At 36.6% G+C, this 60,948-nt stretch overlaps 3 protein-coding genes, 1 long non-coding RNA gene and 2 pseudogenes across 13 annotated transcripts; 1 reads left to right on the forward strand and 5 right to left on the reverse strand.

The window, feature by feature from the left end:
* Nucleotides 1-32,043: 32,043 nt before the first annotated feature.
* Nucleotides 32,044-36,852, reverse strand: LOC137744165 (cell division control protein 48 homolog D). The gene is made up of 9 exons (XM_068484034.2): nucleotides 36,643-36,852; nucleotides 36,343-36,508; nucleotides 35,546-35,774; nucleotides 34,291-35,057; nucleotides 33,954-34,175; nucleotides 33,790-33,861; nucleotides 33,405-33,686; nucleotides 32,674-33,033; nucleotides 32,044-32,557 (listed from the first exon to the last, which is right to left on the reverse strand). Exons 1-9 carry the CDS (start codon nucleotides 36,669-36,671, stop codon nucleotides 32,264-32,266), a joined length of 2,421 nt encoding a protein of 806 aa, XP_068340135.1. The 5' UTR covers nucleotides 36,672-36,852; the 3' UTR covers nucleotides 32,044-32,263.
* Nucleotides 36,853-37,756: 904 nt separating this feature from the next.
* LOC137742466 (uncharacterized) lies at nucleotides 37,757-44,415 on the forward strand. 10 transcript variants are annotated; one of them, XR_015953797.1, is made up of 12 exons: nucleotides 37,770-38,525; nucleotides 38,694-38,709; nucleotides 39,126-39,158; nucleotides 39,448-39,555; nucleotides 39,690-39,843; nucleotides 40,326-40,394; nucleotides 40,493-40,584; nucleotides 40,926-41,586; nucleotides 41,674-41,825; nucleotides 41,914-42,111; nucleotides 42,421-43,492; nucleotides 44,371-44,415. It is a non-coding gene; the product is annotated as an uncharacterized LOC137742466 (long non-coding RNA). The 10 variants fall into 10 exon arrangements; XR_015953801.1 differs by lacking the exon at nucleotides 44,371-44,415 and having other exon boundaries at nucleotides 37,771-38,525; nucleotides 40,926-40,978; nucleotides 41,419-41,586; nucleotides 42,421-43,669; XR_015953800.1 differs by lacking the exon at nucleotides 44,371-44,415 and having other exon boundaries at nucleotides 37,772-38,525; nucleotides 40,926-40,978; nucleotides 41,298-41,586; nucleotides 42,421-43,667.
* A 50-nt stretch (nucleotides 44,416-44,465) lies between these two features.
* Nucleotides 44,466-45,734, reverse strand: LOC148692329 (uncharacterized; annotated as a pseudogene).
* Nucleotides 45,735-46,447: 713 nt separating this feature from the next.
* Nucleotides 46,448-47,020, reverse strand: LOC137744376 (L10-interacting MYB domain-containing protein-like). Its single transcript, XM_088680909.1, has 2 exons — nucleotides 46,732-47,020; nucleotides 46,448-46,611 (listed from the first exon to the last, which is right to left on the reverse strand). The coding sequence occupies exons 1-2, from the start codon at nucleotides 47,018-47,020 to the stop codon at nucleotides 46,448-46,450; spliced, it is 453 nt and encodes a 150-aa protein (XP_088537035.1).
* A 7,501-nt stretch (nucleotides 47,021-54,521) lies between these two features.
* Nucleotides 54,522-55,950, reverse strand: LOC148692330 (uncharacterized; annotated as a pseudogene).
* Nucleotides 55,951-56,172: 222 nt separating this feature from the next.
* On the reverse strand, nucleotides 56,173-57,179 carry LOC148692331 (L10-interacting MYB domain-containing protein-like). Its single transcript, XM_088680910.1, has 2 exons — nucleotides 56,826-57,179; nucleotides 56,173-56,750 (listed from the first exon to the last, which is right to left on the reverse strand). The coding sequence occupies exons 1-2, from the start codon at nucleotides 57,154-57,156 to the stop codon at nucleotides 56,173-56,175; spliced, it is 909 nt and encodes a 302-aa protein (XP_088537036.1). The 5' UTR covers nucleotides 57,157-57,179.
* Nucleotides 57,180-60,948: the final 3,769 nt, after the last annotated feature.

Genomic DNA, 60,948 nt, shown 5'->3' on the forward strand with positions numbered 1-60,948 from the left:
CACTTTTCCACTTTAATTTTCATTCACTTGAATATTTAATATTTTAAATATTAATAATACTAATATTTAAATTATTAAGTTTCTAACAATCCCCACATGAATGAAAATTACTAAAAATTAATGCAAATGAAGATGCAGATACTAAGAGAGAGTTTAAGTGGACAAATACCGTATGGGGAGAGGTAACTTTTGGCTTTGAACCTTCCTTAGTGAAATATTATGAGATTTACTAGCTAATCAGTGAACGTGATGTCTTGAACTGCTCAGCTGTTGATGTAAACCAAGACAATAATATTCACACGGTATTCCTCTGAACACATATGATTCTACGGTTGTGTTCATTTTGGCCTTGAACAATTCCCGGTAATCCTGAGTGCTTTAGAGAATTCAGCCTTATAATTCTCATAGAAACGGCCACTTTTCACACTCACGTAGGTAATATCCCATTAAGAGTATCCAGCATAATACCCCACTTGTTATTTCCAAGTATATGAATCATTAAAAGCAAAGCTTATCCTAAACACGTTGTACATAGCACTGTTCATCATAGGACATGGGTAGGAGATTATCTCCGCAGTGCTCCCACTGAATTATCCACAATTCGGTTGTCCATTTGAACCTAGATCTTGGGATCTCTAGTCAGCTAGGTTGGGTTGCCATTATGGCGATTCTTAAGACATAGGCTTTAAACCCATTTCCCTCGATGATTTATAAAGTTGCTCTCTAGTCAAACCTTTAGTAAACGGATCTGCTATATTTTCTTTTGACCTTATGTAATCAATGGTAATTATACCACTTGAGAGAAGTTGCCTAACGGTATTATGTCTACGACGTATATGCGGGGACTTACCGTTATACATATGATTTTGTGCCCTTCCAATCGCTGATTAGCTATCACATAGTATATATATGGCGGGCATTGGCTTCAGCCAATTGGGGATATCCTCTAAGAAATTACGAAGCTATTCAGCTTCTTCCCCTGCTTTGTCTAAAGCAATGAACTCAGATTCCATAGTGGATCTAGCTATACATGTTTGTTTAGAGGATTTCCATGAAATGGCTCCGCCTCCCAAAGTAAAAACATCTCCACTCGTGGACTTCGAGTCTTGTGTATTAGATATCCAGTTAGCATCATAATAGCCTTCACGTACTGCTGGATATCTTGTGAAGTGCAATCCATAGTTTTGTGTAAATTTCAGATAACCAAGAACCCTTGCAATTGCTTTCCAATGATCCTTTCTAGGATTACTCGTGTATCTACTCAATCTGTTAACTGAATACGCAATGTCCGGACGTGTACAATTTGTAATGTACATTAGACTACCAATTATTCGTGCATATTCACTTTGAGATATACATTGACCAATATTCTTTGATAAATGCAAATTGACATCATATGATGTTTTTGCAGGACTACTTACATAATTACTAAATTTTGTAAGTATTTTCTCAATATCATGTGATTGAGATAAAATTAGTCCTTCAGATGTTCTAGAAATCTTGATTCATAGTATAACATCTGCAACTCCCATATCTTTCATATCAAACTTACTAGCCAACATTCTTTTGGTAGATTTAATAATCTCATGATTACTACCAATAATTAGCATATCATCAACATATAGACACACAATGACATATCCCTCTTGTGTGCTTTTAGTGTCAACACATTTGTCACACTCATTTATTTTAAATCCATTTGACAACATTTTAGTGTCAAACTTATGGTGCCATTGCTTAGGTGCTTGTTTTAAACCATAAAGTGATTTAACAAGTCTACCTACCTTTCTTTCTTGGCCACACACCATGAAACCTTCAGGTTGTTCCATATAAATTTCCTCATCCAAATCACCATTTAGAAAAGCAGTCTTGACATCCATTTGATGAATCTCAAGATTATGAATTGCTGCAATAGCAATCAACATACGGATGGATGTTATCCTCGTGACTGGCGAATATGTATCAAAATAGTCTAAGCCTTCTCTTTGCCTATAACCTTTGGCGACAAGTCTTGCCTTGTACTTGTCAATAGATCCATCTGCTTCCATCTTTTTTTTTGAAAATCCATTTATAACCTAATGGTTTATTTCCAGGAGGAAGCTCCACCAATTCCCATGTATGATTTTGCATGATGGATTCAATTTCAGCATTAATAGCCTCTTTCCAAAATGAAGCTTCTGGAGAGGATATTGCTTCCTTATACGTTTGAGGTTCATTTTCTAATAAGTAAGTAAGAAAATCAGGTCCAAAAGACGTTGATATCTTAGCCCTCTCACTACATCTTGGTTCAATATCTTGTAGATGTTCTCGGTCAATGGAATTATCATTACTTTCTTTATGACTGCTATTAAAGTCATCATAAGTTCTTGTGCAATTTTCCATGGAAATACATTTTCAAAGAATGTAGCATTCCTTGATTCAATTATTGTATTAACATATATTTCGGGATTATCCGATTTATGTACAAGAAACCGATATGCACTACTATTTATGGCATAACCAATGAAAACACAATCAATGGTTTTAGGTCCTATTTTAATCTTCTTAGGATCAGGGACCATTGCCTTAGCTAGATACCCCCAAACTTTGAGAAATTTATAAGAAGGCTTTGTGCCTTTCCATAATTCATAAGGTGTCTTATCTAACTTCTTGTGAAGTAATTTGTTGAGAATGTGGTTTGCAGAAAGCAATGGTTCTCCCCAAAAATTCTGGGTTGCCCCATAACTTATCTACATAGCATTCATCATTTCTTTCAATGTATGATTTTTGCGTTTAGCAACTCCGTTTTGTTGAGGTGAATAAGGAGGAGTACAAAATTCAGAAAAGGGTGCAACATATTCAGCTCCCCTATCGCTTCTTATAACCTTTATCTTTTTGCTAAGTTGATTCTCAACTTCGTTCTTATAATTTGTGAACGCTTCTAAGGCTTCATCTTTGCTTCTTAGCAAATACACATAGCAGTACCTTGTGCAATCGTCTATGAAAGTAATAAAATATTTCTTGCCTCCTCTAGTTTGCACAAACTTTAGATCACAAATATCGTCTATGAATTAATTCTAGAGGTTCCGTACTTCTTTCAACAGAGTGAAAATGTGCTTTAGTTGACTTTGCTTCCACACAAGTTTCACATTTATGACTTATATTAATATGAAACTTAGGTAATAGGTCCATGTTAATTAACCTACGGATAGTATCATAATTCACATGTCCTAACCTCCCATGTCATATATTTGGTGATTCCACAATATAAGCAGAAGAATTAACTTTATTGATAATTTTGGGTACAACAGTCATTACATTCATTTTGAAAAGACCATCACTAAGATATCTTTTCCCAACATACATTCCACTCTTTGTTAGTACAAACTTATCAAACTCAAAAACCAAACGGAAACCATTTTTGCTCAATAATGGTCCGGAGACTAAGTTCTTTATGATATCAGGCATATGAAGCACATCGTTAAGAGTGAGTTCCTTTCCAGAAGTCATCTTAAGAATTACATTTCCTAGGCCTTGAACCTTGGATGTAGAAGAATTCCCCATGAACAGTTGCTCTCCATGAGTAACTTCTTGATAGGTGGTAAACATTTTTCTATCAGAGCATATATGGCGAGTAGCCCTAGTGTCAACCCACCATTCCTTAGTGTTTCCCACCATGTTGACTTCAGATACCACAGTCGCAAGATTTATGTCAGAGATCTCTTTGGACAGCCTCTCTTCCTCGGTTATGTGTACTTCATTACTCTTCTTTTTGGAATTGTCTTGGCCTTTGCAGTTTCGACATTTGCTAGCACGATGTCCTATCTTGTTGCAAACAAAACACTTGCCTTTGAACTTCTTAAAATTCCCTTGGCTTGAACTTTCACCAAAGTGCTTCCTCTTTTTGTTATTCTTTGGCCCACCCTTCACAATGTGTGCCTTGGCTTGCATAAGTTGATTGTTAGACTTCTTTTCAGAGCAACGATTACCCTCCTCAATCCTTAATCTTACGATTAAATCCTCAAGTCCCATCTCTTTGCACTTATGCTTGAGAAAATTTTTGAAATCTTTCCTAGCAAGAGGTAATTTTTCAATTACTACAGCCACTTGAAAGGTCTCACTTAGCAACATCCCTTCAGCATGTATTTCATGAAGAATAAGTTGTAGCTTTTGGACTTGATTGATAACCTTCTTGGAGTCTGTCATCTTGTAGTTAAGAAATCGACCGACCACGAATTTCTTCATGCTAGCATCTTCAATCTTATATTTCTTGTCAAGAGAGTTCCATAAGGCTTTAGCACTTTTAAGGATGTAATTCTTGCAAAGAAAATCAGAATGGTTCCATGCATCTACTGCAACCACTTCTTCTACGGTAGTTCCAGACACAGGCGCATCTTCAGTCAGAAACTTTGCCAAGTTCAGAGTGGTGAGGTAAAATAACATTTTCTATTGCCACATCTTGAAGTCTGTCCTATTGAACTTCTCAGGCTTCTCACCATGATTGGTGGAAGATGGGATCACCAGAGGCATAACACTCGTAACTGACGTGTTCTATTTATGGATGCAAAATTATATCTAAAATGCTTTCTCAGGCTTCTATATGATTTCTGGATGCAAAATTATATCTAAAATGCTTGCCTTGGTGGTCTATTTATAGGCACTGACATGCCCCGTTTTCAACGATTGCGTCTGCTTTCCAAAAGACAAAGGATCCGTCTGCACAGAGGATGCGTCTGTTTCCAAGGCAGAAAAGATGCAACCTTTGTTCAAAGTTGCATCTGTTTCCAACAGACAAAGGCTACGGCGTTTGTTCAAACATACATAACCTTTGGGAAATCTACCAGTCACACCTTTCCATGACCATTTTCATAATAAAATTAAATTAAAAAGGTACAATTGCAAACTGCAATTTATATAGGCAATCGGTACAATTGCAGACAGCAACATATAGGCAGTTCATGACTAAACCACTTTTCCACTTTAATTTTCATTCACTTGAATATTTAATATTTTAAATATTAATAATACTAATATTTAAATTATTAAATTTCTAACACCGACATATCCTAGTACTGTAAGACATGTTCATGCTTGGTACACCCACGATGGGGGACTATACACATCCTAGTAGTGATCATGCTTGGTATATTCACAATGGGTGTTCACTACCTAGTACTGTTACATATGGTCCTTCTTGGTATATTCGCAATGGGCGACCATACACATTCTTAGGGTGATCATGCTTGGTATGCTGCAATTGGTGATCACTGCCTACCAGGGTTGTAAAGAGTGGTTGTGCTTGGTAAATTTGCGATGGGTGACCACTTCCTAGTTGGATTTCGTTGAGTTGCTCTGGAATTCTATTTCATTTCCGGTTTTGTTGAGTTGGTCTAGAACCCTAGATTCTTGTGCATAGAAGTTGCTCGAGTTTACGGTTGTAACTTAGAGTTACAATTGGATATTTGGATTTTAAGTAAAGAAATAGGGGAAACCTTATAGAGGTTGGCTTTATTAAAATTAGTAAAGTCATATTTGATCTTGTTGGTTGATCAACGTAGTTAAATATTAATATTGTGCGACTTTGATTGTGATTGTGGAATTGTATTAGAAAACATTGTGATATGAATGACGAAATGACAATCCTGGTTGGCATATGATTTTGTAGTCTGGAACCCAATGAATCATGCTAGTCGAGTTCCATTGAGTGATTTTGGAACTTTATGTTTTTTTGCTAGAAAGTACTATGAGAAATGTCGGAGTTTATCAAATAATGACCTACAAATGGTTTCATCTCGTCTTAATGTATATAGATAGTGTAACACAGAGGTTAAATGTAACCATGAATAAATGAAAAAGTGACTATGCTATTGAACCATTGGGTTATTTTTTGTCATGTCTTAAAAGCAAGACATGATAATTGAACATGTATTTTCTGACGTCAGTTGTCAATCTTGGACGTATTTTAGGATCAGGGCATGACAAGTGGAGAAAAGGATATCACATCAGTCATACGACCAAATAATATAAGATTAAATGACTCGGCATTCGAAAAGATTGAAGTTTGCTCTAGAGACTGAATACCGACTAACGAGGATCATGAAAAGATTGTCATTGGCTCTGGTATAATGACTTTACCAGTTCTCGATGTAGGACTTGGTTTCCCTTGTGGTTTGATGCGAACTAATTAAGCACACAAATTAAAACCCTCTTTTGACAATTGTAGTAAAGATGCAAGTAGGGATCGTTCTAGACCGGGGATTAGGAGGGATTACTAAATCACTTGGAAACTGACTCAAAAACGTAAACAAACGTTAAAAACACTAAACTAGACTCAAAGAATGCAAAACTAAACAATAAAACACTAAAACAAATCAAAAGACTCAAAGAATACAAAACACTTATAAACACAAACTAAGACACTTTCTAACTAAATAAGACACTAAAGTAAAGGGGGATTGAGGTTTTGACGAAATTAAACTAAATGCACAGATTGTAATTTAAAGACAGAATGTAAATATGAATGTGATGAAAATATGGATGAATGCTAGCTAGAAGGTTCTTCTCCACACATGTTACACTTGCATACAAGATGATTTTCAGTTGGTCTTTTGATGAATTATGAAACTCAACACCCCGGGTTAATTAGGTCCGCTTAAATTAACCGTCAAGTTTTCCTTAAGTTAATGAATTGGATGGGTTAGCGCAACGCAATTCAAAACATTCTCCAAAAGTCCTTTACGTGAAAAGCACAATAAAGATACAATCAAAGATCATTAAGCATCATGAAAACTATAAGTGTTGACGAGGCATTCGTTACTATGATGAACATGAAACTAGTGCCAATAATTCATTTAACGCGATTGTTTATAAGCAACCTCCACTACTTGTGAATATAAATTCATAACTATTAGGTGAAACTCACTTATATTCTAGCGTCATATTCATGCATGAAAATTAAGCGTGCACTCTCAATAAACATACATAAATAAGTTATCGATCAAGCAGTTAAACAAATTGACTTCACCATTCATGAAATTCCAACCAAAAGTAATCAAATCATATTGCAAGCATAAACATGGTTTCGAATCACCCCCTAGCTAAATAGGGGTTTAGCCTCTCATGTTCACAACAAGAAAAATAAAATTGAATTTAAACATAAAGAACAAAGGATGGATTACACCTAGAACGCCCAACGAATCCACTTGAATTTCTGCGCGTCTAAGTCCTCTTTCCTGTTCTCCTTGATGCGGCAGTGAGGTTAAATGGATGATTTGGATGTTATTTTGGGTTGGGGATGGATTTAAGGAGGTTGGGTGGTGCGGCAAGGTTATGGGGTGGTGTAGGAAGGTGGAGGAAGGCTGCGGCAAGATGGGGGAAAGCTGGAATGGATGGTGATTGGCGGCCGAGAAGAAAAATGGGTTATTAGGGTGAATTAGAATAATGAGCTATGGTGGCTGCGGATTGAATTTCTTTTTGGTTTATTAGGGTCCATTATTAATGGGAGGCCACGGCTAGAAAGGCAAAATAGGTTTTGTGTCTGCTAGGTTTTGTGAATGAATGCAATATATCATCCCCCTAGGGTGCGGCTAAGGTGGTAAAATTAGAGTGAATGGCTGAGATTAGAACTAGAAGGCTTAGGGTTTAATTACATAACATTAGACAAAAATGCCCCCCCTTGCACGGCAAGGGAAGGGGAGAAGGGAAAAGTCACGGCTAAGGCTATGTAATTGGGCTAAGGCCTTGGTTTTGTGTCCTAGAGTGCATACAAGGCCTACAAAGTGGCTAGAAAATACGGACGTTTAGATTAGGAAAGGTTACCAAAACGGGAAACTTAGGGTTAACTTTCCTACTTCAAATAGGAAACCTTGTTTGAGTAGGATTCCTCGTTTTGATAAGAATTCATCGTTGGAGTCGGAATTCGTCGTTTCTTCAAGTCTTCAACTCATTCATTCCTCTTTCGCTCCAAAAGACTCCAATTTGCATCTTCTTGCACACTTTGGCCTTATAATATGAAAATACACAAAAGTGGCCTTAAACACTAAAATAACTAAATAAACACAACATAAATGCACGAGAACAAGCTAATTAAGTCGCATGAATATGCTCCTATCATGGTTATGGGACAACTCATGAGGGGGCGTGTTAGAGAATAGAAACTCACGTCGGTCGTATGACAATATAATATGTAATTAATATAGGGGAATTTCCACCCTTAATATCACCGAAACTTTTTGTGATAAAACCAAACGCCTAGAAATAGGCGGTTAAGTTAGGACAATATTTGTGATATTGGTGGTGGACCATGATAAGCTTGTAAAGTTTGGTACCAGAGCAGGCCATTCTTTTGACATGTCCTGCAACCGAGTTATTAGGCTCAAACATGCTTCCTAAAGTTGGGCTTTGGAAAAGATGCGCTAGCTCCAACCTAAGGCTACTGAATCATTGGGCCTTCAAAAATTTTGGCGTTGGTTCTAGAGATTGAATATCAATCGACCAGGCTCTTGAAAAGACTGTTGTTAGCTCCGGTATAAGGACTTGACCAATTCCTGATGTGGAAATTAGTTTCCATTGTGACCCCAAGTGGTGCCACTCATGAAGGAACGTGTTGGAGAATAAAATACACGTTGGTCATATACACTACTACGTTCAACTATTTGCTCGACGAACAAAAGTTGGTCGTGCAAAGTGTATTTCTGTCGCACAAACGTTTGCACGACGGAAACTTCATCGCACAAAGATCGTGAAGAAAGACTTTGCACGACGAGCAATAGCATTTGTCGTAAGAACAAGGCGCGACGGCTTAGCCTTCGTCACACAAAAATTTTAGGAACAAATGTGTTAGTTGCACAAAATACCAGGATACAAACATGGGACGACTAATTTTGTGTCTCGAAACTTTGCGCAACAAAACCTTGTTAGTCGCTAGAATTTTGCAAGATGAAGGTATTCGTCACGTAAAAAGAAAAATATATTTTTTCTTTTTAATTTACTTTTTGTTCTTTTTTTTAATATTGTAATAAAATAATAATATTAAATTGCAATTAAAAAATGTAATGAAGGGAAAAATAATTTATTTAAATAAATATAAAATGTATGTACAAGGAAAATGTTTAAAAAGTAAGGGAGTAAAAAACTATGAAAATAATGCGGCATAATTTACAGGGTCATCATTCGAAGGCGGCTAGAAGCTCTCGAGGTTGCGGACGGGCTCAGAGGTCGAATGGGCAAAGTTCTGGGCATGCTAGGGTTGGAGGGGCTCGGATGTCGATAGGGGACGAAGATCCGGGAGGCGAATGTCGGACTAACTGAGGGCCTGTACAATCAATGACATCTAGCTCTTATACAAGGTAAGCTCAATCTTAAGGTCGACCACCTCTGTTGTCAAAGTTGTCACCTCACTCTTTGATTACGATGATGAAGAGGCTCTAGGTTCCCACTACTGGGCATTCCCCATCCCCCTACAATACATCATCAACCTCCGCTCGAGAGTCTGATCCAAGGTCTCTGTAAGGATCTGAAACCTTGCATCCTCTGGGCGATCCATGGACTTAAGCGGAGTCTTGGGAGGAAGCTGGGAGGTGGACTCCTAAAGAACCAACTGCCTCTTCTCCATCATCGTCACATGTGTAATATAACATGAAATATTAATAATAACATTCCAATAATAACCATGATACTTAAATGTGTAAGATAATAATTACAATTGAAGAATACTTACATGAAGGGACTCAGCCAATTTATCCCCGGGTTGAACATAAACGTCACTAAAGGCATCAATCTCCGGGAAATTTGAACCCCCCTAAATAGAACAAGAGAAGAAAAATGTTAGTATGAAAAAAAAATATATTATTGACATAGTAAAAATTGAATATGCAAAACTTTATTATTACCTGTCACCGCACCTCCATCCTATATGAGAAAGGCCTCAAACCAGAATGGGGGAGAAGAGTCTTCTTCTCCTGATTGCTCTCGTTGGCTTTTGCCTTCTTCTATTATACAAAAAATAAGCGTATTAGTTCTAATTTAAATGAAATATAAAAAAATCAATAAACATTAGTAAGAAACGTATAATACTTTTAAACTTAATATAAAAAACGTACCATATAGCCGGACTCCTAAAAATGAATGCAAAGCCACACCTAATTATCTTCCTAGTCCTCAAACTCTTTCTGAAACCTTGCTCAAAAGCGACCTGCGTATCATCAAATGTCTTAAAATATTGGTGCAGGTCGCTCTTCCACTACTTGTACTATTTAGCGAAGAGTCTGTTGACGTACATCAACATATCGTTGTTGATGTTGTCGAAATTGTAGTTCGTTTGCAATGTAACAAACTAATTACATGCATTAAGTAATATAAATGATTCAAAGGTAAGATACTTACTGACAACTATGTGCGCACCTTCGTCTTCACCTTATTTGGCATCACCTTCCAAAACTTCCATTACATAGGGCAATAGGTCAGAATGACGTGACTAATGTCATGGGCCAATGCACTATGTTGCTCTGCCGTTGGTGCATCTCAATGCTGGTTGTAGTATCTGTTCATGATACGTCCGTTGGTCACCTGAGTGACCTTCGCTGTCTTCAACTGGCTACAAGGTTATAGACATCGAAATTTCGGTGAAATAAATGTTGACCAATGCATTAAAATTTCAATGTTCACGTGTCACATAAATTTTACACGCAGTGTGTAACTCAACAAAAATTAGAAAAGTCATCAGAAAGGACATATGTCAATACCTGGCAGAAATGATTTATTTCATCTGATTATTATATTCAAAATTAAGCCTTAAAAAATTCTATAAATAGAAGGCTAAGCCTTTCATTTCATGACACCAATTCACTTCACAAAATCCTGGAAGCTTTGAAACTCTAAAGCTCTCAAGCATCCAGCCCCCCAAATTCCCAAGAATTCCGAAGAATCGAGAAAGCTATCTTCGTTCTTCGCCAAATCCTCGAGGCCCTTGTTCATTCAAGATCAAGTCCCGACGGCCTTTGAAGAAACATCTTTCGTTCATTCAAGATCGCTTCCCGATGGGCCTTGAAGAAACATTCCTCGTTCATTCAAGATCAAACCCCAACGGCCTTTGAAGAAACATTCCTCGTTCATCAAGATCAAGCCCTGAAGGCCCTTGAAGATCCATTCATCCTCGTTCATCAAGATCAAGCCCAACGGCCCTTGAAGAAATCCACACAACTGTACATAAGATGAAGCCCTGAAGACCCTTGAAGATCCGTTCATCATTGTTCATCCTAAGATCAAGCCCCGACGGCCTTTTGGATCAACAGCCCATTCACAAATCTACACCTCAAGAAGATAGAATCAGATGATCAAATTGTAAAAGAGATTGTAATCCCAAAAATAGTACAAAATATTATTTTGTACACGTGTTCTTGCCTGGTTTGTTTAAGGAATTTTCCGTGTTTACAAATTTGGCATGCCCGGTGGGACAAGTCTCTACCTCTCATCTCTATCTTCAAATCCTCAAAAAAGCACAAATGGCATCAAGGAAGGTTTAAGTTGTTCCCACAACCAATGTGAAGAACAAGAACGTCCTTGCCACAAATGGTGGCACTTTGGGCGTCACAACTTGAAGTACGGCAAGTGCACTTTCTGCCGTGTCTTCTACCCCTGCATCAACTCTGCTGAAGGAACTAGAGCACCCAAGGTACGAGCTCATGGTAACCCTGGCCTCGCTAAGAGCACCAAGGGAGAAAAGTCTGAAGAAGTGCTCCAAGTCCCTACTTTTCGATGTCGACTCGAGCAGCAGCACAACCATGTAAGTCATGACCACTAAAGTGACTTCAATCGATGAACAATTGGCTCAAATGAATGAAGCGATCACAAAACTCACACAAATTATAGAGAAGAAAAACTTGCAAATCGCCACACTCGTTAACTAACTAGAGGCGTAACACGATGTGAAAGTTGACCCAAAGGTTGATCCACTAAAAAGAGAAGTCGATGAAGAAAATGAGCCTCTAGTGGAGAAAGTCAAAGAGAAGTTGGAGCCAAACTAAGTAGCGACGCTCATGGGATCTCTCTTTATCCAGCAGCTGCAGCAGATAATCGCCAGCACCATCAAGGTGCAGTACGAAGAGAGATCACATACCTCCATGTTGTACTGGAAGCCCTACTCCAATAAGATTGATGCTCTGAAGATGTCGAGGGGTTATGAACCACCAAAGTTCATGTAATTTGATGCAAATGGAAATCCAAAGCAACACGTCGCCCATTTCGTTGAAACTTACGACAACGCGAGGACGAAATGAGACTACCTCGCAAAGCAATTTGTCTGCTCTCTGAAGGGGAATACATTAGACTGGTACACAAACCTAAAGCCTGAGTACATCAACAGCTGGGAATCATTGGAACGGGAGTTCTTGGACCGCTTCTATAGCACCCGTTGCATTGTAAGCATGCTAGAGCTGACAAGTACGAAGCAATGGAAGGATGAGCCAGTCATTGACTACATCAACCTATGGCACACTCTAAGCCTTGACTGCAAAGAAAGGCTCTTGGAGATCTCCTCGATCGAGATATGCCTCAAAGGCATGCAATGGGGATTACACTACATCCTTCAAGGCATCAAACTGCGGACCTTCGAAGAGTTAGTCACCCACGCCCATGACATGGAGTTGAGCATCGCCTATTATAGAAAAAAGAGGCCAACCACTAACTTTAAGAAAGATGAGGTGTTTGCTTCGAAGGTAGACAATCATAGGAAGAAGGCTGCCAATGAAGCTTTTACCATCAACACTACCCACATCAAGACCTCTTCCGCACCCGTCAAGATCTCCTCTAAGAACAAAATGAAGGAGATGAAAAGAGGTGAGCCTCTTCATACCCAAGATAGGTACAAAAACAACTTGAGGGAATTGGAGCTAAAAACATACCATTTTTCAGACTCTGACATGGCTACAATGCTAGACGACCTGCTAGAGAAAAAGGTAATGGAGCTACCTGAATGCAAGCTTCCCAAAGAGATGAATTGCGTTGACGATCCAGGTACTACAAGTACCATTGTATCATAAGTCATCCTGTTGGTAAATGCTTCATCCTCAAGGAACTCATCATGAAGCTAGCACATTAAAGGCAAATTGAACTCGATTTAGAAGACACAGCCGCAACGCACACTACTATGATCACGTTTAGATCTTTCAATCTCGTGCCTTTCCAAATGACGCATAACTATTCCCGTCAATGCTCAAATCACACAGCACCTTCTGCATAACCATCCCTAGGGCCAAGTGACCAAAATGCACTTACCGACGATGAAGAATAATGGACATTGGTGACCTACAAAAAGACAAAGAAGCCAAAAGGAGATGTGAAAAGCACTAATAACGGTCTTAGCGAGTTTCGACGACCATAAGGTAAAGAAAGGAAGGATGAAGGCTTGAAGCTTCGGCCACATGAATACGCCACATGTTGTGCTGCCTATGACGTAATCAACTTCATTGACGAAAACTTACTGCTGGGATCAAAGCCTCATAACCGTCATCTCTTCGTCTCGGAGTACGTAAAGGAGCACAAAGTCAACCGCATGCTTATGAATGGTGGATCAGCCATAATCATCATGCCAAAGTCAATAATGACCACAATTGGCATCAAGGTGGATGAACTATCCCTATGTCATCTGCTAATCTAGGGTTTTAACCAAGGAGGACAAAGAGCGATGGGCATGATCTGAGTGGAGATGACTATTGGTAAACTTAAATCAAGCACGATATTCCACGTGATTGATGCAAGAATTTCTTACAACTTGCTCTTAGGAAGGCCTTGGATCCACGAGAATGGAGTAGTGTCATCCACTCTCCACCAATGTAAAAAATTCTACTGGGAATGAGTAAAGGTGATCTAAAGTGATACCAAGCCGTTCACCGAAGCTGAGTCACGCTTTGCAGATGCCAAGTTCTACATGGAAGAATACATCGTGCTTGAAGCTCTTCCAAAAGAGATCAAATCCACGGACAAAGCAACACTTAAAAAGCAGGAATGGCAAGCCATGCCCAAAAAGCAAGAAGCTGAAGTTGTGCCATCTTTAAGCAAAAACGATGATGAACCTACTAAACTTACAACAACCAAAGGTAGTAAGACGCCCTCAAAATGACCGAACACACTCATCTTCAGTTACATCCTAATGTTGAGAAGAAAGAATGGTCAATCCCCTTTCGAAATTAGAGTAAGCAAAGTGGACACACAACGGTACAATGATGATGTAAAGTTGCTCAAGACGAATGCAGTTTTGCCTCTGACTCAGCTAGGCAATGCTAAGGTTGCAAGACCACCACAAGGCTTTATAAAGGCTCTACCAAATGGGGTGAAACCAAGCTTTCTTCCAACCAAGAGGACGGAAGAAAGTTTTGATCCAAATGCCTACAAACTCATGTTGAAGGCTGGGTACAACTTTGCTTCCTCTTTGAATCCTGGAAATAAGGTTTCAAACACAGTCAACGACAAAGAATGTGTCCTTATCGAGACTCAAAAGAAGTTGAAGGAACATGGTTATGAAGTTGACAACAACAAAGCTAGACTTGGCTTCACACCAAAGCACCCATGAAGATTTCAAGAAAAACAAAAAACGCTAGCATTCAACATATCAGCGTGAGTATTAAACAAGATCAAGAGAGGCCTAAACCCACCCCTTAGGCGTTAGTCTTTGATAGGATGGATCGTTCAAGACCCAAATTTTCAGCACTTAATCATATTGGTGGTCAAAATCGAACCTCCGTCTTCAAAAGGCTTAACACGCCAACATCCCGAAGCTCTATTTTTTAAATGTTGTCAAAACCTAAGAAACAAAGCAACACGGCAAGCTTTCCTCCGCGACAGTCAGCTTTGGAAAGACTTGAAGACAACAAGAAGCCTTCTAGAAAGAGGGAGACAACGCCAAAGGAAGAAAAGCTCGACGAGCTAGCAGCAAATGCGATGTTCGAAGCTTGATTCCTTCAAGGATTAAGCGCCAAGCAATCTTGGAGGTTAACACAAATAGACCATTGAAAGTAAAAAGGTGCACCATCATCCACACCAGCTAATCTTCACGCCAACAAGCCCAAAAGGACGGCCCTGAATAGGAGGTCCAAGACATCTTCCACATCACAATCCAAGGAGACAAAGAAGACGAAATCCCTGAGGAAGATGGCATTGCTACACCACCATATATAAAAAATGGGGGGCAAGCCACAATTGATGATCTCAAGGAGCTCAACTTAGGAACAAAAGAGGAGCCTAAACTTATCTTCGTAAATACGCTGCTAAGTGCGGACGAGACAGAAAAGTACTACCAACTGCTATTAAAGTATAAAGACGTCTTTGATTGCACATAAAAGCAAATGCCCGGCCTTGACCCTATCATCGATGTGCATTGTCTTGCAGTCAAGCCTGGAACGCGACCGATAATGCAAACTCAAAAACGCTATCGATCCGAGCTCATCCCACAAATTGAGGCCGAGATTGACAAGCTGATCGAAACAGGCTTCATTCAAGAGATGCAATACCCCAAGTAGATCTCTAACATCGTCATTGTCTTTAAGAAATCTGGACAAATACGTGCTTACGTAGACTTCCGAGACCTCAATGATGCTTGTCCAAATGATGACTTTCCCCTGCCAATCATCGAAATCATTGTGGACGCGAAGATGAGAAACCACTAGCCCCGAGGCACTATCATTCATAGACGGCTAATCTGGATACAATCAAATTCACATGGCTCCTGAAGATGAGGAACTAACAGCCTTTCACACTTCAAAAGGCATCTACTACTACAAGGTGATGTCATTTGGTATAAAAAAACACTAGAGCTACATATCAACGTGGATGATGTGGTGGTTTCAAGAGAAAAAAAAAATCAGATCACTTGAAGAATTTATGAATAGTGCTTAAAAGGCTGCAAAAATACAACCTCAAGATGAACATGTTGAAGTGTGTATTTGGCATCACCTCTAGAAAGTTCCTCAGCTTCATTGTCAAGCACCGTGGCATCAAAGTGGACCAATCAAAGATTAGGCCATTCAAAGCATGCATGAGCCAAGAAATCTACACGAGCTGAAAATTCTACAAGGACGACTCGCTTTCATCAGATGGTTTATCTCCAACCTAGCAGGACGTTGTTAACTATTCAGTCGACTCATGAAGAAAGATGATTTGTTCATATGGGACGAAGCATGCCACAATGCCTTTCAAAGCATAAAAAGGTATTTGTCAAGTCCACCTGTCCTAGAGGTGTCTGTGCCCAGGAAGCCGTTCAGAAAAGTTCAGTAAAAGCATTATTGGCACAAGAAAATGTATCCTAGAAAGAATGAGCGCTTTACTACCTCAATCGAGCTCTTACCGGCGCTGAGTTGAACTACTCCCCAATAGAAAAGATGTGCCTTGCCTTGGTGTTCGCCATTCAGAAGCTCAGACATTACATGCATGCTTACACTATCCACTTGGTTGCTAAAGCTGACCCAGTCAAATATGTCATGTCCAAACCAGTTTTGATAGGGCGACTAGCTAAATAAGCATTGTTTCTCAATCAATACGAGATCATCTACGTACTAGCTAAAGCTGTCTAAGGACAAGCGCTAGCAGACTTCATTGCCGAACATCCAATCCCAGTTGATTGGAAAATCTCAGACGACTTGCCTAACGAGGAGGTGTTCTACATTGACATCTTCCCGACATGGACGATGTTCTTCAACGGATCCGCACAAGCAGACGAAGCAGGGGCATGAGTAGTATTCATGTCATCACAAAGGCAAATACTACCTTATTCCTTCCAACTAAGTGAACTATGCTCTAACAACATCGCTAAGTAGCAAGCACTGATCATTGGGCTCCAAATGGCGATCAACATGGAAATCACAGCCCTTGAGGTATATGGAAACTCCAAGCTCATAATCAATCAACTCTTAACTGAATATAAGGTGAAGAAAGATGATCTTGTCCCATACTTTTGGCTGGCAACTCAACTGCTACAAAAGTTCGAGGCTGTGACACTAGAACATGTGCCAAGAAAAGAAAATTAAATGATAGACGCTCTCACCAACCTAGCCTTGAGTATGACACTAGGAGAAGACGAAGCTGCAGACATGCTAGTTTGCCAAAGATGGGTGATCCCGCTTGTCAATGAAATACTACTAGATGATACAAATGTCATCTCAGTACTTCTGGTCAACGCTGAAGAGTGGAGGCGGTCACTGAAATACGTCGATGAGCACCTCGCTTCCTCTACTACAAAGGAACACTCTGCCGATACTCTTTTAAAAGAATACTTCTGAGATGCTTAGGTGAGGAAGAAGCTAATCAAGCCATGGAAAAAGCACACTCAGGTGTATGTGAGGCACATCAGTCTGGACTCAAGCTACATTTCTAGCTCAAAAGAATGGGTTACTACTGGCCAATCATGGTGAAGGATTGTCTGGAACACACCAAAAAGTGCCAAGCTTGCCAATTCCATGTCAACTTTATACATCAGAACTATTATACCCTACAATTGCTTACATCTTAGCTGCAACAAATCCTCAAGACCCTCGTTCATTCAAGATTAAGCCCGATGGCTCTTGAAGAAACATTGCTCGTTCATTCAAGATCAAGCCTCGACGGCCCTTAAAGAAACATTCCTCATTCATCAAGATCAAGCCCAACGACCTTTGAAGAAATCCACACAACGGTTCATCAAGATCAAGCCCCGAAGGCCCTTGAAGATCCATTCATCCTCGTTCATCAAGATCAAGCCCAACGGCCCTTGAAGAAATCCACATAACTGTTCATCAAGATCAAGCCCTGAAGGCCCTTGAAGATCCGTTCATCTTCATTCATCCTAAGATCAAGCCAAGATGGCCCTTTGGATCAACAACATCAACAAATCTACACAACTGTTCATCCCTAGATCAAGCCTCGACGACCCTTTGGATCAACGGCTCATTCACAAATCTACACCTCACGAAGATAGAATCAGAGGATCAAATTGTAAAAGAGATTGTAACCCTAAAATTAATACAAAATATTATTTTGTACACAGGTTCTTGTCTCGTTTGTTTCAGGAATTTTTCGTGTTCACAAAGGTCCCCAGGTATTTTTCTTTCCTAAAAAAAATAAAAAACAGTCAAACAAACACAACAAATTAAACCAAAATTTCGGCAGAACCTCCCCTAAAGTTATAACAATTCCCAAACCCTAGACAATGTAAGGAATAATATATGATATCCAATAACAATCACAACAGTTGAATGCTGCAGTAGTGGATGCCAGGTGAAATATTACATAGTGTATATCTACTTTGTAACACATACAGAATTAACTTCCACATTTTATTTAGCAACTTAGTTTTTAAGTTATTTGTTATTACATTATTTTGAATTCAAGTCGCATGTTTAACAGTAAATCAACCATTGGCATTCATGCTCCAATAAACATAATCATTTATATCAAACATTGATAACATAATACATCAAATTTTATTAGCAATATAAATATTGACAAAATTTAGAATAAGAGATTTATTCAAGCAGTTATTGGAAATAAAATGACAAACTTTCAGGTTACAAAGCTTACTTGATCTTCCTGTATGAGATGGAACAGTCTATATGGAGAAATCACCAAGGCACTATAGAAAAATTCAATTCTCAGTGTCTATCACATGTTTACCTTGTTGGGACCTTGAGGCATTAGTAGTGAATGCTGATGTGTCGGGCATGCGGGGGCAGTGGTGACCACTAAAAAGGCTGAAGATGCTGGCACCTAAGAGACCACAGAACCAACCGGATCGACTTAATTAACCAGCCTATGATCCATTTCTGCTAGACCAATGGCAACTGAAGTAAGAGGTGTGAGAATTGAACGGGTTGCATTCAACGCCACTTTATAACTTCTAATTAGATGTGACATTTACACAATGAGAAAATACATTGCTCTCTGGACTGTTGGTTGTACAAGCAGCCAATCATAATCCTTCTGAAACTTTTATAGTATTTATCAAATTAATCATATAAGCTTCTCCCATTTATATTAGAAACTTAATAATAAATAAAACGAATAACACTGAATCAAGGACATAAGAAAAATTCTAGTTCTATTGGAAATTTGTGCAATAAAGTTTTGTGTTAAAGAAGAAAAACAGTGTATCAATTATGAAAGAAAGCAAGCACATATGATTTAAGCCACAAAAGCCAATTTACTAGATGCATCCAAGTAAATCAACCATTTATACCTTGAGGAGGTTTTCAGGGGAAATGCTTTCACAAGACTTTGAAACCTAGCATCATAGTTGTTTGAATCTTAGCACAAGAAAGATGGAATGTCAGATGGCCTTTCAGCAAGGACTATATTAACTAGAAAATCACCAACTCAAAGGACCATATTAACTGAAAATCACTAACAAAAGGTAGCAAGGACTTCCCTTTATTCTCAGAGAAATATGCTTCATGTATGACAATAAGTTGGATAAAGTTGATATAAATATGATGGATGCTCTGATTACAATTCTAGTTCTGAAGCCTCAAGATGAAATTCGTATATAATTGGGAGAGTTCCACTTAAGTAGACATACCTAATAAACAGAAGTGAGAAAGAAGAAAGCTCACTTTACACTTTTTATCTTTTTTTTGTTAGGGCAAAATGTGCATAACATCGTTGGTTGTGACCAAATAACAAATGATGAGGAATAAAGCAATACAAAACTTTATTAAAGAAAGCAACACAAATATGAACATGTATTTCATCCTTGTGTTCAATCAGTTAGTAGTATTGTTTGCCCAAGTGTTCAATTAGTTAAACTGAAAATATAACAATACACGGATATGACAGCTTGTAAAACATATATTTCATCCTTCTTGATAGGATATCAAACCTTATTAAAGAAAGCAATTGCAATAAGAATTAGTTTAGAATCAAATCAACACAATACAAACATAGCATCCTTATCTTTACCCCAATATACCGAAACACTAAAGCAGCCCTCTATAATTGTAGTGCATACGTAGTGGGACTCCGCACATGTTTGTACAATTCATACACAAATGAACAGAACAACTCAATCGCTAGTGAAAAAATCATAACCATGGAAGAGCTTTGACCATGCTTAATAGTAGTAGCATCTACTATATTGATTTCACAATTAGTGACAAGCTCAAACTTTAACTATCCAATCAACATTTACATTCCTAATAGCTGACATCAAGAATTTTAACACAACTTATGCTTATTTACAATTTCAAAATCCTTTAGTAAGTTAGATAGTACTTGAACCATAAAAGATCATTGAAATGTACAACAAACATCACCCAATGTCTACCTCAAAACAGGCAAGTTGAATTGTAGCTCAAATATAACAATGTTACCGATGTTATCTTCATCCAATCTCCACTCTACTTGACAGACACAAAAATGATTCTATCCCAAACAACTCAACAACATATTGCAGTCAAAGAAAAATTGGTACCCTTCTTAGACCAACTTCTAACGTTGACATGACCAGAATGCAGTTAAATATGTTTGTTGAATAGAACTCAAACAACTCAAAGGAAACCCTTCTCAGTTAAATATGTTTGTTGAATTGAACTCAAACAACTCAAAGGAAACCCTTCTCAGACCAATTGCTAATGTTGACATTTTTAACATGACTAGAAAAGCAATTAAGTATTTCATCCTGTTGCTTTCTAGTTAATATTCACATGATAAGAGCTTCTGTCACCCCTTCTGTCACCCTTCTATATAATCAGATTCCAAAGATGTCACCTAATTTTCCCTTGACTGCATGTTCATATATATGTGGTTTTCAAGGCCTTACTAAAGCATGTCGTTGATAACTAATTAAATTGTTGCAGGTATTCAATCCATAAATTTGTCACAACCTCTTTCAATAGTAACAAAGCATAACTATTCAACAAGCACAACCCATTAATTTAAATTTCCAAACAACAGTGTGTTGCTCTTCAACAAGCAGATGTTATAAATAGCACTGACTTTGTCATACTACCCTCTCACTCTTACCATGAATTTGCAGTCGATAGATTATGTGTATAAACATCAATTGTAAAAATCAAAGCAATTATCAAAGCAGATTATAACCTATATCCAAAGCAATAGATTTCGAGCAACCAGAAATCAATTAATTATAAAAATCGAAGGACATTAGAACCCTAATTCTTAAATTTACTAGAGTTAAGTAAATTGAAAATTACCTCAGAGAGATAGGGCTATCATCGAAGGAAGATAAAGGGATGTCGGAGGAGGAAGAGAGAGGGCGGTCGAAGGAGGAAAAAAGAGTATGTGGGAGAGTTGAGGGAGATGGCTGTCGGAAGGAGAGAGTTTACAGAGAGGAAAAGGTGTAGGGAAAGTGTTTGCGATTTCAATTTAATCCTGAGGTTCTTGCGCGATGAACAAAAGATATTCGTCGCACAAAAAATTCAAATTTTCATGAAATTATTTTCATGCCCACCAGAAAGTCAAATTTTTATGCTCTTTGCATGACGAAAGGGAAATTAATCGTCGCGCAATGAGGTAAAAATTTAATTTTATATTTATATTTATTCAAATAAAAACAATTTATTTATAACATAAGATAATTAAATTACAAAAAAAATCATTTAATATGTTTTACATAGCAAGTCACAAATAAATTGCATTATTCATCATCCGAATTATAATAACTTTCGTATCGTCCCTATCATCACTTTCGGTCTCCCAATCCTCTTCCTTGATAGGTATGTCACTGTCATCGTTCGGGCTCGCTGCATAATCGTATCGTGGAATATTACCTAGGTCAATTGTAATTGACTAAATCGATATTTCGATGAAAGCCACTCCGTGTATCTGAAACGATTCTTGGATAAGATTTGTATCTCAAAGTGTTTCCGCATCATTTTTCCATTGAAGATTCTAAACGTTGGTCAGTGACTTGTCAACGTCGTTGTTAGTAGGGTCTTGTTTTGATATAGCATACACGTTCCTCTGATCCATTTTCTGAACAACTTTCCAACCTCTTCCGGCTTTAGGGTAATTTGGATACACAATCTATTTTGCCAAGTTTGCCAAAATGTAAGAGTCGTCATCATACCAAGTTCTGTTAGTATTCACAGATAGTAAACCATGGTTGATTTTAACACTTCCTTGCCTATTTGGGTTTGTATCAAGCCATCGACACTTAACATCATCACTTGGTATCGATCTTTGTGAAGCAATTGCACGACAGTTGTTAGTTTGCCATAGAAATCAATGTCCATACTTTCGCCACCACCTAGGACATGGACATCGCTGTTTTTCATACACAACTTGTCATCTCGTGTAGTCCCCAAAAACTTGACGCCATTAACATGGCAACCAGAGAACAATTTAGCGCAAATTAGGCCGAACGTATAGTTATATAACTCTTCACTGTAAGTGGGGGAATTCGATGCTTTCAATTTATTCACCTAAGATTATACAAAAACATACACCTGTTAGTTTGAGAAAATTAAATACTACAATATATATCACAAATACATATTCGACAAACCACTGTGGAAACAATTATCGATGTTTCTTGGCATAGAAATGTGATGGATGTTCTCGCTTCATCATCTCTTCATGCTCATCTAGGTATGCCATTATCTTGTCACAATTGTTCAATACGAACCAATGCGTTAGCTCTACGTCATTTTTGGAAAACGACTCGCCTCGTGTAGGATCTCCAAAGGGTTTTGCGCATTGGGCAAAAATAGAAAGTTTCTCCTTTCTCACACCCCTATCATTATTGTGCTGAGGACGACTAAAATTCGTTTGCACATTTTTTAAATACATTCCATAAAAAGGTAAGCGACTCATATTGAACGCAAGCCTCTATAATTGATCATTCGGGCTTCACCCTGTTGTGTACATTTTTTTCAGCTCCTTGAGAAACCTGCCAAAATAAAATGATACAATACAAATTAGTAAGTGTGGGTTAATGATGCATAAACAAATGATGAGGATTATATACCTTTCTATTGGATATATTCAACGATAGTTGACAGGACCAGTAAGCTATGCCTCTTCGGGCAAGTGAACCATCACGTGTATCATACTTATGAAGAAAGCTAGAGGGAATATCATCTCAAACTTGCATAAGACTTGGACAATGTCATGGTGCAACTGATTAATGTTCGTCTTTCACAACGTTCTTGCTGTCAGTTGGGAAAAAACTCCGGACAACAACATGATTGGCTTCACAATATCTTCCGGCAATAGGTGTTGAATACCCACAGAAAGTAGGCGTTGCATAAACATATGGCAGTTATGGATCCTCAATCCAGCAAATTTACCCCCGTCAACATTCACGCAACGCGCGATATTAAAAGCATACCCATCGAGAAACTTTACAAACTTTAAAAACTCTTTTGTCATTCGGTTTCATGGAAAAAAAAAACGTAAGATCCCTTCTGGCTTTATCATTGTCTCTATTCATCATAAACCCTTCTGTATACCCATCGTTTCCAAATCATGACGAGTTTTGATCGTGTCTTTTGTCTTGCCCTCGATATCTAGAATGGTGCCTACCAATGTGTCAAATACATTTTTCTCAACATGCATAACGTCGAGGTTGTATCTCAATTTTAGTTTCGACCAATACAGGAGCTCAAAAAATATAGGCTTATGCATCTAGTTCATATGTGTAGAAGGTCTGGTCCTACTCACTGTTTTCCCGAACGGAGCAAAATCCAAACTGTTAAGCTGTTCCAAAATCTGATCACCGGACCATTTTATAAGTATGAGGCGATGCTCTGTTTTCCCGTCGAACTCTTTATCCTTTTCCCGCCACTCGTGGTCCCATGGCAACCATCTCCAATGACCAAGGTAACAAACTTTTTTAGCATGTCAACTAGATATTACATCATCCTTGCATACAGGGCATGCCATATAACCCTTAGTGCTCCATCCAAAAACCATTGCATATGCCGGAAAATCATTCACAATCCACATAACTATTGCCCGCAAAGTGAACATCTTCCCAATGTGCTTGTCATATGTGCGCACACCATTTGTCCATAAATCCTTTAGCTCATCAACCAATGGCCTTAAGTAAACATCGATTGACCTACCAGGATCCTCAGTTATCAAAAGAATCACCGTCATGTATTCCTTTTTCATGCATTTCCAAGGCGGAAAATTATATGGGAATACGAAAATCGGCTAAGTGCTGCGGTGTTAGTTTAAAACCCCGAACAGATTGAATCCACCAGTGGCAAGTCCCAATCTAACATTCCAGAGATCAGCAGAAAACTCGATGAATGTTCAATCGAACTCTTTCCATGCCTCCACATCTGTTGGATGCCTCATCACATTGTTGTCTACCCGTTTTTCCTTATACCATCTCATGTCGGTGGTTGTATGCGTTGACATATACAATCGCTGCAACCTAAGTTTCAGGGACAGATAACGCATGACTTTTTGTGGGATCTTAGTCGTTATATTCTGAGATGTCATTTTGAACCTTGACTCATTGCATACAAGGCATTTATCCAATGCTTTATTCTCTTTGTAGAATAAAATACAAATTTTTTTGCAAGCATGAATTTTTTCATAACTCGAAAAGCTCTTGCACCCTGGGTATAACTCTTGGTTGGTATTTTTTAATAGTTTTTCATATTGTTCGAATGTTGCACTGTCCATTGGTGTTTGTCGATGCAAATGGAAAAGCATCATTTATAGTATCCATGACTTGTTTATTAGGATCCACAATAGTTTCAACATTGTCCACTCTTGTGGTGTTTGAAGACGAAGCATTGTTTAATTGTTCCCCATGATGGTTCCAAGTATTATAGGTCTCAACCATTCCATTCCTTGCTAAATGAAATCGAACATTTTCAAAAGTCTCCCTTAATGTGTTCTTACACCACCTACAAGGACACCGAATTCTAGTTGCACCTGGGGTTGTGTGTATGTGCAAAGTCAATAAAATCATCGATTCCATCCAAGTATTCGTCCACGCATCTATTCGGGTTCTGTATCCACGTCATGTTCATAATTACTGCAACCATAATAACAGTACAACAATCACAACAACTTCATACAAATGATAGTGTCACCTTGTGCCTCCACCAAGGGCCCTATCCCATTCAGGAATGCATAGTTATGTCACGTAAGTTACAGCTACATTAGATTAGATTTTGACGTGGATGAATTTCGGCAGCATCTCGATATAGTTCTTCAGATGGATGACGTAGATATGAAATACCTATGAGCCACCCGAAGAACGTACAGAGATAACACCAAAATCTCCACAACCGAAACCTAATCCTTCAACCATAAACTACGCTCCATAATTGTGCATTCCCAAACTTTCCAAATAATGGGACAATTCAAGAATCAATTGGACTGCATTCATCCTTTCGCATCCATGCACAAAATCCAACTAATCCTCGAACGGGAAACTAAGTTTTACTTAAAAAAAAAAAGAAAACAAGCACGAAGTTAATTACAATTAACTCCGTACATCATAACACATATTTGTACGTCATGCACAAATTTAACAACTTAATATAAATATAATTTTACAACACAATATAAACATAACAACATAATTTTATTAATTTTATTTTAAAAATAAATAAAATGAAGAAAATACCTTCTCAATCGTTCTCCACCAATCGCCAATCACACACAATATCCCTATAAACAACGAAATTCATGGCGCTAGTTTGAATTTACATTAATACTTTTACCCTAACAAAAAAAAACGCTTACCAAACATATCGAGACGGCTTGATCAACCTAAAGAAGAAGATGGAGGGAGTATTAGATGATGAAAGTGAGAGAACATGAAAATGACGGATGTCAAATTGAAGAAAAACGAAGGGGATGAGTGCAGAGGCAAAATCTTCAGTTTTACTACAGTTTTCCTCTGCACTACTGAATCCAGATTATAAAGTTAACTTTGGGACGAATGATTTTGCGTGATGAACACCTTCTTCGTCCTACAAATACCCTTTGCACGACTAAAAACATGTTCGCCGCGCAAATACCCTTTGAGCGACAAACAATGTATCGTTGCGCAAGGTTACAATTTTTTTCATTTACTTTATAATTTATTATTTTAAACAAATTGTACAACAAAATTCGTCTAGCAAAATACACATTTTTTAAAATTTTTTTTTTATGTTTTTCAGTTTTATTTTTATGTAATGTAAATTTTTATTTTAATATAAATAAAAAACTCAAACCGAATTAAACATTAAATTAATTAACAAAACTAATTTATTATCCCCAAATACAAATCATAATTAATTTAAATATTAATACTTATCCACATAACATAAATTTATTAATTAAAATAAATATAAAGTTCACAAAATCTTATTTCAAACAAAAAAATTATAATTCAACTTCAATCCTCCTTCGCCCGCAACATATTGAACTTCCACTATCGAAAACTCTGCTTGAAAAGCCCATCCACGTACTTCCATTGCTTTTCATCAGTTTCATCAACATCCCAATGAACCTACATTAATGCCAATTACAATAAATTAGTAATTTAAAAAATATTACATTTTAACAAAATAATTATTCATTATTTACTACAAACTTACTGATAACTTCCCCAGCATGGACTTCTTCAACTCCTCAGAGACCTTTTTTCAAGATTCAAACTCGGCAGAACATTCCCACCAAACTCCCAATGTCATACCTAAATTTGGCGTACGCATAAGCCATACTTTTGTCTTCAAAGTACGACACTTGCTTCTGTCGATACCTCTCTGATCACACTACAAGTTTCTTTCTGCCAGAACCTTCTCCATAATCAGCCATTCTTTTGAAACAATTTTTTTTTTATTTTAAATTAGGGTTTTGAAACGGTGTTTATATAGCACTAGGATCCCTTTGCACGACGAAGCCATTCGTCGAGCAAATACCTATGTTTGTTGCGCAAAACGCATCATAAATGTGCAATAAATGGGAACGTTTGAACATAATCTGACCGTACTTTGCGCGACGATAGCTATTGTTTGTCGCGCAAAGTTGTCTTGCGCGACAAAAATAACGTCGTGCAATATATGTAATGACGAGCAGAATGATTGTAATTATAAAGTTTATGTAAACATAGATATCTATGTTTACGTAGACTTTATAATTACAAACAAATATTCAGTTAAATATTTATTCTAAAAATAATTTCTACCTTAAATATTTAATCTAAAAATAATTAATACCTTAAATATTTATTCTAAAAATAATTAATACCTTAATCCATTCATTTATTTTGAAAAAGCAAACAGGAATTAATGTCTAATTAAGTCCAAATACATAACTGATAGAAAAAACCTTCAATTTAAATATTGTTCTCCATTCCGCTCGACTTCATAATGCCATTGATTGTAATCTCCCTCCAACGCATCCTCCATCAACATCAACTTTATGTTCGTATCATCATCAAGAGTATACTTACATTGTTACACATATATGCAAATAATTAATTCCAACATAAAACAAAAAATTTCACAAAATAAACTATTGATCCATCAACATTATACTTACTAATAATTCATCCATCACTGCCTTCTTCGCATTCTCGGGCACATATTTCCAAGAATGTCACTCAGCAATAGGATAATTATTCCGCATGGCTATAGCAATCGCATGCCTGAACTCAAAATGTTACCTTAAATCATTCGGGTTAGCAGCAGGCACGCTATGATCCTTGTTTTTATCCTCCATCCCAACACGAACAAAATTGTGAAAAATAAGGACAGAAGAAACGCATATTTATAGGAAGAATAGGGTCTTTGCACGACGAAGGCTTTGTCACGCAAACATTTATAATAAATGGAGTATTGATTCCTCTGATTCACCTGTAGTGATGGTCTGAGTGAAAACTGACAGCAACTTGCGCAACGAAACCTTATCGCGCAAAGGTCCACTTTTCGTCGCGCAAGGTTTTCACGCCAAACAAAATTACCCCACATTTTCTTGATGACTTTGTGCGACAACAACTATTGTTTGTTGTGCAAAGTATTATTGCGTGATGAAGATTTTCGTCGCACAAATTTTTTTTTTTTTTTGTCCTTTCCTGTCTTTTATGTGCAACAACACTGTTTTTCCATCGTGCAAGTACCTCTTGTGCGACGAAATATTGTTCGTCGTGCAAAATCTCGTCACGCAAGCTATTTTTCCTACTAGTGATACAAAATAATATACAGTTAAGAAATAGGAGTTTCCACTCCTAATATCACTAAGGCCTTTGGCTATAAAACCAACACCTAAGAATAGGTGGTTAAGTTAGGATAATATCGGTGAAATTGATGGTGAACCATGCTGGACCCATAAAGTTATCAATATCCATGTATATCAGTCTCATTTAGTATATTTTATTTGTGTGTTATTTTTATTTATTTGATAATATTACCTTGTTATCTAAATGTTACGCAATGCATTGTAAGATTAAGTTGTTGTAAAATATTATGAAATGCTAGTAACATCTCCAACGAGTGAATATTTACCAGTTAAGGTTTCTTTAAAAAAAATAAAAATAAAAATTATAGCATTTATAACTTTATCTCTAGTTGCAATTGTGTCATCTTATGGTCAAAAAAAAAAGAATCATAATTTTCTATTTGTACTTGCGCTTAACGTGTTGCCAAGCAAATTAAAGAAAGAGTTTTTTTATCACAAATGGTTTCTGAGATTGATCAAACTCATCATTTTGGTTCCTCACTTTCAAAATCAATCAATGTCGTCTCTGACATTCACTACCTCACATCAATTTGGTCATTCCGTTAAGATTTTGTCAAATGTTCATTTAGTTTGTATGTGGGACCCACAAATCCAGTGAAATGGTGACACGTGGATTACACAAAATAAGGATTTTTATTGCAAATAGTCCTTGACATTGATCCAACTTGTCGCATCTTGGCTCGAGCTCCACCATATCCCAGGCTCGACTCTGCCGTAGCACTATTGTCTGCTTTAGGTCTCGACCACACCCTCATGACTTTATTTCTGGGAACTCACACGAGAACTTCCCAGTGGGTCACCCATCCTAGGATTTCTCTCGCGCGAACTTGCTTAACTTCGGAGTTCTGATGGAACCCGAAGCCAATAAGCTCCCAAAGGCCTCGTGCTATATGAAGGTGGGCATGTACATAGGAGTGAAAATTTTTACCAAGTTACCATACCAACCGCCCTACCAAATTTTTACCAAAATTTTTACCAAGTTACCATACCAAATTATTACCAAAATTTTGTACCAATTGCTAACGGTACCGTACCGTACCATACTGTTTCGGTACGGTATTGGTATCCAAAACCAAAACCGATGGTATACCATACCTATCAATATTATTAATATTATATTATGTATTTATTCATATAATTATTTGAGGGAAAAATTAATAAAATTAATAATAATTATTGTAGAAGTGTAAAAAATGTAAATTAAAAAAAAAAATACAATCACTCATAGTGACAAGCTTTACAACTTTCATGAAGAAGTCAGCTTCAAAATCCAACACTATAATCCATAAACTTTAAATTTATATTTAACTCTTGATTGTCATTCACGCTTTATTCTTCTTATTGAATTTCATTTAAAATTTTTCTTTTTTGAAAACATGATCATCTGGCGGATGTAAGAAGATGAACGGTTCAGATCTTTGATATCACGTTTCGATATTTACGATTAACTGAAATATGAGTCGATGTCATATAGTTTGTAGAAACTTTATAAACATCAAGCAATATTTTCACTAATCGTAAAACTTTGAACATAATATTAACAATCCAAACCGTTCATCTTCCTGCATCCTCTAATAAATCATGTTTTCAAAAATGAAAATCCGAAAAAAATAAAATTTGATGAGAAAAATGAAGTGTAAATGTAAACAACAATCAACGGTTAAATTTTGATTTATGATTTATATGATTATAATGGTGAATTTCAAAGTTAAGCTTTTCATGAAAGTTGTAAAGCTTGTCATTATGAGCGTTTATATATTTTTCTATATTTTTTACACTTCTACATTAATTAAAAAAATATTAGATTTTGGGGCAAACTAAGTGGCGTAAAACAAAGTGGCAATTACCGTTGGCATATCATACCAACCAAACTATTTGGTATACCGATATTCGGTATACCGAAAATTTGGTATGGTAATGGTAATAGATTTTGCCCTACCAAATATTTGGTATGGTAATTGGTATAGAAGTTTTGGTGCGGTAATGTACCAAAACCACCCCTACATATACATATAAGGCATAGAGGATCCTCTATCCTGGGCGATGCGGGATCTAACAATCCACCCCCTTTAAGGGCCCAACATCCTCGTCGACACACTTATGGCCAGGATTGGCTCTGATATCAAATTGTCACATTCCGACCCGAGCTCCACCACATCCCGGGCTCGACTACGCCATAGCACAATATTGTCCTCTTTCGGTCCCGACCATGCCCTCACGATTTTGTTTCTAGGAAATCATACAAGAACTTTCCAGTGGGTCACCCATCTTAGGATTGCTCTCGCACGAGTTCCGATGGAACCCGAAGCCAGTAAGCTCTCAAAAGGCCTCATGCTATATGGCGATAGGCATGTACATATAAGGCATAGAGGATCCTCTCCCCTGGGCGATGTGGGATCTAACACAACTTCTCATTTTGGTCCCTGAGTTTCAAAAATTAATAAATTTGGTCCCTAACTTTCACTACCGCACATCAATTTAGTCATTCCGTTAAAATTTCATCAATATTTTTCGTTTGGGTGCTGATATGGTCCTACTTTTTAAGAGCAAACCAACAAACGAGTATTTTGTGCTGGCATTTGTCTCGCATCCCACAACCCCAATTGAAAAAAAAGTCCATCTAATTCGATAAAATCGAATCCAAGTCCAATTCAAATTTGATAGGATTATAACCAACTAGAGAGAGTAAGGAATGAGTTCAGGAGAGCAAGTACTTTAGTGGTGTCATGGTGCCTTCCTTTCCTTTTTTAGTGTACCTTGATGAAGATGACGATGACTTTTTTTTTGTTTTAATTTTGGTTTTTAGTTTCTTATTTTACTTTTAGTTTTAAATCTTAAAAAAAAAAAAAGAGTTTCTTGTAGTTAATCCACGTGGCACCATATGAGTGGCTTAGTGAGACAAAAAATATTGATGAAACTTTAACGGAATTATTAAATTAACGTGCAGTATTGAAAGTCAAGGGCTAATTTTATCGATTTTTTAACCCGGGGACCAAAATAAGGAGTTGGATCAATGTAAGGGATCATTTGCGATAAAAACCCTTATTTTGTGTAATTCATGTGTGACCATTTCAATGGATCCCACATACAAACTAACAGAATAATTAACGGAATAACCCAATTGATGTGCGGTAGTGAATGTGAGGAAAGACTTTGATTAATTTTGAAAATGAGGGACCAAAATGATGAGTTTGATCAATCTCAAGGACCATTTGTGATAAAAACCCTTAAAAGAAAAGGAAAGATCATAAAGTAATTGGAGATTTAAAAATTAACACCATCTCTCTGTCCTCGATAGAAGGTTTCATATTAATCTCTATTTTCTTCTTCCCTAAGAAATATCAATTGAAACTACAACTAATCCTACATATCAAAACAGCAAGGTATATACAACTCAGCTCATTCCAATTTTTTTGTTCCACTAGAGATGAACGACTTCCTTAGAGTATCAATAACAGTTCTCGAGAAAAAAAGCTGCTAAAGTTTACAAAAAATCATTGTACAAGTGTACAGGAAAAGAAGCTCGGTTCCTACAATTCGAGATTCCACAGGGGATGATACCACCACTGTACAGTGTTAATCATGGTTGACTCATCCTCTTTCAGTGAATGAGCTCGGTTCCTGCAGTTCGAGATTCCACAAGGGATGATATGACAACAAATTGATTTGGACACGGGAACGGTTTCTCGGAGGGCTTCGTGCACCATGCCCGTCCGAACTAATCAGTGCAACAAGGCCCTGCGTAAAATTGGTTTGAAAAGCTAGCATATACTCTAATCATTCGAGTGTATACACCCAAACATCTCCTTGACAATCACCACACAGAGCTGACCTGCATATGAAAACATATGACCAAAAACAAAACTAGCATCTAACAATCTGAAACAAAACTTTATGATTTTTTAAGTTGTCCATTAATCTTATAAAATAATCAACTGTTTTTAACTTCGTATTATCCAGGGGTGCCAATGGCCGGAAACCCCAAGGCTTCTTTGGGTACAACAACGATTAAATGGACAATTCAACGATTCTACCACGTCATCGACGGAAAATACAAAATGCAACAGTTAAAATTCAAGCACGAAAAAGACGCTGCTTAACGAAAACCATCCTAACTGTAAAGGTCATCTTCATCTGCCCCAGCAGCAGCAGTTGCAAAAGGGTCGGATGCAACAGTTGTGCCAGTAGGATTGTCTGCAAACCTGAACTCTGTTCCAAACCCTCTCGACTGCTGCAATGTCTGCGCAAATGCCTGGTATTTGCGGATATCAGCATCGCTAACACTCCTGCGAGCATACTTCATCGACTCCTCAAAATGAGCAGCCTTGATCTCTGCAATTTCATCCTCAACATCCTCCTCCATTGCCTCAGGATTCTCGTTTCTCCTCCTCTCCTTCTCAAGATCCTGCAAGATTAAAATATAACGGTTATTCAGAAATGAACACAGACAAAAAAAAAAAATCCATTTCTCCCAGGGACAAAAAAGTGCAGCAAGTATAAGAGCAGTGCAATATCATATACCTTCTCAATATTCTCTCTAATGGCATATTTGCAAGCACGCTGGCATATTTCTGTTATATCAGCACCACTAAATCCTTGGGTGTACTTAGCAAGGGCTCTGATGTCCACATCTTTGGAAACTGGAGACTTCCTCAAGCAAGACTTGAATATTTGAAAACGGGACTCCTCATCAGGGAGAGGAATGTAAATCAACTGATCCAGGCGGCCTGGACGCAAAAGTGCAGGGTCTATGATATCAGGTCTGTTGGTGGCACCGATAATGAAAACAGTTTTCTTTGCAGTCATTCCATCCATTTCTGTGAGGAGTTGGTTCAAAACCCTATCAGCAGCACCCCCAGCATCACCTACGCTACTACCTCTCTGCAAGATGGAATGGAAGCAATAAGCATATAAATAGATAAACACATCAACGATGACCCAAAGGAAAATACTGCAAACGTTCTTTTATCAAGAGTTCTCTGCCGTGTTTGTCAAAAGTTTCGGAGCATTAAAAATTCAAGTTTCTTTCACTTTCACAAAATGCGAAGTTTTCTCCTATTAACAACAGATAACCTATGAAACGCAAGTAATAATTCAAGTTTCTGCAACAGAATTTGGAGTCTTCTATTTAGTCATATTACAGAGCAAATATTTTTCCCTTTTTCAAACTACACATGTTAATTTCAATTTGCAAATAGAAGCCAGTGTCAATAACAAATAAGCAGTGATTTTATATAAAGAAAGGCTCAAACCTGAGTAGCAATGGAATCAAGTTCATCAAAGAACAGGACACAAGGAGCAGATCCGCGGGCCTTGTCAAAAATTTCCCGCACATTGGCCTCACTCTCTCCAAACCACATGGTAAGCAATTCAGGTCCCTTGACACTGATGAAGTTTGCCTGACACTCATTGGCAATAGCTTTGGCGAGAAGAGTTTTACCACATCCAGGAGGGCCATAGAAAAGAACTCCCTTGGAGGGTGACATTCCAAATTTCTCAAACTTCTCAGGATGCTCAACAGGATACTGAACAGTCTGCAATACAAAATAATACAAGGATAGATACTGTAAGTAACAGAGCCAAATGAGATAAATGGAGTAAACTTGAATGAACAATCCATGTAGTAAACTCAATTACCTCTTGAAGTTCACGCTTAACATTCTCAAGACCACCAATATCTTCCCAACTAACATTGGGCACTTCAACAACCTGTAAACCATGAAATTATGGGTTCCATTCGATGCATAAGGTGTCTAACAAAAAAAACCTCTGTCACTTGAAGCAAAGAGATAAATACTTACTGTTTCACGAAGAGCAGATGGGTTGCTTGTGCCAAGGGCAGTCTTGAAGTGCTCGTTTGTAACTGCCATTGAATTGAGTATCTCCGCATCTATTTCCTCATCTTCCAAGTCAATTACATCCATCTTCTCTCTGATGCACTGAAGGGCAGCCTCAGTACACAAAGCAGCTAGATCGGCACCAACATAACCATGTGTATCCTTAGCTATCTTCTCCAAATCAACCTGTACAAGAAAAGTCAAAAGCATTGGTAACCATGTTTTGAAAGAGGGAAGAAAAGGATACGAACTTGAAATAAAAATAATGTCAAAAACAGAAAATAATTATATTTGACATTACATCTTCAGCAAGCTTCATGTTCTTTGTATGAATACGGACAACCTCAAGACGCCCAATTTCATCTGGCACACCAATATCTATTTCCCTATCAAATCTTCCAAACCTTCTGAGAGCTGGATCAATACTGTTCGGACGATTTGTAGCCCCCATAACAATCACATGGGCACGAGATTTAAGCCCATCCATGAGTGTCAAAAGCTGGGAAACAATCCTCCTCTCAACTTCTCCGTGCGTCTTCTCTCTCTTGGGAGCAATTGAATCAATCTCATCAATGAAGATGATTGATGGTGCATTCTTCTCTGCCTCCTCAAAAGCTTTCCTGAGGTTGCTTTCACTCTCTCCAGCCAATTTTGACATAATTTCTGGTCCATTGATGCAGAAAAAGAATGCCCCAGTTTCATTAGCCACAGCTCGGGCAATTAGAGTCTTACCCGATCCAGGAGGTCCATACAGCAGAATACCCTTTGGTGGCTTCACACCAATTGATTTAAATAACTGAGGATGCCTCAGTGGCAGCTCCACTAATTCACGAATCTGAGCCATCTGTTTCCTAACTCCACCAACATCATCATAGCCAACCTCATTTAATCTCTCCTCATCCTCCCTTTTCACAGGCTCCCCCTCACAGAAAATTTCAGTGTCAGGAGCGACCACACAGTACTCAGGAGGGTCAGTTTCAATGACCTTAAACTCCACACTCCTCATTCCTCCTCTCACAAGGAAGAGATCACCCTTTCTCACTGGACGGTAGGCCTCCAGAAAATAAGCTGAAAAAACAGACCAGAAAACAGGTAAAAATGAATGGAACAAAGAATTAAACCAGCAGTTACTGATAAAATCAGTTAGTTCTGACAACTATCAGTACTAGCTACAGTATATTTTAATCGAAACTTGTAAACATAATATAACCCAAACACTCTTCCCTAAGCATATAGTCATTATATCTAAACATAGTAAGTTAAATTATGGGTCATAAGATTCTCTTCAACATCGACACTGTCTATTGATTCAAATATATAAAAACGAAACATCATATTTCTAAGCATCCATGTATCAATGAGGTAAAAATATGATTCAGTTATTTCTCAATTTGTGGAATAGTATGTATATCTGCATCCAAAGATTGATAAACAGTTCCACTAACTGTAACCAAACAAAAGCAAACTTTTTAAAAATATGGTAACTATATACGAAATATTCACATGTTAGGCTCCAGTTGCAGCTGAGAATAAAAAGGGTTAATACAGAAACTTACGTTTCAAGTACGCATCAAACAGATTTCCAGTGACTCCTTCAATAGTATCATCCACAGGCAGAATATGGACACGCTTTCCATACTTGACATCAGCACATTGGTGAACAGAAACAACATCACCAAGCCTAACCCTTAGGTTGCTCCTCACAACCTTGTTCATCCTGATCTTAGGTTCTTCACATGTATCATCAGCAAGAGCAATGCAGATGGTATCCTTCCTTTTCTTTCCCTAAAGACCAAACAAAATAAACGAACCATTAGTTGTGATTCTTTACAAACCAAAGCTTAGGCAGAACGGAGAGCATTCATGCTACTAATACCAAAGCGCAGTACCCAAACAGCCAATGACAATAAAAGCCAACCAAACCACAACATCACATGCATAGTTTCAATTCGAGCGAATCATACATATTATATCCTCAAAAGCTAATTCTAATAGGGGCATAAGTCGGGGAAAAAGACATTAAACAATATTGATTTGGATAATCTTTCCATAGATACCTCTTGAGTTGTAATCAGTGAAAAAGTAGAGGCGTAACCATCAAAACCCGGCAAATTGATAAAAAATAAAAACCCCAAAACTTCAGACAGCAGAACACAAACCAGTTCTCAGATCCCAAATAAAATAGAGAAAAACCCATCAACCCAGATTAAATACAGCCTTTAATCACTACCTAAATCGTAAATTTCCATTAACCCTAACTAGAAAGCCCTTGCAAGTAAAATTCCATCCAAAAGTTTGCTTTCGCATACATAAGGAACATAGAAATCATAGAAGATGATGTGAAAAATCAAACCTTGATCAAGATGGTGTCGCCACGAAAGAGCTGGAGTTTCTCCATCGTATCCGGGTGGAGCGCGACGACGGAGTTGTCGTCATTGATAGCATCGTCGACAACGAGCCGGTTCGCAGCCTTCTTGCGCTCGAGGATCGCAGTACTGAAGTCCCTTTTCGTTCCCTTACTGCAAAACAACAACAAAAAACCACAATCGCATCAAAACCCAGAAATATCCAAAAACAAAAAACGCAAAAACAATTGATATGGATCGAAATCGAGTAGAACCCAGTTGGATTAGAGAGGGATCTGGGGACTTACGAGTCTGAAGATTCAGCCTTATCCGTCATGGTGGAAGGCGGAGCACAAGACCAAAGGACGACGAAGGGAGAGAGAGTTTGAGATTGTTTAGTCGATGGAAGATTTGGAAGAGAGAACAGAAGAGTAGCTGAAAGCAATTTGGTGGGTTGTGGAGTTGGGGGTTGGATATTTATATGGGAGGTTAACTCCTTTTCTTGTTAGGAAAGAAATGTTTTGGTTTACTGCTTTTTTGGTTCTCGAATATAAAACGTGACTCTTCTTATTTTTGGGAATTATTATTCACGTTCAAAAATTCTCAATTTACATTCCAAACTTTCTATATTTAGAAAAAAAATACAATTGTAAAAAGTGTAGAATGAGATTTTTGGAGTATCAATAACACTTCCCTTCTTTTTTTCTCTCTCTTTGTTTTTGGAGTGGACTGAAAAAATTAAGTGTGATTTTAATAATGTCAAAAGTAAAGTTCCGTAGTCGACTTTGAGATTTGAAATCAATATAAGTGGTCCCTGAAACTATCAATCATCAATCATTTTTGTCCTTGGGTGAAAAATTATGTTAAACAATGATCAAAATGACAAAATTGCCCTTAATTTAATAAACATAGGCCAAAATGATTTAACAAAAATTGAGAATATTTTTATCATTTTACCCTTATTTTATGAAAATTTTTCACGGAATAAACAAAATGATTGATTGTGGACAAACTCAGAGACCAAGGGCTGGTTTGGTATTGTTGTGCTTTGAAAAAAAGCTGTTTCTGCTATGCTGTGAAAATAAGCGACTGTAAAATAAAGCAGCAGAGTGATTGGTAAACTTTTTTGTAAAAGTGCTTTTGGAAAAAAAAAAAAAAAAAAAAAAAAAAAGAAAGCAATATGATAGTGTTTGGTAAACTTTTATATAAAATAGCTGTGACTGTGTGAAATGACCAAAATGGGTATAATACTAGATGTGCTATTAATTTAATTTTCTTAACAAATAAAGGTTAATTACTAAATATATTTTATTTTTAAAAGAAAAATATTTATAAACTTTATCTTAAATATTAATTAGTATAAAAAAACTACTTCAATTGGAATATTATCTATTCTAAAACTAGGGAGCAATTGACTGTTCATTGGGCTACAGTCAATTGTTTGCCCCTCGATTTCACGCTATTTACAACAAAACCATCAGATCTGGGCTGGGTTGGGAAGGTAATTCCCAAAAGTTAGGGGGTAATTTTGTCCGTAGGATTGAGCCGAATTTCACTTTATTTACAAAATTGCCACCGCCTTTTCTTTCCCTCTTTCTCTCTCCCTGCTCTCTCGATAACCATCCATCAAATCCCCCGTTCTTCCCTTTTCTCACTCTGTAACCCTAGCACCGTTTCTCTCTCATTTCTCTCAAATTCGAGACTTCTCTCTCCATTCTCTCAACCTAGCTCCAGCGCTGCTCACCCCATTCCTCTTCATAATCTCAGTTAAATCCATCGTCATGGGACCTTCTTCCTCAGACCTTCATGTGTACGTTACCTTTTCATCTAAATTAGGATCAGGGTTCTGAAATTAATTTCCCCCCAATTTTCCCTCTCTCTTTGCAATGGAAGAACATCCATCGTCTTCCTCATCTTCTTCTTCTGCTGCTGCTTCGACCAGTAGGAATACTTCAGGCGGTGCTGCTGTTGCTGCCACTGCCGCTATGACGTTTGAGAGCTTCGCAGGTTCAGGAGGAGGACGATGACAATCAGTGCTACCAAAACACCCATTTCTGGCATCTGGAGCTGGAGCAAAACCACGAAATCGGCACTTCGTACGGTGGTAATATACCGATGAGGTGTCAACATGATTACAGATGACACGTGGCGTGGTCCTGCATCATCGTCCTCCTCACCTTCTGGTTCTTCGGTTTGTATCCAATTGTCAGATTATATTTTGGAATTTTGATGGCAATTCATTATTTGATTATCCATAATTTGATGGTAGTTGGATGTTCTGCAACATAACCCATTTTTTTTGCTCTCTATAAAAGTTGTTTTCGTTCTAATTTTACCATTTTCTATTTTTTACTTATAGGCCTGCTGCTTTTGCGGTGAGGAATTCGAAGGATATGTGCTTCTGAGCAATTCCTAGGCACTAATCACTCACCATATCCTTTTCCACTTACTGGGATTTTCTTAGTTTGAACTATTTTCTTCAGTTTAATTCAAAACTTAATAGTTATTTAAAGTGTTTTATCCATTTTTACAATTACTCTCATAAATTGTACCTGATTTGTGGTTCGGTGGGATTGAGGTGATGGGGACGATTCGTGAGGTTGCAGCCATAAGATATAGGGCCTACGCGCGGGGTTTAGGGGTTTCACGGGGGGAGAGTTCCAGAGGGAGGGGGTGCACACGTGAATTGCAGAGGGAGAGGGAGAGGGAGAAAAAGGGGGAGTAGGGTTGCTGATTTGCTATATTCAAGTTCTTTATTTTTTATTTTTTTTATTTTTTTTTTTTGTGACAGGTTGAGAATGTGAAAGCTTTGCTGGAGGTGGAGGTGAGAAGTTTAATTTAATTCATGATTTATTGTTGTTGTTGTTTTTTTTTTTTTTAACTTTATTTTTGTGGGATTGTGCTGTTCTGGGGAAACAATATTAAATTGAAGTAAAGTTTAGATATTTCTGTAATTGGGATTTAGAGTAAGAGATGAAGAACTGAAAGTGATTGCAAAATTAAAAGCTTAGAATTTTTTTGATTTGGAAGCTAATTTTAAATTCAGTTAGCTGATTAATTAATAGAGAAGCGTATAATGAATGTATGATATGTTTTTCACTGCATATGAGCAGACATGAATACTGCTTCAGCGGCAGCAGCTGCTATATAATGGTAGGGAGCTGAAGAATTCTGAGATGCTGGGTGCTCTTAGTGTCTGAGATGCTGAGTCTGCATTCTACGTAACTTTTCTTGCAGTTACATGCTGATGAAATAGAATTGAATTTTTTCATTCCCTTCTTTTTTTTAATGCAGTTACATTTATATGATGATTTGCAGCATATATTCATCTTTTGGTTTCTAATTCTTCATGCAGTCTAAGCCATGAAGGATTTGATAAACCCACAATTGATAACAATGTGCGGCCGCACCAACGGTTTTGGACAAGGGGTGCCCGAGATAGGATTTAGGAGATTTGGTTTAGGGTTTGCAGAGAGAGAGAGATAGTGGGTGATGGTGAACAGGCGCAAGTATGGTCCCTTAGTCCGGGATTCACTCTTCATCGTCCATACTCTGTTGCATGCTCAGATAATTGTCTTTTTCAATTATATTTTGTACTAAAATCTCTGTTTTTTTTATTGTTTCTTGCATTTATATCTGCGTGAATGTGCTGATTGAAAGCCCAAAAAAAAAATTCCAAATCTTTTTGTACTGTTTTGTTAGGATAGGCAACATGGTTTTTGGTTTTTTTTTTTTTTTTTTTTTTTTAAATCGATTGGGGGATTTTCTGGCCGTCTATTTATTTGTTTGCCCTTTGGTTTGTTTTTCATTCTGGGTTTCCCTTTTCATTAGAGAGTACAAAAATTCCAAGGGTAAACATCCAATCCCTTGCTTCGCTTTTCTGTCCATAGCCAAGAATTGGTGAAATAAGTGTGGTTCTTGGATCTGCGGTCTGAAACAAGAAAATTGTCTATTCTCTATGCCAACTAATGTATCTGTGATTTCTTTGCAGGACGCTACTGCAACACTCAAGTCCGTTTGGAAAATGGAGATCACACGACTTAAGGATCTCGGACCCAAGGTAAAATTTAATAATCTCTGGCTCCCTTGACTAATGTACGCTTGCATGCACTAGATCTGTGAATTTTAATTATGCATTTGCACTCTCTGTGCCAAAAGTTTTTAGATCCGAAGCGGTCAGGATGAGAACGATTTGGAGCAAGTGACTCAAAAAGTTAAACTTCGATATCGAAATTAATGGAAACCCATTGGTATGATTTCTTCATCTGAAATTTTTGATTGCCCAATTGGTTGTTTCATCAATTAATTGTGTGCAAACGTTTATGTGTAATTTTTTTGCTTCTTCCAATTAAATGGTAAGATCAAATTAAGCTAAGAACTTTGGATTTTGTAAATGTTGTGTAATTAAATTATTCATGTTATCAATTAATTTTGATCAAACATTTCTGGGTAGTTGTTAATTTCCCTCAATATTTGATAATAATTAAATTAAAGCTGAGAACTTTGTATTTTGTTCATTACCTGCCGTAGATTTTACTTGACAGAGAAAATGTAGTTTCCTTGATATTATTCATGTTTTGTTTTCTTTCAGATCCCGTTGTAATGGGTCTCTTTGGAAAAACAATTCTTAAGACCAATTGTGAGGTTTGTTCTTATATAGTACATGAGTGTCTTTATAATTCTTTTGCACAGTTGTTAATATTTGTTGTTATGATTGGTGTTGTCCTACATTTTGGCCTGAAGAAAATGAGACACTACTTTTGATCAACCATATTGAGAGTGAAGGAATCTCCTTTGGACCTGGTCATGTTGGAGTATATTTCTACTAACTTGGTACACTATGGAAATTCATGGACTCTTTTACTTGCCCCTTTTTATATGTATTTGTTAATTACATGACAAAGTTTTCAATCCGCTGCATCGCGCGGGCATGAATCGGGAATTGGCCTGTTCATGGCTACAGTAAAACAAATGCCCCTCGATTTCACCTTATTTGCAAGAAACCCATCAGATTTGGGGTGGGTTGGAAGGGTAATTATGAAAAGATAGGAGGGTAATTTTGTCCGTGGGATTTGGGTGCCCAGCTATACACGTGTTGGGCTGACCATTACATCGGTTTGCATTCGTGGGATCGACGGCTGTGTGTGGTGGGATTTGGTGAGGGGATGGGTTAGAGAGAGCCTTCAGCTTGCAGGGAAGAGAAGGATGGAGAGAGAGAGCCTGAAGAATTCCACTACTTATCCTGAATGAGGGTTAGCTGTGCAATTCCAGTTCTCTCTCCAAAAAAAAAAAAAAACTCTGCTTTCGTCGCTCTCGACTTCTGCTTCTATCTCACACAGGGTAGGGTTGCTATCGGTCAGAAGGAATGGGTGTGAGATTCGGTGAGAGGAAGGAAGGTGAGGAGCAGGGAGATGGGCTCAAATAAAAACTTCCCCCCACTTCATAACCTATAGACTCAGCACTCATGGAATAATCATGGATTATTGTTGAGGTAATTTGATTGTTTCCTCTTTTGTAAGTTCTTTCTGTTAGTTTATTGTTTTTGAATTTTAATTTTTCTCTTTTCCGACTTGGAACAGTCGCCCTCGGGTGAGAGAATCATGATGTGACCATCATATTCTCTCTCATATCTCTCAACAACGAAATCGCGCAAGGCTTTGTCGATTTATGTCAACTCCAACCACGGCTAGCGTTGGGTTAGCTATCGACCACCCCTTCTCCACCTTCTTTTTCTTCTTCCTCTTCTCCCTGTGCATTCCAGTTTGATTTTAGCTCAGGTACGAATAGTGGAGTGAGAGTGTTTGGTTTTTGGCTTAGCTGGTCTCACCTCTAAATTTTCAACCTTTACACGATTTTCCCAATTGAAAAACCCTAGAAATTTCTGGGTTTTACTGTAATTATTTAAATCATTGTCAAAAATTGATTTTTTTTTCTTTTCTTTTATGTTATGTAATTCACACTGCGGTCTCTGCATATGTATATGGGTTATCGTAGGAGGGTCTCAATTGGGGCTCTCAGCAACATAAAGCATCGAGTTTTGTCTTCAGAAATTCAAGACTCTTTTGTATATATTGGTGGAAATGCAGAGATGGGTGCTCTTTGTTGCTGCCCTTGCGTTGAGGAATTCCAAGAATATGCGCTTTCGAGCAAGTCATAGGCATTGCTTATGTCTGAGATACTTCTTCCACCAGCTAAGTAGGTATAAAAGCCATGATCAACTCAATACTTTGTCGGTTCTCCCGTTCAGGAACTCTCCTAGGAAATTTACATAGTTTTCTACTATCAGATGCATTTGGTTATATAAATGTTTTAGATTTATTGTCTGAAAAAGAAAGGGCAGTGGACCATAAATTGGCATGTCAATTGGAAACTGAGGAGCCTGATGCAACTAAACAAATCTGTCTGCTTTACTTCTAAAAATTTGTAATGTTAATGATGGCTACAAAGTAAACTGTTCGAAATCATCTATCAGTTTTAAGTTTCGGCCAACGTACTTGAATAGAAAGACATTTTCAAGGTTATTGTTAAATGAAAATGTTTTGTTTCTTAAGCATATTAGAAAAAAAAAATCATGTTTCATTCTGAGTTCCTGTTTTTTCCCAGTATGTCTAGAAGTATGAATTTTCCTTTTGATTGATTATACTACTGTGTTCTCTCTCTGTAATTTCTTTTTTTTTCAATTTACAACACTTTTAAACATTGAAGAAAACCTAGGATTCTGTTTTTTTATTTTTTGTGTCAAAAAACCAAGGATTATAGTAAGGTTTTCAATTTACAAATGGTTTTTCTGTTCGGATTTTCTTTTTGTGAGTTTTGTGTATGAATTTGTAGCATGATCTTCCACTGCATCATCCAAATTTTGCATTTGTAAATTGTCAAAGAAAGACAAAGTATGAGGAAATTATAGGAGATTGTGTCGGCTTTGGCCATGAAGGGTATCAACAGATTGTTCCCCCATATAGGTGATTAATCGTTTTTCAGTATGTGTTCTATTGGGATGAGAAAGTGAATGAAAAAAATGATTTTTTTATTTGTTGGTTGATTTGGGTATGGACTATGTATTAAATTATTATTTTATTTTATTTTTTTTGGAATTTTGTGTAATGTGTAGAACCAGCAATGCAAGAGCAGGATCTGATCAGTCATGCCCGAAAAGAGGTTTGTTTCTCAAATCACATTCATGAGTTTGATTATTAATGTAGTTTGGAAGGCTCTTCAATATGATTTTCTATTTTCTCCTTTCCAGCATTCTCTTTTTGGTTTTTGGAGTATGTATGTGATTTGTTGTTGATCATAGAATAAAAATTAATAAACACGAGGTGCAGCAATTAATTTGCATCCTTATGACAACACATGTATGAGAGTGCATTCGATTTGTTGATTTGATTAACAATTCAAGCGTATCTTTATTTTGTTGGTGTGTGTTGCTTAGCAGCCAGTTTTATATATTGGTTTTTTTATTTGGATTTATAGCACTGAGGGTATAGGTGAACAGTGAAGCGGTTTGTATGGGCTCATGTATCTTAAACATGTTGTGAGAAGTGAGGATTTTGTTTCAGTGTTTTAGACAATCTGAAGGAATATGTAGATACTATGATTTGGGGTTGCTTTCTTAAACCATGATAAAGTAGTCCAAGTAATTTTAACATAGATATCATTTTTTATGTAATGCATGAGTATATGAAATGTTAAGACGATAATATATCATGTGATTTAAAATTCAAAGAGAGACAATGAACCGTGTTTGATATTTTGTTTGTCTTGATTCGTTTAAATTTGGGTGTTTTTCAGTTGGATTCATGGGTTTTGTTTAAGATATCATTTTTGGTTTATGAATGGTTTGCCAATGCAAAAGTTTGCATCTTTTCTTTGTTGGATTCATGGGGTTTTCTTAAGCTTTCAAGTTTTTAGTTTTTATCAAGAAATTTTGGGTTTCATTTATTTTTCAAACTAGACACTTTTTTGTTAAGATTTTCTTTATACTTCAGTAACTGATTGCTTCTTTACCTGTAAATTTGACTTCTGTAAATTTTCAGGTTGTACCCGCAGCGAAGCGCGGGCAATTTTTCTAGTTTTAGACTGAACAGCTAGGATTCATTAGTACAATATTGTTAATGTACTTGAAGGTAGTCTAATTAGATGCATTCATCAAACTTGCCGCTATGCTATTTCTTAATGCCTATATCTCATGTGATCCTTCAACTTGATAATTTTGGTATTCTTTATCATCATCATCATCATCATCATCATCATCACTACTATCGCTCTCTTCACAAAAGTCCTTAAGGTCATCAAAATGACGATCACGTTCAGAATACCTCCGTATGTAGTTATGAAGAGCCATTGTAGCAATGACAATCTTCACTTGCTTATTGAACTGCTAATTAGGCATATCCCTTAAAATTTGCCCATCTTTTCTTCCATACCCTATAAGTTCGTTCAATGATACTCCTAAAAGAAGAAAGCATGTGGTTGAATACCTCTTTATGATTAGTTGATTCGACACCCCTACGAAAGTCCGGGAGATGATATCTTTCACCTTTATATGGTCCCAAATAACCTCTCATTTGTGGGTACCCCGCATCTACCACGTAATATTTTCCTGACAATTGAAAATTTTGTTTTGTATTGTAATAATTATACAAAGTAAGTATGTAAAATGTTATAATAATACAAAGCAAGTATGAAGATTACCATTTGGAGACTTAGAAAAGTTTAAATTTGGATTCCGTAGCACGGATAGAAAAACCCTTGTGTCATGTGCAGTGCCTTCCCATCCGACACAAGCAAATGTGAATTACATGTCAAAATTACATGTAGCCATAACATTTTGAGTCGGTATTGTATGGAACTTGATCCTAAGATGGTATTGAAGTCTCAACATGTACTCCATCTATAGCACCAATACAATCCTAAAAATAATAACATAGAAGAAAACCGTCAACCTACACTTCTAGTTTGCAAATTAGTTAAAAGACGAGTCAAACTTTACCTTAAAATGAGGCATGTATCTTGTATCTCTCCTTATTTCTTGGGGAATGCCACGAAACTCTGAATCCATTGGTTTGATAATATCTATTGCCATCTTACATATGATATCCAACATAGCACTAAAATATCTACTAACAGTCTCACTAGAATGTTGAAATCTCTCTTGCGCTAATCTATTTTTCATACCATGCCCCAACATATGCAAGAACATTCCTAATATTTCAATTGCACTCATTCTCCTTGAACCTTTCAATCCATAATTAGTTTGCAAGTCATTGGATAATCTATAAAAGACATCTTTGTTCATCCTAAACATTCTATAGCATCGCACATCATTTCCTTGTAGTACTTCCATCAACCAAATATAACCTGTTTGGGAAGAATTCATACACGGAGTTTTGTGGACATATTTGAAATAATATGTTTCAACAACTCTCGCTACAACGCATATAATTAGACCAGCATCCAAATCCTCAACATCATCATCATAGGTGTTTATATTGAATATACATATGTACATAACACATAATTCAACAATCCATAAGTCATAATCCAACAATCACTAAGAAGTCATAATTCGACATTCAAGAATAATCCAACATTTAATAAGAAATCATAATCCAACATTCAATAAACACAAAGTACAAGCAACATTCAACACATAATCTTAATGCAAAGTACAAACCACACATAGTCCTAATTCATAGTTTTAGCTTCTTATTGTTCTTTGTTGAATATATTTCAACCAAGTCAGCTGCACTTCAGGATCTTTCATAGTGGCAAACACCTCTCGCTTCTCAGCGCTGCAAAATAAACATATAACAAACAACCATAACTCGTTAGGTGGCTCACAATCAGGCAATTGTTCAACAGACCTTATCATTATAGCAATACTACAGCCTATATGCAGCGACCTCATAAATGAGTTTGCAGAACTCCTACTTTCATAAGTTTCAACAAGACGGTCAATTTGACCACAAAGTTTTGCAGCACCTCCAATTTTTTCCCCTTTCTTATCAACCTTCTTCTTTTGCAATTCTCTTTGGTTTGCTGCTCTTTTTGTTCCTTCCTAGTAGCTTGCCTTAGACTTGCATAGTCTCAATTTCTTCCTCATCATCTAAATCAATTTGTCCTATAGATTCCTCTCGTCTCTGGTGGTAGTATTCCAGATGAAGGTGCACATGCATGTTCATCGGTAACAATTGTGTTCGAGAACATCCTATCTAACTTATCCTCCATCTCAGGACTAATGCCTTTTTCCACAATTTTCCATATTCTTTGTTTATCTACAAGTAAAGAAAGAATATGGTTAATACATATTGCATGATATCATAATAAATATTAAAAGATAAATACACAAACCTGAATTTTATTATTCCACCACTCCTCAGAGACATCAACAGTACCCTTACTCGAATTCCACCCTAGTCCCGTTTCTTTACCAACTAGCTCTTTCCACAACTTCCACTCATTTTTAAGTGCATCCCACTTATTTTTCAGTCGCTTTCTTTCATAATCATGCCCTGTCTCTGCCTTGAAGTTAGCTCTAATATTTGCATATCCATCTTTGTCAAAGTGAGTGCCCGGACGATGTCCGGCCTCAACCTCCTTGATGCATACATCACAAAATATAGATATATTGTGGGCATTCCATGTAGCTATAGGATTTGATGAAGATGCCCCCTTTTTTGTCATCGATACCAACTAGTGATTTGTATATATACATATAAGTGTGTGTGTGTGTCTATATATATATATATTAAAACAAGAACAAATAATATTGTAATATAACCAAGAAATAACTAATCAAAGCATTATGTACATGAAAAAGAATATAAATGCAGTGAATTCGTAGTTGTTGCTCACGATCACAATTACCATTGGATAACTATTAAGCATCTACCCTCCAACAAGTAACTTACGGTCATCGTACCTCTTTACTAAAGAAAAGGCATTTGCTCTCAGTAATTTGCAATATACTGATATAAAACATCTCTCATAGCACCAAGGCACACAGTCAGATATATCATCAACACATTATAAAGCCACCTCGACACCCTAGTTTTGTTCCTCATCTTATCCAAGAAATGAATTGCCAATTTGTGACTCAGTGATCTTTTTTTTTTGGCATCAAGATATTTTCCAATTGGATCATATAACACATGACAAATAAATTCCAGTGCATAATTTCCTTTTTTTCAAGCGTCACTCATTCATTTGTATTACATAAGAATTTCCTACGCACCAAATAATAAGTGTTGTAAGCACTAATCAAACAATAAACTCTACCATTACTTACTTGAACATCATGTATAACTTGAGTCTATAATACCTATAATTTCATTCAAAAGCAAGGTACACACCAAGAAACCTGCAGTTGCCATCCACATTATGATAACACATGCTCTTTGAAGTTTTTTAATAGAAACACGATTCTCTTCAATGCAGTGTGAAACAGATTATGCAACTACTATGCGTGATACAAAATTATGAAACATGATTGGACCTATGAAATATCAAAATAACTCCTAAATCTTTAAGATGCGGAAAAGAGAGATCACAAACACCTGACATTGACAAATAGCAAGGTAATAGCAAAATTCGGCACACACAGAGGAATGAAAAGGAGAAAATCCCAAATTTAAAGATAACCCATGTGAAAAAACAAACCCACATTGCAGGAAACAGGTAGTGTGTTTAAGAAACAAACAAACAAAGTACATAAACAGAAATTAAAAATAAAAAAAGGGCAGAAAAATAGGAGATTTGGGTTCATGGATCTCATGATAACAAACAGAGCAACACCATCGTTGCCAATCAAACCCTAAGAACTGAAATTGCTTCATGGATCTCATGATAATAATTAGAACCTTAATCCCAAAATTGAAAATTAGAACATTAATTCAAAGCCCAAAGTTGAAAATTAGAACATTAATTCAAAGCCCAAAGTTGAAAATTAGAACATTAATTCAAACACCAAACTGAAATTGCTTCAACAATGGAAGAGAGAGAGAGAGAGAGAGAGAGAGAGAGAGAGAGAGAGAGAGAGAAAGGGAGAGGGAGAGGAAGAGAGAATTATGTTTACCCAATCGATGAGATCGAGCCTGTGTTCATCTTCACTTGTTCGTTGGTTGCCAAATAAACCCTGTTTCAGAAAACCCCAAATTGAGAGAGCAGCCAAACCCTAACCTAACTTAATTACAACAAATATATTCAAGCAAATCGAGTACCTGGTTGCTCGGTCTGGACCTGGTACCTGTAAGGCGATGACGATGTAGCACTAAGATTGACGGAGAGAGGAAAATGAGGAGGAGGAAGAGGTGCAACGGCAGGATGGAAGAGGACGTGCGAAGATAATGTTTTGCTAGAGAGAAGAGTGTGTGAGGAATCAGGCGAAATGAGAAAAGAGAAAGGAGGGCAATATTGGCAAATTGAAAATTTCATTAACAAGTTACTGTAGCTCCTTGTTTTGAACAATAATCCATTTTTTTGAAGCTGCTTTTTCCAGCTTCCACTTTTTAGCTTTTTTTCATCTGAAACTTTGAAAAAAAAGCTGGTTTGGGGTGTTTACCAAACACCAAAAACTCTCCCAACTTTTTTTCATAGTAGCTTTTTTTAAAATTACCTCCATACCTTAATTTGTTCCATGTCTACTTATTTGTCCATATAAAATGAATCACACCTCCATAATTCACACAATACTTTCTTATTACACAACTTGAATTTTATAAAAGGTTTTTTTAGCAAAACGGTCCATGAAATTTGTATAACTCTTCACTTTTATCTCTGAGATTTCAAATCAATATAAGCGGTTCCTGAGATTATCCATTATCAATCATTTTTGTCCTTAGGTGAAAAATTATGTTAAACAATGATCAAAATGACAAAATTGCCCTTAATTTAATAAACATAGGCCAAAATGATTTGACAAAAATTGAGGATATTTTTGTTATTTTACCCTTATTTTATGGAGATTTTTCACGGAATGACCAAAATGATTGATTGTGGACAAACTCAGGGACCAATTATATTGGTTTCAAATCTTAGGTATCGTTTGGTATGCAGACGGGACGGGACGGAACGGAATGGGGCAGGACGGAACGGAACGGAATGGGACGGGACAGGACGGGACATGACGGAACGGAACAGAGTGGGAGCAAAGATGTCCTCGGATGGAAACAAGGAGGAAGAAGAAGGAGACGGAGAGGTTATAATTTTGTGTTCCACGGATGTGGAACGAGTCGTTCCATGGGGGTGAGGTGGAACGAAAATTCACCCAAAACTCGTCTCGTGGAACAGCTCGTTCCACCCGTTTTAGGCGCACCAAACGTGGGACGGAACGCCTTGTCCCACTCTGTTCCGTCCCGTCCCACGTACCAAACGGTACCTTAGGGACCAAAACGAGAAGTTATGCAAATCTCATAGACCATTTTAGCTAAGAAGCCTTTATAAAATTAAAATAGATAGATATTATCATAGAATAAAATTACTAATGATATTTTATTTTTATTTTTGTGTGAAAAATTAGATCTAAAAGCAATCTGATTCGATTCGCGTTCGATGTTTATCAAATATGGATATACAACTTAAATTTGATGATCTGAATACGATTCAAGGTCGATAATCTGACTATAATTGATCTGAATATATTATTAAGGGTCCTTAATTTGTTCCATGTCTACTTATTTGTCCATGTAAAATGAATCATCCACAAAGAGAGAAATACTCGTTATTCTCTTCATTCGATGACTCTAAAAAATTAGCTAATAATTTTGGCTTTATACCTAAAAGCCAATCTGCATTTTTTTACTTCCAGAATGTTCTATTCTGAGTTCTTATTGGGCTCTGACTAAACAAAACCAGTATAGCCCAAATATCCCCTACGAAATTGGAAATTGGGCTTTAACAATTTTTTTTTTTTTTAATTACAGGCTTGTTATTTTGTTTTTATTTTTCATCTCTCCTTTGTAGGAAACGGCAAACCGACTTATTTTTTTATTTATGTTTAATTTTTATCTCAAGGTCTTGTTATACAATTGCAGCCGTTAACAAAACAATTACAATCCAAAGGCAGCCGCAAATGTGGAGATTGTTCAACTAAAAGTATTGTACGGTCTAAATACGTTAATCACTTAATCGACATAGAATATTTGTGACCAAAAACATGGTCCGACTAGCAATTTGTTAGGATTTCTTTTTTCATGTCTCAAAAAAGGTGTTTTGGTTCCATTTTTGTCAAACTAATCATATTTTTATTATAAGCAATATTCTACACTATATTACATTAAGAAGAGGATGAATGTAATAGATTGAAGAAAAAGTTTCTAACCACCAAGGTAATCCCTGCTTTTAATAAACCAATTGATTACCAAAATAAAAAAGAACAAGAAATTTAGGGGGTGGGTGGAGGGGGTGTTTGGAGTTTTTAGTTTAGTAACCAAATAACTTTAGTATTTAGGTAGTAGTTGAAAAGTCAAACTAAGGTTGCTAGTTAAAATGATAACAATGGCAACTCTACCATTCAATGGACTCTTACCATTAATTTTGAGGACTCATTCAGACCCTCCAATCTTTGGGATAAAACTTAAAAATTTAAGTTAGAAATTTTTAAGTTATAACCTAAAAACTTTTTTTCTCATCCAATCCTTATGGCTTAAAATTTTAGCCCGAGATTATTAAATAAGGATTTTAGCCCTTTTTTTTTCTTTTTTTTTTTGGTAAATTTTTTGAAAATAAAATTTATGTAGATTATCCTAATTTATTTTTATGAACATTTTAATCTAAAAATATTTAAATTTTGATAAGTAATTAAAATTCATACAAATACATAGGTATTTATAAAGTTTTAAGTTAAATTTGATTTAAATAATTTTAGACGTTAGATTTAATTTTGGGCCGTCAAATTTTTTTTACCATTAGATTTAATCTCATTTGATCATAGTCGTTAGATTATAAGTAAAAAACAAAACAAAAATTGAAATATGACAGTTTGGTGGGTCCAGAATAATTTAAGCCAGACTTAAATTAAGAGATATATTTTTTCTCTGAGACTTATTTTAGCCCAATGGTTGGAGATGGTTCTTTTTTTTTTTTTTTTTTTTGGAAGGGTTGGGGGGGGGGGTTTAAAGCTTACATTTTAAGCCTTATCCCATGGGTTGGAGATGGTCTTAGGGACTTTAAGCGAATATTTGGGTTCTTGAATGAATATTGTCTGCAAATGAAGGTTCTTATAGTACATTCCCTAAATGGAGTATTGCGAGAGAAGCTGATGTGCAGCATTCCCAAAAAGAGAAGGCATCCCCACTTAGGTGGGGTTGTTTCCCACTCAAAATCAATAATGGTCCACTCTTTGAGTCTCTATATAAAATCATCACATTTGAGAATTTCTTTGAGGTATCAGGCATGTCCTTACATATTTAGATACTTGAGGACTTATTTATGACCTATTGAAAACCTTTTGTCTTTATATTTACGATTATACAATTGTAGGGACCCTAATTAAGATCCCCATTGGAGTGCTATGAGACCATATCCATTAATTTTCCCAAGGAATTGTGACTAACATGCATACATAAGAACTTATGTAAAAGAAAAATGTTTCACTATGTTAATCGCTTGGGTGTAGGATCTAGTTCCTGAATTTTGGGCTCGCCCAAAAATTTGTGACCTGCACCCTCCCAAAGACCTCTAAAACCCTTAACCAAAATGATTGGCCCCAAACCTTGACGGATCTTTTAAAACCCTAAAAACCTTCAAAGTCAAACCCCTAAGGGACCTTGTAAAATTCTAAAGGCTTGTTTTTTGCAACGCCTCTTGAAATTCGATTTGAATCTCACTTTACTCCCTGTAACTCAAAAGTCACTACTTTACTCCTTAAACCTTAAAATTCGTAACGCTTTACCATGTTTACGTTTCTTCTGTCAAATAGTCGTCAATGTTGCTGACGTGGTCACGTGGGTGGGTAAATTTAATATATAGGCTTATTTTTGGCTACGCCCACAGAACTCGATTTTGATACCACTTTGCCCCTTGGAACTCGATTTTGATCTCCCTTTGCCCCCTGCAACTCAAAAATCATCATTTTATAAATCTCTACTATGAATTGTTTAATGTTAATGCATAGTGAAGATGAATTTGATTATATCGAACACATTAATTGAAGGTGGTCCTTGGTTTGAACAAACATTGGTTGCTCATGCTTGGTCTAAGATGAATGTCACCCACGCCATCTTTAGCTGGCATTTATTTTTGTTTGTTTAATAGTTTAAGGCAAACATCAACAGTTAGTTTGGAATTTACATTGGATGACAGAATACTTATGAGTGTGGTAGTGTGATAAATGTGCTCTGACTCCTAAATCAGGTGACCTCGGCTGATGAAGAAACACTTGCGGCCTTGACTTCTATAAATTGAAGACAAGGTTGTGAAACTTGTTATGAAGTTTTGGATATTCAACACCAGGTTTGCCAGGCTTGACTATATTAGTGAGAATATAGGTGCACCGAACTAGAATTAGATTGTAGAGGCAAAGATATTTAAAGGAGATGAATGTCTTTATGGTGAAAATGGATCGACTGTCGATATTGATATGCCAAATTCTGAATGCCACTTGGGAATATCTAACCATAGAACACTTTACTTCGCCAAGAAAGCTAATAAAGTGACCTCGTTCACCGACAGACAATTGAGATAGATAACCAATTGAAAGAGAATGACTTGTTGTTTAACTAACTATCAAGACTCCTAAGCTAAGCTGAACTTACTACTCTAGTGATATTTAACCAAAAACTGTAGAGACAAAGATATTTAAAGGAGATGAGTGTCCTTATGGTGAAAGTGGATTAGCTGTGGATATGACAAACACTAAATGTCACTTACGAATATCTGACCATCGAACACTCTACTTCGCCAAGAAAGTTAATGAAGTGGCCTTGTTCTTGAAAAAATCAAAGACTATTCGCCGATAGAGAATTCAGAAAGATAACCAATTGAAAGAAAATGACCTACTGTTTAACCAAACTATCATGACTCTTAAGCCAAGCTGAACCTACGAATCTAGTGATGTTTAACCAAATTGTCACATTCGCCAGTTGCATCTCGAAAATTCTGTTTAACCAAACTGTAATAATTTGTCGGCTACAATGTTTTAAAAAACTAGCCTTGGGGCGCGCCTAAGGTGCCTTTGAGGTTGGCGAGGCACGCTTCAAGGCGTCTAGGCGCCTTGTCTGCCTTTAAAAAAAAAAAACAAAAAAACCACCCAAACCCAAAACGACATCGTTTGGGTAAGGGTTTTTAGTTTTAATCCAGATTCCACCATACCTTCGATCCCTTTGCTTTCTTCACCCTCTTCTCCCTCGCACCATAACACACAATCGCCGTCACCCCAATCGATCGTCCTCTCCCAGTCGCCACACCGTCATCACCCCGTCGCCGTCGCCACAGTGTCGTTAGCAAGCCCACAAATCCCTAATTTTAAAGGTTAGGGTTTCTGAAATTCTGAAAAAAGTTAGAGATTTGATTTTTTGGAATTTTTGAATTTTTTTTTTTAAAAAAAAAAAAAAAAAATTGGTGTGAAAGCCTTCGAGTTAGAAAGCAGAAAAACAGAAAGGAGTGTAGGTATAAAGGGAAGAGGCTAAAGGCTTAAGGGGATGGGACAAGGATAAGTAGGGCTGGGTTTTATTGTTTAGGCATAATCGTATAAGTTGTAAAACTTGTGATAAAGTTTGTTGTGGGTCGGTATTATGCTAAGAAAAAGTTGTAATAGCATGCAGTTAAGCCCATTAAACTATTACTTTGTTTTTTTCTTTATTTGCAAACCTTTAGTGTGTTTAATTTAATAACAAAGTTTTTATCAGAAACAACGCATTAGTTTGTTTAACAACTTGAAATACTTAGGGCTGGTTTGGTATTACTGTGCTTTGAAAAAACGCTGTTGTGAGAATAAGTGACTGTGAAATAAAGCAGCAAAGTGCTTGGTAAACTTTTTTGTAAAAGTGCTTTTGGAAAAAAAAAAGCAGTATGATAGCGTTTGGTAAACTTTTTTGTAAAACAGCTGTGACTGTGTGAAATGACCAAAAATGGTGTAATACTAGATGTGCTATTAATTTAATTTTCTTAACAAATAAAAGTGAATTACTAAATATATTTTGTTTTTAGAAGAAAAATATTTATAAACTTTATCTTAAATATTAATTAGTATGACAAACTACTTTAATAGAAATATTTTAGAGTGAATAGCTAGGATTCATTAGTACAATATTGTTAATGTACTTGAAAGTAGTCTAATTAGATGCATTCATCAAACTTGTCGCTATTCTATTTCTTAATGCCTCTATCTCATGTGATCCTTCAACTTGATAATTTTGATATTCATCATCATCATCATCACTACTATCGCTTTCTTCGCAAAAGTCCCTGGGGCATCAAAATGACAATCACGTTCAGAATACCTCTGTATGTAGTTATGAAGAGCCATTGTAGCAATGACAATCTTCACTTGCTTATTGAACGGGTAATTAGGCATATCCCTTAAAATTGCCCATCTTTTCTTCCATACCCCAAAAGTTCGTTCAATGATGCTCCTAAGAGAAGAATGCCTGTGGTTGAATACCTCTTTGTGACCCGTTGGTTCGGCACCCTTACGAAAGTCCGGGAGGTGATATCTTTCACCTTTATTTGGTCCCAAATAACCTCTCATTTGTGGGTACCCCGCATCTACCAAGTAATATTTTCCTGACAATTGAAAATTTGTTTTGTATTGTAATAATTATACAAAGCAAGTATGTAAAATGTTATAATAAAAGTATGAAGATTACCATTTGGAGGCTTAGAAAAGTTTAAATTTGGATTCCGTAGCACAGATAGAAAAACCCTTGTATCATGTGCAGTGCCTTCCCATCCGGCACAAGCAAATGTGAATTGCATATCAAAATTACATGTAGCCATAACATTTTGAGTCGGTATTCCTTTCCTACCAATGTATGAAACTTGATTCGGATGTGGTATTGAAGCCTCAATATGCACTCCATCTATGGCACCAATACAATCCTAAAAATAATAATATAGAAGAAAACCGTCAACCTACACTTATAGTTTGCAAATAAGTTAGAAGACGAGTCAAACTTTACCTTAAAATAAGGCATGTATCTTGTATCTCTCCTTATTTCTTGGGGAATGCCACGAAACTCCGAATCCATTGGTTTGATAATATCTATTGCCATCTTACATACGATATCCAACATAGCACCAAAATATCTACTAACAGTCTCACCAGAATGTTGAAATCTCTCTTGAGCTAATCTATTTTTCACACCATGTCCCAACATATGCAAGAACATTCCTAATATTTCAGTTGCATTCATTTTCCTTGAACCTTTCAATCCATAATTAGTTTGCAAGTCATTGGATAATCTATAAAAGACATCTTTGTTCATCCTAAACATTCTATAGCATCGCACATCATTTCCTTGTAGTACTTCCATCAACCAAATATTACCTGTATGGGAAGAATTCATACATGGAGTTTTGTGGACATATTTTAAATAATATGTTTCAACAACTCTCGCTACAGCGCATATAATTAAACCATCCTCCAACTCCTCAACATCATCATCAGAGGTGTTCATATTGAATATACCTGTAACCTAACACATAATTCAACATTCCACAAGTCATAATCCAACAATCACTAAGAAGTCATAATCCGACATTCAAGAACAAGTCAATCCAACATTTAACAAGAAATCATAATCCAACATTCAATAAACACAAAATACAAGCAACATTCAACACATAGTCTTAATGCAAAGTACAAACTACACAAAGTCCTAATTCATAGTTATAGCTTCTTATTGTTCTTTGTTGAACATATATTTCAACCAAGTCAGCTGAACTTCAGGATCTTGTATCGTGGTAAACACCTCTCGCTTCTCTACAGAACAAAATAAACATGTAGCAAACAACCATAAGTCGCTAGGTGGCTCACAACTAGGCAATTGTGCAACAACCGCTAACACTTCCGGAATACTACTACCTATATGCAGCGACCTCATCAATGAGTTTGCAGAACTCCTAGTTTCATAAGCTTCAACAAGACGGTCAATTTGACCACAAAGTTTTTCAGCACCTCCAATTTTTTTCCCTTTCTTATCAACCTTCTTCTTTTGCAATTCTCCTTGGTTAGCTGCTCTTTTTTTTCTCTTCCTCCTTGCTTGCCTTAGATCTTGCATAGTCTCAGTTTCTTCCTCATCATATGAATCAATTTGTCCTACAGATTCCTCTCTTGACTCTGGTGGTAGTACTCCAGATGAAGGTGCCCAGGCATGTTCACCAGTAGCAATTGTACTCAAGAACATCCTATCTAACTTGTCCTCCATCTCAGGACTAATGCCTTTTTTTCGCAATTTTCCATATTCTTTGTTTATTTACAAGTAAGAAAGAATATGGTTAATACATATTGCATGATATCATAATACATATTAAAAGATAAATACACAAACCTGAATTTTATTGTTCCACCATTCCTCAGAGGCATCAACAGTACCCTTGCTTGAATTCCACCCTAGGCCAGTTTCTTTACCAACTAGCTCTTTCCACAACTTCCACTTATTTTTAAGTGCATCCCACTTATTTTTCAGTTGTTTTTTTTCATAATCATGCCCTGTCTCTGTCTTAAAGTTAGCTCTAATATTTGCATATCCTTCTTTGTCAAAGTGAGTGCCCGGAGGATGTCCGGCCTCAACCTCCTTGATGCAAACATCACAAAATATTGATATATTGTGCGCATTCCATGTAGCTACAGGATTTAACGAAGATGCCCCCTTCTTTGCCATCGATACCAACTACTGATTTGTATACATACATACATACATACATACATACATACATACATACATACATACATATATATATATATATATATATATATATATTAAAACACGAACAAATGATATTGTAATATAACCAAGAAATAACCAATAAATGATCCACATACAACTACAAATAGATTACATCACAGATTGGGTTCACAGTTTGTATATATATATATATATACATATAAATACACACACACACACACACACACACACATATATATATCAAGAAATAACCAATAAATGATTACATCACAGTTTGTAATACAAAAGATTACATCATAGTTTGGGTTCACAGTTTGTATATATACATACATATACATAAATACATACATATATATATATATATATATCAAGAAATAACCAATAAATGATTCTCCTGAACTCCTAGTGGCAATAAGACTTGAGTGCGGATTCAAGTTTCGTGAAGACAAAGATGCGGCTTCTTAGGTTGGAATCTTAGCTTGTGCCAGAATGTACCATTGGTATCATCTATCCCTTGATCATTGCCTATGGTAGTATGCGTGCACGTACACTCACTGTGTACATAGCAGTCACTTTTGCCCATGATCGTCGACAATATCACAGTTTGGGTTCACAGTTTATAATACAAGAGATTACAGTTTGTAATACATATACATACATATACATACAAAAGATTACATCACAGTTTTGGTTCACAGTTTGTATATATACTACATATAAATACATATACATACATAACCAATAAATGATTACATCACAGTTTGGGTTCTATAAATTTATGGTGTGGGCCAACTCAAAGGGAAACAGATAATCTACGGTTACACGATACAACGATAAGTGTGCTGAAAAGGAAAATACAGAATAGAAGAAACTTTACTTATCAACAAGACGACAACCAAAGACGTCCACAATGATCTCACAATCATGCGCAAATCACAATTGACGTTTGGGCTTTATATTATATATACAATCAATGCTTTTTCATAAGGTGTTTATAACCAGTCAATCATTGGACATAAAAACAATGCTACGTAACACAATTGTTGTTTCTCAAGCAGCTTAAAGACATTTTCCTGAAATAGAAGCCAATAGTAGTTTGGAGAACATACTATTCGCTCGTTAGAAAGGGATCAATTTTGGCAAAAACCAATCAAACACAGACAGAAGTAGCATTACCCATGTATCTCCCCTTCACAGGTTTTCTAAATAATGAAGAAAGAATCTGATCTCATTTCTAAGAAAACCCTCTTTGTTAAATCAAATGTCTTGAAGCACACATATATACTCATCATAAACAGAAACACGGGTTTGACAGACTAACTGTGAAATTGAGGCAAAATATGACAGTGGAACCGCAAATCCAATTTACATTTTCCCCAATGATTGAGAGCATGTAGCCAGCAAAGTTGAGCAAATTATAAATATAACCAAAAGAGAATAACAAAAGTGACCTGAACCGTAAAATTCACCAAAAATAGCTCGTGCAACCAAAACACGTGAAAATTTCCAGATCCAAAGTAGACACCCGAAACTAAGTTGTATCAAAATTTCATTGATTTTCGAGTTCAGGAAGTGTAAGAAAATTTAAAACTAAAACAGGTATGCAGCTGTGTTTAAATGCTCCTGTAAAAACAATTTCAGCATCACCAAATTACATACATACATACATACATATATATACATACATATATAAATGATCCCTTACTGCAGTTGTGTTTAAATGCTTTAGCTATAGCTTGGGACTCCTTGAGGTGATTAAAAAAAAAAAGCTACTATGAAAAAAAGCTATGAGAATTCTTGGAATCAGTTTAGTTCAAATTCTTTCCACATATTTGAGTGATTTGTTAGTCATACCCTGAAAATAACCCCCACATGAAAAAAATACAAAACTGGATTCCTGTTATTTCAGCAATGATATTATCATAAGACTACAAGCTTTAATGTGTCCACTATTTTCTTTTGTTTAATATTAGTTGGGTCCAGTAACCCTTCCAACCCATCTTCCCTATAATTCCTGTAACTAAATTAATCTGCGTATGGTGTATATGTGGATTATGAAAATTCAGACATTATATTCACAATTTGAGTGTTAAACAATGTATAAATTGGTATCTCAAATAAAATGTACAAAATACCATCCAGAAAATAAAGATGCATACCAATTCATATACAAGCATTCCCCTTTTATCTCTATATGGTATATATAAAGTTAGAAGGCAAAACGGGTGAAACATTCATAATGCCTAAAATTGCCCTTCCCTAACTTGGAATCCAAATGATAGACAATTTAAAAAAAAACAAAACAAAACAAAAAAAAAAAAAAAAAAAAAAAAAAAAAAAAATCTAATGTGAGCTGCAACTTAATTTCATACTCAGTTTGGAAACTCATCTATTCCTGATCAAGTTCGTATTATCTCTAATATGAACAAAATCATGAACAGATAAACAAAACCTAGAGGTGATAATCACATAAACCTAAGAATTTCTTGTTCCCTTTTCTATTTATTTCCTCTTTCCGTTTCCAATAATCAAAGGACAAAAGAAATTGAAACAAAAGTTGTTTCAAATTCTTCTTCCGGATTTGTTTTGATATTTTCCCAGTCTAAGACTTATGAAAATTCTTGGACTCAATTTGTGTCATTAGTGAAAGGGAAAATACAATGGCATCATGTAAAAAAAAATTAAGCTTTCCAGCAAAAACCAAAGAGAGTAAGAGTGTCCATGCTTAAAACTCAGAATCTTTTTAATAATAAAATTTATTGTAACTTGTGCTATTATATTATATCAAGGAAAACAAACCAAAATTTTGGAGAATATAAACCCTCTGACTTCTTGGCTGCGATCTTCAATCCTGGGATCTTCTAATGTGTCACCTGCAACATAAACCCGGAACTTCTGAGGAATATTTTGACCCAAAAAACACATGACAAATCAGAAGCACAGTTCACAGATTAGAAGTAGAGCAAAGCAAATTAACCCTTACATAAACCCAAATCAGAAGCAGACCTTCTTTAAAAAAACGAATACAAAAGTAATCAAACTTCTCTCTCAATTTTTTTTGTTTCCTCCACAAACCCTAATTTTTTCCCCAATTAATTTTTTCCACAAACCATATCACCTTCCCCAATTAATTTTTCCCCACCCTCCATCCCCAATTGTTTTTCCCGACACCCATACCCTCATCCCTTTGCTCTTCCCACCCCTCTTTCCCTAATCTCCCCATCCCCAATTTGAAAAATCCAAAACAAATAAATAACAAATTTTTACAAAGAGAAGCTTACCTGGAGAAACCTGGAGAACGAGAGAATGAGCGAACAAGAAAGTAGTTTTCTCCTGGTTCAGGTTATGTGCGAGAGCTCTGAAAGGTGATAGCGTAGATGAAGGGAAAGGAGGGCAGTTTTGGGTTATTCAATATTTCATTAAACGTACACTGTTCACCTGTGTGTTTTGAAAATAAGTTGTTTTTGGAAGCTGCTATTTGCAGCTTCTTGTCAGCTTCAGGTTTTGGGCTTTTTTTCACCCCAAACTTTGAAACAAAGCTGCTTTTCAAAGTTTACCAAACACCAAAAATTCTCATAGCTTTTTTTCATAGTAGCTTTTTTTTTAATCACCTCAATCCCAAACTGCACCTTAGCTCCCCCACCCCTTCCCTCTGCGGGAGTCTTGATCTTTCCTCGGTTATTACTGTTCTTGATATATTTCTTTAACCGCATAAAATTGCTTTAACTGCAGACTATTTTCTACTAAGATGGAGCCTAATGTGTTGTA

This window comes from Pyrus communis, chromosome 12 (genome assembly GCF_041283825.1).
Source record: "Pyrus communis isolate YQ-2024b chromosome 12, ASM4128382v1, whole genome shotgun sequence".
NCBI lineage: Eukaryota > Viridiplantae > Streptophyta > Magnoliopsida > Rosales > Rosaceae > Pyrus > Pyrus communis.

What these genes read in the sequence shown, in the direction of transcription:
- LOC148692331 (XM_088680910.1), bottom strand. Translation starts at nt 57,156, where the DNA reads ATGGCAAAGAAGGGGGCATCTTCGTTAAATCCTGTAGCTACATGGAAT. An exon ending in ATGGTGGAACAATAAAATTC is followed by an intron (nt 56,751 to 56,825) that starts AGGTTTGTGTAT and finishes TTTCTTACTTGT; the next exon opens with AAATAAACAAAGAATATGGA.
- LOC137744376 (XM_088680909.1), bottom strand. Translation starts at nt 47,020, where the DNA reads ATGACAAAAAAGGGGGCATCTTCATCAAATCCTATAGCTACATGGAAT. An exon ending in AGGGTGGAATTCGAGTAAGG is followed by an intron (nt 46,612 to 46,731) that starts GTACTGTTGATG and finishes CTTTACTTGTAG; the next exon opens with ATAAACAAAGAATATGGAAA.
- LOC137744165 (XM_068484034.2), bottom strand. Translation starts at nt 36,671, where the DNA reads ATGACGGATAAGGCTGAATCTTCAGACTC. An exon ending in AAGGCTGAATCTTCAGACTC is followed by an intron (nt 36,509 to 36,642) that starts GTAAGTCCCCAG and finishes GTTGTTTTGCAG; the next exon opens with TAAGGGAACGAAAAGGGACT. An exon ending in GCGACACCATCTTGATCAAG is followed by an intron (nt 35,775 to 36,342) that starts GTTTGATTTTTC and finishes TTTGGTCTTTAG; the next exon opens with GGAAAGAAAAGGAAGGATAC.